This window comes from Lactuca sativa, chromosome 4 (genome assembly GCF_002870075.4).
Source record: "Lactuca sativa cultivar Salinas chromosome 4, Lsat_Salinas_v11, whole genome shotgun sequence".
NCBI lineage: Eukaryota > Viridiplantae > Streptophyta > Magnoliopsida > Asterales > Asteraceae > Lactuca > Lactuca sativa.
This window is the reverse complement of record NC_056626.2, coordinates 93,608,335-93,680,206: the sequence shown is the minus strand read 5'-3', so window position 1 is coordinate 93,680,206 and position 71,872 is coordinate 93,608,335. Positions and strand designations below refer to the sequence as shown.

The 71,872-nt window shown below is 35.9% G+C and overlaps 2 long non-coding RNA genes and 1 other non-coding gene across 7 annotated transcripts; 1 reads left to right on the top strand and 2 right to left on the bottom strand.

Moving 5' to 3' along the window:
• Window positions 1–27,145: 27,145 nt before the first annotated feature.
• On the bottom strand, window positions 27,146–27,233 carry TRNAS-GCU (transfer RNA serine (anticodon GCU)). The gene has a single exon. It is a non-coding gene; the product is annotated as a tRNA-Ser (tRNA).
• Window positions 27,234–36,830: 9,597 nt separating this feature from the next.
• On the bottom strand, window positions 36,831–39,600 carry LOC111897148 (uncharacterized). 5 transcript variants are annotated; one of them, XR_002852105.3, is made up of 5 exons: window positions 38,948–39,600; window positions 38,565–38,674; window positions 38,346–38,470; window positions 37,692–38,215; window positions 36,831–37,133 (listed from the first exon to the last, which is right to left on the bottom strand). It is a non-coding gene; the product is annotated as an uncharacterized LOC111897148 (long non-coding RNA). The 5 variants fall into 5 exon arrangements; XR_002852106.3 differs by lacking the exon at window positions 38,346–38,470 and having other exon boundaries at window positions 38,948–39,598; XR_002852104.3 differs by lacking the exon at window positions 38,346–38,470 and having other exon boundaries at window positions 38,622–38,674; window positions 38,948–39,597.
• A 732-nt stretch (window positions 39,601–40,332) lies between these two features.
• On the top strand, window positions 40,333–41,025 carry LOC111897103 (uncharacterized). Its single transcript, XR_002852094.3, has 3 exons — window positions 40,333–40,594; window positions 40,691–40,799; window positions 40,919–41,025. It is a non-coding gene; the product is annotated as an uncharacterized LOC111897103 (long non-coding RNA).
• Window positions 41,026–71,872: the final 30,847 nt, after the last annotated feature.

Below are 71,872 nucleotides of genomic sequence, written 5' to 3'. Positions count from 1 at the left end.
CTTTTACGACCCAGTCAATCAACTCAACTGAGTGTCAAACTCATTAGTACTGAGTTCTAGCCTGGTTAAAGGTCATTCTAAGGAGTTTTGAGCCTAATACACTTAAGGAATAAGTGTTAGTAAGTACCTGCAAGAACCACAATGTAGCAAATCAAACCATAACCTCATCAAAATGAGTTCACGGCCACAAGACCATGAGTTTATGGCTGTAAACTCATGTGGCCGTTAACTCAAGGGTATATAGATGATACTTGGTAATTTTTCTCATTCTTTCCTTCCTTGGCCGATTTTCCTTCAAATCCTCTCAAGTATCATCAAGACTTTCTTCCTAGATCTTTAAAAGATGTAGGTATTCTTCCTAGATTTTTTGATACATCTCATAATCTAGTATCCTTCCATGATTTCACCCATAGAAATCACTCTTTTCTTAGATCTTCAAGTTTCACCAAGAACACCAAGAACACACACTAGTGTTCTTGGCCAAAACCGACCATTTCAAGCTTCTAGATCGTAAGTACTCTTTCCTATACTTCATATCTACTAGGAAGCCTTGAATCACACCCTTGAAACACACATTTTCTCAAGAACATCTTGAGTTTATGGCCCAAGATCTTCCTTGGCCGTAAACTTAATGTTAAGGTATATATGGGCCATCAACCCTCCTAGATGCAAAGCTAGTGACCCAAGACCCTTAATGGATGAGATTAGGACCCTAAATTAATCTCATCAACATAAAAGATTATGAGTTTACGGCTGTAAACACCTTTGGGCCGTAAACTCATCAAAAGCCTCAATGAAAGTGGTCTTTCTCATCCTAGTGTAGAGCAAAAGTCCCTAAAGCTTCCCAAGCCTTCAAACTTACACTTATACTTGTGTGACCATGATTTTATGGCTGTAAACTCCCTTGGGCCGTAAAACTCATGTAACTGTCATTCTACCTTCCTTTGTTGAATCACATGTGATTCCAACACTTGGTCAAAGTGTTTCCTAGTCCCGGAAGGTGTTTCCTTTCATATAGTTGTTTATAAACAATATATTCATGTCAATATGTGTCCTTATATGTCATTTAGAACCTATTGTGTCTCGGGACTTCATTCGTGGAACTTCTCATCCTTACAAGCGTATTCGTTGAATGACCCACATCAGGTGAGTTGATACCCCGTAATGAATCTTTTAATTGTTTTAAATGCTTTTAAGGGGGGAATATAAGTTGAACACAATGATAATTGTGTAATTTTTTGTTATAAACATCTTTCAAAATGTTGCTTATGTCTTCTATAAGTGATCAACACATTTCAAAAACTATTTTACAGTTATGTTGCTTTATAGTTTAACAAAACTCCATTTTTAAAGTAAAAGCATAAATTGGTAGTAAAATGAGTCTTTTCAATAACAGTTCAAGTAAAACATTAGTAATCTAAAAGGGGTATAGTTTAGAGGTTCAGTTCATACTAGATACAATACACGATAACATAAAGAACATACTAAGACACTATAACAAGAGAAGATAGTAAAATACTATAACATAACGAACATACTAAGATGCTATAGCATGGCACTATTAAAGGATCTAATTATACCAATGAATCACTAACGCATTGGTCTAAACAAAAGGTGATAGTTATATTGGGTATACATGATCACATAATTTTAATGTGGATGTTCACGGCTTGCAATTGATTGCAGAGGTCGTGTTTGGGTCCCAGAATCTTTTGACAGGGAGAGCATTTAGTATGGGATCTAGCCATCACATTATACCATAATAATCAATTTAAGGCATTTAGTACAATAGTAGTTACTATATACAATACTACAATATTTACATTTTACAAACGACAAACAGAACAGTCGGGTCTAGTACATTCAGTAGAAAAGGACCATAATGCTAACCTTATGACTCTTTAATGTATACACCAAGGGATATATTAATAGGATCTGATAGGTAATAGGATGTGTGCTTTCCGCTTCATTTCCTGTTCCTTGTTTGGTTGTGGGCTTAGAGCAGATTCACCCAGGATGTTATCTATTCGATCTTAGTTATATATGTGTCTCGTATACATTAAATCATCATAAGGGGTACCAGGTATGGGTCAAGTCATAGGACACTAATTCAATGCACAGTTTTCTAGTATAAAGCATACTTTTCAAATCAGAATTTTCGGTATACAAAACTAGAAACTTACCAGTAAAGGGTTTAATCCATTTTATTAATCCAGTATTAAACTAAAAGGATTTTAGGTGATTAACTCTATAATACCTTAGTTTATACATCATGGTTATATATCATTAATACCCAACTGGTAGTTGGATGTGTGTTTGCCGCCTTATTTTTTGTTCCTTGTTTGGTTGTGGGCTTAGGGCAGATTCATCCAATCAACTATCTATTCGATATTAGATTATATATATCTAGTATAAACTAAGTGACTATAGAAGTAATCACTGTGGTCATTATTCTATTATAATAAATAAGGGTTTTCTTAAGGGATCTTTTCACTAGATATAAAGGAACTATTACAATTAACTCCATGAGTAACAAGTGAATACACCAGGGTTATATACAACGAGGACCTAACAAACAATGGGATGTGTGCTATCCGCCTTACTTCTGTTCCTTGTTTGGTTGTGGACTTAGGGCAGATGCGCACAATCGATTGTTTGTTTACTATGAGTTTTATATAACTTGTATCCATTTAGTACTCATAGAAAGGATTGTAGAATCATTTTTACGTATCTTTCATCAAATTAGGAAATATATGATTTTCTAGAGGAACAGGCGAATTTTTCTAAAACTGAACTTATAACTTACTACATTTCAACTACATTTTTCAACAACTTTTTACAACTTATATACATCACTAAAATCTTATGAACTCACTAGCTTAACTGCTGATAAACTCTTCCAAATAACTTGTATTCTCAGGAAACTAGTAGACAGGTACTCGCTCTGGGAATTCTGAAGATGGAGCAGTATAGCTTCAAGTCTTGTTTTATTATTTGCTTATGTACTCTGTGTTTTGTGAACACATACTTTGTATACACTTTCTTTCTAATGAAATGGTTGTTCATTACTTGCTTACTATGATACATGTCTTGTGATACTAAACATGACGTCCTCCACCCCCGAATGTTTCCGCCATTCCGATTTTGGGGTGTGACAATCGATGACTGAGGCACTTCGATTCCGTAATGTGTTGAATATAGAAGAGGAGATGAGTGGCGGTGATGCAGACAACGATGGAGAATGGTCGGAATCAGAAGGTGGAGGGTTTCATGATCTCGTTGGATCTACCTATAACATATTGAAGGAACCTCAACGGTGATCAGAGAGGTCTAGGGTCGCCGAAAAAATTCTTGAAAGAGAAGTAGAGGAGAAACGAAGTTGGGGAAAGGGAAGGGAGGGTGGGCGGGGATATATATTTTTTAATTTTCTTTTTAATTTGAAAATGATAAACAAATAAAGTAAAATTGAGAAGGAAATTATTAAGAGTAAAAATGTTGTTGTATGTCAATAGGGACTAAGCATGCAAGAAAAAACAAACTCAAGGACGGTCTGAGTTAATTTTTAAAAATAGGGACTAAACATGCTCTTTAGCACCTGCACGAGGGACAACTGGTGTAATTTACCGTATTTTTTTTCTTAAACAAAATGTTTTGAATCTAATTGCTAGTTTGAATAGTGTTTAAGAAAAAATTATCTATGACCAATTTATTTACTAGATTACCTTTATTAAACATTATCCTAATCATGTTTGTCATCATTTTATGCACATCAGAAGCAACAAAAACAATAGCCTCATAAACCAGAAATAGATCCATGTTTAATCAATCAATTTTAACTTAAACTTAAATAGAATAAACTAGAATACATACCTTCATAGTCGTTTGGAACTTTTATAGATCTTGATTGAATGATGAGTTCTACGAGCCCACAGACGAGCTCCTCTTTCGTAGACGCATCCAAGGAATAGACGAACAACACCTGACTTCACCCACAAACCAAAAATCCTGTATGATTCAAACGTATTATGTATAACCCTTTACAAAGAGAAACTAGGATTTTTCCAAAGAGAAACTCATCCTTATATTCGACCTTGGACCCTTCTATTTATAGGGAAGAATATAAACCCTTAAAGGATAATTGTCCGACTTTCAAATCCCTTTATCTTGAACCTTCTAGATCACCAGATTTCATTTAATTAATTAAAGACTAAATTAATTAACAAACTATATCCCTATAATTATCTCACGTCATCAGTAGCTTATTTATGTCCTTGCATATACCGAAAAGGACCCTAATAGTAACAGTAATATTACCAAATGTTGTGACTATGAGCACTAACTTCCAACAATTCCCACTTCCACAATTCACCAACACTATATGGTATACTATTCACTAATAACAAATAAAGTATAGAATCTATCTTACCTACCATACTCATAACTTAAAATTGTGATACAACCCTTTGATAAGTCATCAAATATTCTTTTGTTCTTCAAGAATTTGTTTGATCATGAGACATGGATATATGTCAAACTCAAACTTTCAAGATCATGTTTCCCGATAGCGACTTGTGTCAACCAAAAACAAAGTACATAATTGATTGATTATCAATCTAGTCTGAGTACGACCACACATTTTGATGTCAACATCGAATCATTGAGGGGCCTAAAGATATCGGCTTCACCTATTAAGGAAGAAGGACCAAAAAAATTTCGACTACATAGATTTTGCCTATACTTCATGTCATATCTGGTTAATCCTTGTGTAACGCCTGTGTTTCGAGGCTAAGCATTGATGCGATGATGTAATAGTCTAGGTCAACCATTGTAACCCGTTTTAAAGTAATAAAGATGAATTACCTGAATATTATGTGAATTATGTGTTTTATACTTAATTATAAAGGTATAATTAATAATGAATAAAAATAGGCATCAAAATTAAAGTGTGAGATAAGCACGATATCTTTACATAAATTTTTAGTGGTCGAAACAAGGATTCCGGAGATATAAAGAACGCCGAAATCCGAGTTATAACGAAGAAGTTATGACCCGTTGAAGTTTCGCGATGGACGTAGCACGACACCGGGATGATGTAAATAGTGAATTTACGATAGAGGAACTTTTAACTTCAGCGATCTAAAAAAGAGTTGTAGTATACGTTAAACCGAGAACATACAAAAAAAGAATGCCCAAATCTGACTTCGTATGAGGAAGTTATGAATTTTCTAAGATATTGTATAACAGTGCACGACCTGAAACTCGAATTTTAGATTGAGCGGTTTTTGGCCAACACGACCTAAATGAGAGTTGAAGATCTCATTAATAGGAACTCAAAGATAAAAAGACAGACGAAACAGAGTCCGTATGAAGAAGTTACGAATTTTACGCGGTCATTCAACATTATAATCTCCTCCTACTATTAAATTTAAGATCAGCCAAGAATTAGCCGATGGAGTCTTAAGGAAAGTTTTAGATATTGTTTTTACCTACGCGTGGATATAAAGAACGTCGAAAATGGAGCTCGTATGCGAAAGTTACGGGGTTTAGAAGTTGACAGGGTGCTGCTGCAAAAGGGGTGACGTGGCACAATGTAGGCCACCCACGTTCTGCCACCAGAATGGCGACGCCTAGCCTGGACTCGATGAGTAGAAGTGCCAACTCATCGAGTAGAGCTATTTCATAGCATATAAATAGAGGTTCCGGTTTCAACACTTCTCTCACACCTTCAACCTTCACTTTCTCTCTCTGAACTCTCTCTCTAACTCCGCAAACCCCTCAAAAGCCTAGGAAACTTTCCTAGCACTTGAAGAAAGCCTTGGAGAGCCCGGAGTCTCCGAGAAAAAGAGTTTTTCGGTTTGAAACTCTACCCATGCGGAGCCCGGTTCTCAAGAAAACTTCTCGGTTTTGTCAAAGAAGGTTATTTTTAGAAGCGAGGTGCTACTAAACCACTCCGTATCAGGTGAGTGTATAGTCACTTTCATCTTACACATAGATATGAAACATTTTATACAAATTATGTGCTATGTGTGTATATATATATGTTACCTGTTTACCTGAGATATTTGTTGGATGAAAGATCTATACTTCTTTCTCATCTCAGATCTAAACTTTTTCTTTATATCTAACCTATGTACTTTGAGATCTATGTTGTATGAAAGATCTGAACTTCTTTCTTTCAGATATGAAACCTTTTCCTTTGGATCTACACTTTCTCATCTTAGATCTAAACTTTTCTCCAGATCTAGACTGTATACTTTGAGATATATGCTGGATGAAAGATCTGAACTTCTTTCCTTCAGATCTAAACTTTTTACTTAGATCTAGACTGTATATGTATTTTATGCGTTGAAAGTTATACTGGATAAAAGGTGTAAGCTTTGACTTACAGATCTGGACCATGTATGTATTTTATATCTACAAATATGTTGGGTAGAACATGGGTAGATGAAATATTTGGTGTGTAGTGAAATAAAATAATGAGAGGCCTCAATGTTAACGTTGTTCCAGTCATCTAGCGGAGTATGGAAAATGACCATGGACTTTTCTAGGAAGTCCAGTGGAACGCTAGCAGGCTCGCAACCTATAGGTGTTTGTGAATGAAGTGTTCACCTGTGTACTCCATTCCCCCCTGGTTGCCTTACGGACACTTATGGCTGAGGAATCACCTTAGTATTAGTGTCCATCCCGATTAAATTCCTTAGGATAGGTCCCTTATGATAGATGGTTTAGGGACGTAAGGTGAGGATAACGGGAATGGGTAATCGGGTTAATGATTGTTGAAAATAATAAACTTATTTATTGTGGGTTGAAAACCCTATATGCTCACCAGGCTCCCCAGCCTGACCCACTCAGTTTCTTGTATTACAGGTAGTGGCAAAAGCATAGTTGGATGACTTGACGAGAGATTATGGATTTGAGGCTAGATTATGTTTTGTGGCCTAAGATGTTTATTTCTTTTTGGTTTATGCTTATGGTCTGTATCGGTGATTGACATCCTGAGTTTTTGTGATGTAATGAAAATACATTTCTTTAATAAATGCTTTGATAAATTTATATAATATTTTGTTTTGGGAACAAATTCTGCAATACTTTTTTTAGAAGTTACTCTAATTTTTATTAAAAAAAAACATAAACGAAATCGGTCTTTCTGCCCGTAAAAATGGGGATGTCACAGTTGGTATCATAGCATTAGTTTAAGCGAATTAGGAATTTATAGGATTTCTAGACTTAAACTTAGAATGCTAAGCGATGATCGTGAGATGTGTGTCTTCCATATTTTAGACACGAGCACTAGTTTATTTTGGGAAAGATGCCTAAAATTCTTTTATGTGCTAAATGCTTTATGTTTGCCTTGTATGCTATTATTTGTTCGGATCTATGGTCTGTTGTCGACCGGATCCAGAAACCTTATGTGTTTAGGATTCTAAGCGTTCATGTACGATATTAGAACTAGCATGTAAGATTTCTGAGTGATAAGGGGAATTTAAACGTCTATCGTGAATAAAGATCTAAATTCACCTAATTTGGTGTATAGATCGAAATGGCAAGAACCCGAAGTGGAGTTGGAAACGCAAATAGAAACAGGAATCAGCAGCCTCGTCCCGAAGTGATTGAGCAGGTGCCGATAATTGAAGTTGTACCCGAGCCAGTCACAATGGCTGGAGTTCAAGCCATGATTCGGGCTATGATGGCTGAATAGAGGGAAGAAATGAGACAACTGTTGCAGAATAATAGAAATGAACCTTGAATGCTTGTTGAACAACCAGAACTGAATGACGGAGAGTCCGAAGAAGGGAATAACAATTGCACTGTCAGTCAAATGGAACCCCCAGTGGTGAGACGGAATGACCCAGAGAGGGAAATCGACCGAGATGGACGTATGTATAAGAATTTCTTTGGTGCCAAACCACCAAGTCTTTCTGGGAACGCCAAGCCTGTGGAGATTATGGACTGGATCTCTGAAATGGAGATGGTATTTGAAAGCTGCAACTGTAGTGATAAGCAGAAAACCGTCTTTGCAGTTCGAAAACTGAAGACCGGAGTCTTGAGCTGGTGGAAATTGCTGGCGGATACGATGCCATGAGGGGAAGCTTTGAAGATGTCTTTGGGAAGCGTTCTTGGAGCAGTTGAAGATGTAGTCTTGCTCTGAGATAGATCTGATCGATCTAAACAATTACTTCCAAAACTTGAAGAAAGGGAAAATGAGCATTGATGACTATTCTACTGAGTTTACCGAGAAGATGAAGTTATTTCCATACCTGGTGCCGCTCGCTAAGATAGAAAATTTTGCTAACGGATTGCCGTCAGACTTTGGCCCAACAGTCAAAATGGCACGCACGTTGAAGGCAGCTATTAGAGCAGCCAAGAATGTTGAGACCCAGTTAAAGGAAAGGGGTCTGGAGAGAACTGAGGTGGGTGAGAAGAGGAAGTTTGAGGGATCTTCTAGATCCAACAAGAAAAGTAAATCCTCAAATTCTGGTTCGAGAGGAGGAGGCGAAGCGAAATGGTGCGAAAAGTGCAAAAAGAAACATCATGGGAAATGTGACGGGGAGGTCACTTGTTTTAAATGTGGGAAGCCTGGGCACTACGCGAACGAGTGTACGTTCAACAAGAAAGTTGGTTATGGTTGTAACGAGGAAGGGCATCTTTTGAGGGACTACCCGAAGAAGAAGGAGGCAACAAGGCCTAATGTCCCACCGAAGCCAAAAGCCAGAGCTTTCCAGATGACACTCGAAGCCGCGAAGGAAGCAGCGGACGTCGCTTCCGGTACCTTTCTTCTAAATGGATTGCCTGCCAATATATTGTTTGATTCTAGAGCAAATTACTCCTTTATATCACATAAATTTGGTGGAAGACTAGTATTGCCTATAGAAAAACTTGATGATGCTCTAGTTGTAGAAGTTGCCAGTGGCAAATTCATACATTTTAGTGATTGCATTAGGAATATCGTCATCAACTTAAACGGAAAGGAATTCCATGAGGAGATGTTACCTGTTGAGTTGAATGGTTTCGACATCGTACTGGGAATGGATTGGCTTAGCACCAACGATGCTAAGATTCTGTGCAAGAATAAGATAGTAAGAGTGAACCCGCCTGGGAAAGAGTCATTTGTGGTCTACGGGGACAAACATAGAGTGAATTCTGGAATCATCTCTGTAATGAAAGCCAGGAAATGTTTGTCTAAGGGATGTGCATCGTACTTGGCATTTGTGATTAATGCTAAGAAAGGGAAGAAGGAGATGCAGCAAATACCAGTGGTGTGTGATTATCTGGAAGTCTTTCCCAAAGATCTTCCTGGATTGCCTCCCGATAGACAAGTGGAATTTTGGATAAACTTGTCACCATAAATGAAACCGATAGCAAAAGCACCATACCGATTAGCACCGACGGAGATGAAGGAGCTTATGACGCAACTTTAGGAGTTATTGGAGAACGATTTCATTAGACCTAGTTCATCACCTTGGGGAGCTCTGGTGTTATTTGTGAAAAAGAAGGACGGAAGAATGAGAATGTGTATAGACTACCGTGAGCTGAACAAGGCAACGGTAAAGAACAAGTATCCATTGCCAAGGATTGATGACCTATTCGATCAGCTGCAAGGTTCGAGATATTTCTCAAAGATCGATCTGAGGTCAGGATATCATCAGATGAAGGTGCGAGAACAAGATATTAAGTAGACTACATTCAGAACAAGATATGGACACTACGAGTTCTTGGTTATGTCATTCGAACTAACCAATGCTCTAGCAGCGTTCATGGATTTGATGAATAGGGTTTGTAAACCATTTCTCGATAAATCTGTGATAGTTTTCATAGATGACATTCTCATATTCTCAAAAATCCAGGAGGAGCATGACCAGCATCTACGAGAAGTGTTGGAAGTCTTGAAGAAGGAGAAGTTGTATGCAAAGTTCTCCAAATGCGATTATTGGATCCGAGAAGTCCAATTCTTTGGTCATGTGGTTAACCAAGAAGGGATAATGGTTGACCCAACAAAAATCGAAGCGGTGATGAAGTGGGAACGACCAAAAAGTCCCACGGATATTCGAAGCTTTTGGGATTAGTTGGATATTACCGAAGGTTTATCTAAGGCTTTTCTTCGATAGCTGCACCATTGACAACTTTGACCCATAAAGGAGCTACTTATACATGGAGCGAGAAGCACGAAGAAGCATTCGAGAAGCTAAAGAAGAAATTATGTGAAGCACCGATTCTTTCTCTACCCAATGGAGTTGAAGACTTCGCAGTGTAAATCGATGCGTCGGGAGTCGGGTTGGGATGTATTCTAAGTCAAAGAGAAAAGGTGATAGCATATGCATCTCGACACTTGAAAGAGCATGAAAAGAACTACCCCACTCATGATCTGGAGTTGGGGGTGGTATTATTTTCACTAAACAAATGGATAGATTATCTTTACGGCATGAAGTGCAAACTTTTCACTGATCATAAGAGTCTTTAGTATCGCTTTGATCAAAAAGAGTTGAATATGAGGCAACGACGCTGGCTAGAGTTGCTTAAGGATTACGATTGCGAGATACTTTACCACCATTCTTGCTAGGACCACATCATGGGGATGTGGGTCGAATCAATGAGAGTCAGATAGAAAAACGGGAAATCTTAATGCATAGATAAACATTTAGGATACATACAGAAGCAACCATTGTTGCTCACAAGCTTCATTTCTTGACATGTAGCAGAATCATGCCTCCGAAGAAACGTAACCAATCCACAGGTAAGACGCCAATCCTCAAGATGGACTCAGCTATGTTCCAAGCTACTGTCACAGTAGCGGTGGCAGCCGCCCTAGTTGTTCTTAACGCTAACAACACAAATGAGGGTGTAAGTGTTAATGGAAATCCAAATCTTAGTGCTAACCAATCTCAACAACAAGTACATACTAGAAAGGACACACCTGATCTCCAACTTAACATCCTAAAACAAAAGTTCAAAGGAAGTTGTTCAACCCAAAGACCTACTGAGAGGCAACAAACTGGGATAGTTAGTACCCCAGTCATCCCTGCCGTTCCAACACCAACCACACCCTACTTGGGAAATCTCTCGCATTGCAACAAATGTAACTACCATCATCATGGATACTGCTGAGTGTTGTATTACACTAGATGCAACAGGAAGGGGCACACCTCCCATAGTTGTAGGACCCTAGTCAAGTTCATCACTCCGACTACCAAAGCTGGGGCTACTCCAACATGTCACCTCTGTGGCAGTGTTGGACATTTCAAAAGAGACTGCCCAACAGAGAAGAACAATGAGGAAACAGGAGGAGTCTAACCTCAGAGAAGGAGGAAGCATCAAAGGACCCTGCCATGTTTTGGTACGCTTTCGAAAACCCCAATAATTGTTCATAATTGTGATTACTTTTTCATCCGGATTAAATCACAAAATCCTTATAAGGTTTAAAGACCTAATGCGCAAGTTATGATAGATCAGTGAATACACTAGGTTCAGTTGTAATTATACATGGTTTGTGTACACCAAACGATCATAGAGAGATCTAGTAAGAACCATTTCATGAATGTTCATAGTTTCAAAACATCAGATCCCTCGTGTTAGTAGTACCTATTAAATTCGAGTCAACCACAAAACACACCAGAGACATTCGCCCAGGGGCATCAATGTCCTAACAAAATGATCCTTCCAAACTAACTTAACGTGCGACTCTACGACGTCATCTCGCTTAGTCCGACTGAGTTTATGTTATACCAAACCCTTTTTTTCTTAAATCGTTCGATCACAAAAATCTCATCACTCGTAACTTCATACTAGATGCGAACTTCAAAAATTCATCTCTCTTTGAAACCCAAAGGTATTCATGCAAAGAGTATGAACCAGAACCAGCGGATACAAGAATGAAGATCCGCTGAAACATCCAGCGAGAACCCGAATACAAAAAGGAGAGACTCACCTATGTATACCTTCGAGAAGTAATTCGTTTTCATGGAATACCTATAATCATTACCTCCGACCGGTTAGCAAGTTTACAATGAGAATCTAACAATCGTTGCAAAAGGCTTTTAGAGCTAAGTGAGATTTGACCACGACTTATCATCCACAAAGAAATGGACAGAGTAAGAGGGCTATCCGTACAACTGTAAATACATCCTGGGACACTCATCTACCCTTAGTTGAACTAACTCACAACAACGGTGACCTTTCCAGCATCAAGGCTGTGTCATTCGAAGCCCTCTATGGCCGTAAGTATAGATCCCCTCTATGCTGGGCTGAGGTGGGCGACACGCAACTGGTCAAGAGTCAAGTCCACGTCAGTACTCTCACGAGTCCTGAAATCATCCGAGAGGCAAATGAAAATGATCGTATGAAAGGGTTTCGCCGATAAGAGACAGAAAGCTTTGGAATTCCAAGTTAGTGACCATGTCCTTTTAAAGGTCTCACCCTGGGAAGGCCTGATACGCTTCAAAAAGCATAGAAAGCTAAACCCAAAATACGTTGGACCGTATGAGATCCTTGCTAGGATCTTCCCGTAGCGTACAAACTCCAGTTATCTCGAGCGCTTAGCAGTGTTCATCCCGTGTTCCTCGTGTCGAACAAAAGAATTGTCTGTCCGATGAGACACTTGCGATTTTTCCTTGACGATATCAATCTAGACATTTGGACACACGAATCGAGATGTCAAGCGAATGAAATAACGTCACATCCTAATAGTGAAGGCCCGCTGGAATGCCAAGCGGGAACTTGAATTCACTTGGGAGCACGAGAATCCATGGAAACAAAAGTACCCTCATCATTTCCAAGTCCATGGGTTACATCTTTATTCTTGAATTTCGGGACGAAATTCCCTCTAACGGGGGGGGGGGGGGGGGGATGATATGACAACCCGAAACTTCTACCTGGTACATCTAGTCAGTTAATCTAAGTTAAACTCATTTCTGTTAACTCCTAGCATTGATTAAGGGTTCATTTAAGCGATCTAAACTTGAGTACAACTAAGGTCGAGATTAGGAACGAGTCAGCAAGTAATATAGTGACGAAATGGGGCCATACACCCTTTTTGGAGGAGTGTGCGGCCGTACACATGGGTGTACGGCCGTACACACCCCTCATGGCCACACACCCACCCCTATATAAAGGGTAGACCCCCTTCCTTCATTCTTTTCCACTTTTGGCTGCACACTACTTTCTCTCTCTAGAATCTTCATCTAAGGACCCTCCAAAGGCTTCACAAACGTGAGTATTCCATCACCTAACTTGTTATACTTGTAAGACCTCTTGATCTAAGCCTTAATTCATCAAGTTTCATCATGAACTTCATCCCTTGAAGGTGTACGACCGCACACCTTCATAAGGTTGGTCGTACACACCTTAAAGGCCCTCCAAAATGAGAATTTGGCCCTTATATTGAAGTTGGACATGACCTTAGCCATGATGCACCTAAAAATTGACATTTTGAGCATGAATGGGAAGAGTGTATGGACGCACACCCCTCTGTACAACCGCACACCCCTCTGTACAGACGCACACCTCTCTATACGACCGCACACCCACCCTTAGGGCCGTACACCCACTTTGATGCTCATACTTGACCTCAAACGTGCAATACCACTCAGTATGGGACCTAAAACCACTCCTTGTATGCTTGTAGGACCTTCAAATCACCTCAAAAACACTCCCCTTCATGATTGTACGGTCGTACACTCATGAGCCGCACACCCATGGCCGCACACACCTTTAAGGTGGCCCTACACCTCCCTCATGCAATCCTTTAAGGTCCTAGTACTTAGTGTAAGTGGTCTCGAGTTCTTAGAGTGGTTCTCCATCACATTTAGTAAGGGAATACCTTCATTTGACTACTTTATGTTTTATTACATGTTATTTAGGATCAAATCGTATTCAAGGCTTCACTCGAACATCCTGCATTCCGTATCAATCCTTCATTCAAATCGCCCGAGGTGAGTTCATACCCTTACGCTTTTTCCGAGTTTTCTTGTTTTCAGGGGGGAATACAAGTAAAAGTATAAGGAAACTTGTGCTCAAAGTATATTATTTGGTATAAGATAATTATATTTTTCAGTATGCTTTAACACGGAAAACAGTTTTGCCAAACGATTAAGAAATCAACTCATACAAACAGTTTTCAAAACTAGAGCAACGAACTTATGAATCATGTAGTAAAATGTATCATTTTATAAAGGATTCATGTTAATCATAAAAGGATTTTCTATATTATTACTTGTAAATTTGTTAGTCTAAGTTGGAGACACATCCATGGTAACACTCCCACAAAATATGAGTGTAGGACTAGCACTTATGACCAAAATTTCTTGTAGGAGGAGCATGACTGTTGTGTATAGATCTATACGGGACTGACTATCCCGCATCTTGCTACTAGCTATAGTGGGACTTGCAGGTCTACGGGTGACAAAGTCATAAAGGATATTGGCCCCGATACGTGCCATATCAAGTTAATGTATGGTTATAAAACTTGCAACCTGGATAGCAGAGATTTACTTTTGTAATAACGAATCAAGTGAACTAACCTTAAAGTAATAATTGTTTTGATTACTAGAGGGTATTAATAATACCTTCTGGATTTAGTTCACCGTGTATTTATTAGTTTTATTTATGTAATAAGGCTAATATACCTCACTGTGAGTAATCAGGGTTTTTAAAAGCAAACTACGTTTATCGATATAAGTATGGTAGATACTTGTACACCCCAGTTTCGAACGGATAACCAACCATCAACTTTTAAGGAAAATATAGGATTTTCCCGGGATAACTCGACTTTTTATAAACGTGTTTGTTTTTAGATGTAACTAACGGATATTCATATTCACTCCACGACTCCTCAGATTGTACATACCTCGTATGAATCGAGAAGTCATGGAAGTAATGGGTTTTCAAACACGCTTTTCATAAGAAAACATAGGATTTTCTTGAGGAACATTTTTCAAAAGGATCAAAGAAACATTTTCCACTAAACTTAAATGCTTATGAACTCACCAACTTTATGTTGATATTCTTTCAAAATTGCTTGTATTCTCAGGGATTTAGTAAACAGGTACTTCCAGGATTTTGGATAAGTCGGCGCGTTAGAGTCACGTCTTTCCATTTTCCTTTTGATAAGAACAAAACTTTGTATTAAGACACTGTAAACCTTTTTCATATATGTATTCAATGTTTGGTTGGGTTTACTATGCTTGTTATGATACAACTGTTGTAATACTACGCATGACGTCAACCACCCTCAAACGCTTCCATTGTTCCGGTTTGGGGGTGTGACATTTAGACCTTGGCCATTTCTCACAAATCCATTTTAGTGTGCCGGTTAACTACACACGCTCCACTAATGACTTTAGGAATGCAAATATCATAATTGCTATCTACTTAGTGAAAGCGTTTCCTCACCATGGTTTTCATGAATCAGAGAGAAACCTTATGACACTTAGATTTTATGGTGTATGTGTTCCTATCCATGTGAATTTGTCAAAACCATAACCACAAGACAAGGTTAGTGACAAATCCAGCTCTGATGCATTGAACTTGTGTAGTCTTAACTTCTTGCTACCTGGCAGCTCAAGAGCCTTCCATTGCTTCCAAGTTGTTATAAAACCAATTGAGAACTCTCAGAACTCATATGCAAAGCCAACTTTAACTGGAATGGGCACAAAAATAGGAATATGTCAACGCGATAGGTTATAAACCTTAAGTCGTGTGCTAGTGATAAACTATAGGTTTTACTTTTGATTAGATCTAGAAGCTTTTTCAAGATCTTTAAGACTCCCACTGCCCTCTTGACATATAAGACTCAGTTGCCAAATATTCAAGAGATAGTGCAGATTCTTTATTAAGACAAACACTTCACACAATTGGCCTTACGTTGGTGTTTGTTTTATCCAAAACATCGCAACTTACCAATTTCAAATGTACAAGAGTAGGAAACACTTTATTCTTACATTTGACTAGTGTTATATACCTTTCTTTAAGATATGTCACTCAAGTTACAATCTTGGAGTATGACTCTAACAATTGTTTTGGAACGAAGTATGACTCACCTTCTTGATTTAACCATTTCAACAATTCATGATTCCTCTTCTTAGCCATAAGAATAGACTAAGATGTCCTTAGATAACCAATTGTGATATGGTTTCTTAATCATTAAGATGATCACTAAACATGATACTAAAGTAGTCTCCCATCTTTTCAGATTTGAGAAACTTTTATCCTTTTGCCTAATTTGATTCTTCTCATTCGTCCTACAAAACATTGAAAATTTTCCAATGTTTCAGAATTATACTTAAACTGGTAAGTATAACCATATTTACTAAACTTAAGTAAATCATGATAAATAATTTTATCGATCTCTTATGGTGGACTTGACCAGCGCACAAGAATGTGCACTCGATCCCTTAGTCCTTCACTTGACTCACATATAAATGTGAATAAGGAATTAGTCTTAATTTTCCAAAGCTGAAAGTTCTCATTTATGATACTATACAACTTGCATGATTCCAAGTTTCGGTCCAATTGAAACCTTGGGTGATGAGAATCTTTCTTTATTTGATAAATTTAGACACTACCACAAATGAAAGTATCAAATTCACATTTTCATTATTGCTAGAAACATATAAACATCAATTTTCCATAAAAGTCATTGCAAGGAGATATAAACTAAAATAAAATCAAATTTTTATTTATTTATAAAATGCGGAAAAACTTTTTCCTTACAATGCAACTTTAAATGAAAACTATGTTGTTACATATTTCCTAGCAATCTATCATAACTCCTAAGCAGTGGCTCAAGAATTCGATCTTCGAACCATGAAATTGAAATCCATCTCCACGATCAGATTCACCATACTCTTTCTTTAAGTGTCCTTCCCTTTGCTTGATTCCGCCAAACACCAAAATGTAACCGAGTCACATTTTGTATTAAGAATCATCAATAAGGAACTTAACAGAGTTAGATAGTGGACTTACCTAAAGCAGAATCAAACTTTCTGACTACACCTTCTCTCAGATCTTTCAGGTAGTTATGGCAGCTTTGCAACCAATGCCCCTTCCTTTTTAGCAATAGAACCATATGGACCCTTTGGGAATGGTACACAGGACTATCTCAGACTTAGCCTTTCTTTTTACCATCTGATCAACTGAGTTGACTATGGCCAATTCCTTTCCATTGGGAAGAGAAATCTTTCTGGATTTCCAATGTCACTAATTTGTCAATGTCCATGGTAGTTTGGGAAGTTGATTTACTAATCAAATTTGCTTTACCAGAGCTCCAAATCATTTCTGATTCAACGGCACCAAGGAAATAGATAAGATCATTAAGGGTCATGTCATAGTCTTTTACATAGTCTCAAAGGACACTCACTATGTGACTTAGAAAGTGATTGAACAACCAACTTTCTCAAGACTTTGACACCCAACTCTCCCGGCTTGTCAATATGTGACTTCATCTCCAAGATGTGATCACACATAGACCTTACTTTCCAATAGGGTTTGAGTGACCTTGAACTAGTGGGTTAGGGAAAATAATTGGAGGAGCTGGAGGAATTGAAGTATGATTTCCATGATCCAGTCAAGGGACATCATCTTCATTAGGAAAACTTATTCCAAGAGTTTTGGGAAGATCATAATTGGCTGAACCAGACATCTTTTGGGAGATATTCAAGATAGTTGATTTAATTTCTAATAATTATTTTATTCCTACCTGTTTATATATTATATTACTATAAAAAAGATCAATCATTTTAGTAAGGTTGAAGGTTGAAGGTTTTTGAAGTGTCAATCACATACAAAAATTACAGAGAGTATGTAGATAAAAATGTAATAAATCACTAAGGTTGAAAGTTGTTGTATTGATCTCTAAAAGAAAGCGTTGAATGGTGAAGTATATTGGGGAGAACTTATACCAGGAATCATAATCAAGGTTTTTAAAACTAAAAACCATACGATATTATTTTCTTCATTTTTAGTTTGTTTCTATAGATCGTTCCATTAACTTTCTTTATATTTAGCAAAAGTTTATGGTTGTATATTTATTTAGAGCCAAAAGTAAAAGATGATCACGTTTCAATTTAATTGTTTCAATTTCTTAAATATGTATATTTTTTGTTTACATGTCTTATATGATTGTTTGATTGAGTTTCGTCGTTCAGTATGCAACTAATATAAATACAAAAGTAGAATTATAACAGTAGAATATATATATATATATATATATATATATATATATATATATATATATATATATATATATATATATATAGAGAGAGAGAGAGAGAGAGAGAGAGTTGGTTAGTAAGAAAATATAAATAGTTCATATATATGTAGATGAGATTTTTAGAGTTTGGTGCATAACATAGGAAAATTGTATAATTTGAGAATAATTAAAAGTCTACATTGTTGTTGATGTATTCATATTGAATGAGAAATAGGAACATAAAAATTTATATAAGCATAATAAACAAATTTTGTTTAAATATTTTGAAAATAATACGAAACAAAATTTATATCTAGTTTTTTCTATTCTACCATGTGAAATCCCTATATTGTATTTTTCTACATGAAGTGAGATTCGATAAAAAATGATCAACAATAATACGATATTCACATGACATTTTTACTTATATATATATATATATATATATATATATATATATATATATATATATATATATATTATTTTCACTATAGTATTTCATATATATTAATAAATGTGTCGTTGTTATTGGTTATATTGTAAATCCCTAATCTGCCTGTGTATCAGTCAAATCCGTTTGATGGTGCGGAATCCCAATCAAACGGATGATGCAAAATAAAATAGAAGAGAAGAAGTAGAAGAATATGATGAATCTATGTATGAATTGATATGAATTAAGATCCGGATACAAAAGATTCACATACAATGCTTTCTAGTTCTCTCTGGCCGTAAGCTCTCTAGTTCATCAATCATCAATCTCTACTCCTCACCCTAACACCTCTATTTATACATGTTGGATATGGGCCGGAAACAAATGGGCCGTAAATGAGTTTACGGTCGTAAGGTGTTTACGACCGTAAACTCAGCCGTAAACATGGCCATGAATTAATAAAATATTACATAAAAATAATTGCCTAGAAAAGTAAAGTATAAACCATATTTTGACCCAACAATCTCCCCCTTGGTTTATAGCTTTCTTTTCTTAACTGACCCAACAAGCTCCCCCTAAAAAGTAGCTGGCTTTCTTGATAATCTTCAGTGGGAACTTGGCTTTGGCATTAATCTTCAAATTCTTCACAGCATCAGGATTAACATATGAATCTTCAATGAATGACTTCATCTTGAGCACTTGAGGTTTTCTTCAGAATTTGGCATTTAATGCACATTGGGAGAGGAGGCTTCTTGTACTGATTCTTGAAAGATGGCGCTTTCAGCTTGAGAATCTTCAGAGAGAACATCAGAGAGAACAAATCTTCTAGATCACTTCAGCAGGTACAACAATAGCAGCAGACTGATTGAGGAGGCTTCAATGCAATCCGTCACATATTCTTCAATTTCAGCTTCACCTTGCTTCTGGGGTTGAAGGATTGAATGTTGAAAGAATAATCTTCATTTCTTGCTCCTTCGAATGAGAATTCTTTGATGCTCACGGACGAGGCTTTGGCTCAGAAATCTTCAACACAAACTCCATGAGTCTTATCTATACCTGAAATCACTTTTCAAGACAAAACAAAACTAAAAGAAAAATTAGCACACAAATTAAAATAGAAACAAAAATATTTTTGGATTTTTTTTATTTTTCTGAACAAGAAATAAAACAGAAATAACACTATTTTTGGATTTTTAATTTTTTTTTTTGATTTTTTTTTATTATTTTTCATTTTTAATTCTCCCATAATATTTAAATTAGAAGAAACTATAATAAATTTAACAAAAATAAAAATGATATATAACTTTAAGAGAGATTTGGGATCAAAGTTTTTGACAGCCTTTATCCACTTGTCGGTACCTTTCATATTCACATCTTTGTCTGGTCGATCGTCGGTATTATGGTCCACTTAAACACGAAAAAATTTGTGACAGATTTAGGACACACTACTTGTTACAAGACAAAGTGAACTTAAGTTCCTAGATATTATATCTGATCCTAATTCCTTAAATACTATTTCTTAACGACCATTCATCTGACGACAACCAGGGATATTGTTGTCCACCTAAATTGAGCAGCGAGATCTACAGACAATCTGTATGAGTTCAATTTTAGGTGTACTGGAACATGTTTCCCGCTTCCTGATATGCCCCAGCCATCAAGAACTTCCAGAGTACTCCTTACACCGGGTGAGCAGACAACCATTCAGAGAGAGAAGAGATACAGAATTCTATTGCTAACTACTTCAGAGGGGTTGAGAAAAAGAAGGTTGCATATGCTGTGTACCAGGTCGGATTAGAAGTCGCGCAAAGGAGACAACATATGGCTAACAGATGAGAAGTATTTCACACATATATTTCACACACACACACATATATATATATATATATATATATATATATATATATATATATATATATCCTGCAGAGAAATAGAGTTGCATATGTTGTGTACCAGGTCGGATTGGAGGTCACGCAAAGGAGACAACATATGACTAACAGACAGAAAGAAAGAAAACGATTTTCTACAGACCTAATTTATCGGAATTTACCAGTCGCCCCATCCAACCGGAATTAAGGACAGAATCCGCACATCGAGGAAAAGTTAAACCACGGTTCCAAGTACGGGTTCATTTAATGTGATGAGTAGATTCCCATATATATCTCCCTGCTCAACCTATCCGAGCGTCGTATTGTCAGGCTGAACGTATCTAACTAGGTCAGGATTTGTCAAGTCTATAAATTTCCTAAGTTCAACTCTGCCTAGTCATGTCCATTTAAAATTTTTTCGTGCCTACCGACGCATCAAGTCAGAGCATAGACCCTTCAACTTCGGGTACGTTACGCAGACGCAGATTGCCTGTTATCACTTGATAATATCACTTCCCAAAACATCTCCCTCAAACAGATTTCATAACCAATATACTTTTTTATTTTCTGATTTCCTGATGTTTTTGGATTTTTGAAAATTTTCTAATTTTTGTTTTGTTTTTATTTCTCCCCCTAAATTTGTGCATAGGAGAGAAACGAAAGTAAATGCGCAAATTTAAACTATCCTAAAACAAAAATTAGTCTTTAAAGCGAATTAGGTTAACAAAAACTTAGGAGTATAGAGAAGAAAACGCAAACCGTAAGTCATTAATTGAATTTTCATCCAGAAGGTCTGAGAACAGCACGCATAATCTCAGAACAGATCCGAAAATTCTTCATATCATTAAGCACTAACCCCACGTGATCCCTTCTTTTCTTCCCTTCTTTCCTTTCCCGCAAAGGACACAAACTCTCGAACAAAGTTATGAGTGCTATATATTTGAGAGATGTCCCCTATCATATGCCAGGAGCAGCCACTACCAACAAACCAAAGTCTGATGATATGCCTCTATAGCTGCTCCGACACAGTGCGGGATCAGTTGGTCTTTGGAACCCAGTCCATTTTGAAACTGGGTCGACCTTTGTCATCCTTGCACGGTACTCTCTCCCATGACATGTCCTGCTTATCACAAACAGAAGATGTAGAAATATTAGAGTCGTTAGTTGATTTGGGAGATTGAGCCTTTGGTACCCATCTATATTCGGGTTTAACCCATTTCTTTTTCGATCCGATGGGCGCCTCGGCACTTGATTTGGAACTTGAAGCCGATTGCCAAGATGACTTTGACCTAGCCGGTTTTGGTTTTGTTGGGGCATCTCTTGGATTGGACTTCTTGGTCGGCAGTCCCTCCTTGCCCTTGGGATTTTGATTCTTGGCCTTCTGCGCATTCCAATCAGCATTGTCTGAATGTGACCTTGAGGGGTTTCTTTTGGAGTATCTCCCTCTTGGCGCATTCTGCCAGCCTTGTGTATAGTAAGGAACGTATGCGCGATTTGGACAATTTCGGGCAATGTGACCAGGTGTTCCACAGTGAAAACAAGTCTTTTTCTTCACTGTGAAGTTGTTTCTTCCTGCCCCTAGTGGTGTATCCTTGCCTCGTTTCTTGTTGTTCCCACATGCACACTTGCCACAAGAACTCTGTTGCGTTGGAATTGGTGGCCTGTATTTCTCAACGGCAGGTTTGTTAGAAGCAGCCGAGTTCGAAGCAACAGATTTAGAGTTCAAGGAGTTATTGGTTTGTTCAGAAGAACTCTCCTTGTTCTCATCCTCTGCTACCTTACCTGCACATGTAACAGAAACATCAATATTTTCAACATTAATAACTCCTCCTGACACAAATCCAGCTCGTTTTCCATATTGAAGATGTGCCTCCTTGTCAATTTCGTTCTTTGTCATAGGGATGGATGTGTAGTTATGATTGTAAGGAGGAGGTACACTATCATACCCTAGACCCTTGTGTTGATTCCTTTTAAACTGCATGCTTTGGTCTATCATATTTGCAGCCACCTCACTTGAGAAATCATATTTTCTAACATCAAGTTTGGCGGTTTCAAACTTTCCTTTCAAAGATTCAACTTCAGCCACTAGCTCAGCATTTTGTTTGACTACATAATCATAGTTTTCACATTTGTTACTATAGTCTTCCTGAAGTTTCCTAAAGTCCTTGGTTTTAGCTTCTAACTCAGCCTTCAGGGGTTTTTGTCCTTTCCTGAGTTGATATCCTTTATATCTCAGGTCCTCAACTTCCCCTTTTAATAAATCAATTTGTTCCCGAAGAAATTTAATCGTATCTTCACATGATTGAGAACATGAAACTTCACATGAATGAGAACACGACACTTCATTGACCCGGAAGGTTTAAAGAACTCTTTAAAGCGTCAAGCTCTTCAATTACTTCAGCAATACTAAGACGATTGAGATCTTTTGTCTTCTTGATGATGGCCACGTTCATATCCCATGATTTTGGAAGTGAATTCAATAGCCTATTGTTTATCTCAGATTTGGTCAAAAAGATCCCAACAATATTCATCTCAGTAGTGAGTGTGGTAAATCGTTGCAACTGAGTTTCGAGGGTTTCTCCAGGGACATAATCGAACATGTTGAAATTTTGTCTTAAAATCTCCTGACGATTCTCTTTCATGTTTTAAAGTTCCCTCGTAGACCTTAAAATCGATTAAGAAAAAAAATACAACTAGAAGCTAAAATAAAAATTAAACGTCAAATTTAAAATGCCCTTTTTTTTATTTTTATTATTATTTTTTATTTTTAAAAACAACCTTACAAGTCAAATTAAAAAAAATTAAACTTGAAAAGTCAAACTTAAAAATCAAACCGAAAGGTTAAATTTGAAATTTTAAAAATTAAACGAAAAAGTCAAAGTTTAAAAATCAAAATTTGAAATAAAAAGTCAAAATTAAAAATAAAAAATAAAAAAAATAAAAAATAAAAAATAAAAACAATTATTATTATTTAATTTATTTATTTATTATTTTATTTTAATTTTTTTAATTTGGATGAAAAAGGAATTTAAAAAATAAAAGAAATTTAGTTTTGGGCAGAAAGTGTCAAATTGGCGAAGCTTTTGTGCGAATGGTAGTGGTTAACTTTAATATTTCGGAGATTAAAAACAAAGTGATCAGCTGGAAGAGTTGGTAAGGTGTGCCGTGGTGTATAGAAGAGGCGCAGGTTCGATCCTTGCCACCTGCAAAATCCCTTCCCCCCCTTTTTTTAATGAACACAGATGCGAATTTCGGACCCTATGCGAGCCTGACCACGAATCCGAGGCGAGGACCGTACACGTGCGAAGCTGAAAACTCGGAATGCCGTAATCTCGGACCAAGAACCTCGGGCCGTGAACTCCGAGGCCGTAAATTCCGAAGACCTAGCCGCCGCCCCCGAGAAACCCTAGCCATAAACTGTTTACGGCCAAGAACCCTTCAATGGCCGTAAACCCTTCAAAAAAACGACGTTTTTCATCTATTTTTGCTCTAAAACTCGATCAAAAACCAGTTTTTATGAAAAATACAAAGAAGAAACCCCCTTTAATTTTCAGAGATCTATCCAAAAACGCAAAAATATTTCGAAAATAAGATCAAATAAAGCCCCAAATAGAGTTTACGGCCCAAGAACTCGGTGTTTACGGCCGTTAGCTTGGACCGTAAACACAGAATATTCAAAATTTTGATGAAACAATAAACCTTTTGACTGATACAATTTGGCTCTGATACCAATTGTAAATCCCTAATCTGCCCGTGTATCAGTCAAATCCGTTTGATGGTGCGGAATCCCAATCAAACGGATGATGCAAAATAAAATAGAAGAGAAGAAGAAGAAGAATATGATGAATCTATGTATGAATTGATATGAATTAAGATCCGGATACAAAAGATTCACATACAATGCTTTCTAGTTCTCTCTGGCCGTAAGCTCTCTAGTTCATCAATCATCAATCTCTACTCCTCACCCTAACACCTCTATTTATACATGTTGGATATGGGCCGGAAACAAATGGGCCGTAAATGAGTTTACGGCCGTAAGGTGTTTACGGCCGTAAACTCAGCCGTAAACATGGCCATAAATTAATAAAATATTACATAAAAATAATTGCCTAGAAAAGTAAAGTATAAACCATATTTTGACCCAACATATATTACTATGTTGCACATAGGATATTGTTTTTATGTTTCGATTTTTTATAGAAATATTATTATGGTTAGATAATATGCATTGTTGTGCTTAGGTTATAATTAGTTTCATATTAAAATTATATTCATAATTTATTGGTTCGTATATAATATACAATTTTTTTAATCATGCACATGGCACATATAAAAATCTAGTCTCTCAAAATATATATATATATATATATATATATATATATATATATATATATATATATATATATATATATATATATATATATATATATATATATATATATATATATATAGTGAGAGAGAGATAAGTGCATATGTTGTATATGTTCTAAGTATATGTTGTGTGGAAATACGGATGAATATAGATGAATTATTTCAAAAATGTAGATAGGGTAAATTGTAATCTTACATATATATATATATATATATATATATATATATATATATATATATATATATATATATATATATATATATATATATATATATATATATATATATATATATTTAATTCTGAAAAGTGCATTGTTGATGTTCATTTTCTTGATATTACATCAAACGTACATCTTTGGTCCTTTGTCTGTCAATTCTTTTGGCAAGAGAAATATATGAGGAAAAAGTGATTTGAAGTATGTGATATATAAATTATTATCATCCACACAATGAAATTAGATGCTATTAAACTATGAATTATTATCATCCACACAATGAAATCATATACTCTCGAGCTGATTGATTGATGGAGTTTTTTGTTTTATTTATATATGTGAGTGAAGAACTGTTCATGGTGCGGAGGTAAACCGCACAATTCTTGGTTTATTGGCTTTGTCAATTGTGAGTGCAATGTTTACCACATTTTATTAAAATGATTCTCTTGTGTACACAGGAATATATTATAATTCTTTAATGTTTTTCACATTCTAAAAGAATTTATAGTTTTATACTTTTAGAATATACAAAATTTACATTTCCCATAACAAATATATTGTTTGATTCTTTTATTATTTGTTTTTTAGTATGTAATTACAACTTAAAAAAAATCAAATTATTCTTACATAATGTCTCTTATTCCACATTCTTAGCTTGTTATTCTCACCATAGTCATTTTTACATAATTCAATTTCAAAGAAGTCATTTTCAAAGAATGTTATAATAAAGGTCTTGAAGCTACTAGAGATAAATTCTGTGTGACATCCCCTAATTTCTCGGCCAGAAAAGACCGATTTAATTTATGCTTTTTAAAATCAAATCAGATAAATCTTTATAAAAAATGTTGCATAATTGGTCCCCCAAAACAAAATATGATAAAAGTTTGTCAAAACCTTTCTTTAAGAAATATATCATTTCCTTTTATATCAAAACCTCGGGATGTCATGTTCCGATACAGATCAAAAGCATAAAGAAGACATTATAAGCCTTATGACAGTTATTTGTAACTACTGGCCTATAATCCAAAATTCACTCATCATCATCATCCGACTAAGATCGGGGTCCTCTACCTGTAATATAAACAGCTGAGTGGGTCAGGCTTGGAAGCCTGGTGAGCATATAGGGTTTTCAACCCATAATACATAAATTTATTATGTTTAAACATCAATCAATCAACCTAATTACCCCAAACCCCATTATTTTATTTATTTCTTAAGGGTTTACCCTAAGAATCAACAATCACTCCCCCCTAAGGATTCATCCTAAGAAATAGACACAAAGTCACCTCGTGACCGGGGTTTATACAACGGGCACTAATTCCATAGCTACCAAAGTTTATTCAACATGTGCTAAGTCCATAGCTCTCATTTATCGACAATATTATTTATAGGTGTTCTCTCCTGCAATACATGTCAATGGGTTTTAGAGTACAACAAATGAACATATAGTTCATTACACCTACAGGTTGCGGGCCTGCTAGTGTTCCATAGACTGTCTAGAATAGTCCATGGTTGTCATCCATACTCTGCTGGATGACGGGGGCCAACAATTTGGGTAAGTGATTCTCTCAAATTTTCACCACTCACCCTTAACTCATGATCAATATTATTGATCATCTCCTTTATCCAACTCACCTTTCATCATACCCACTATTTCATCTACCCATGTTTTACCTAACATTTTTCGTAGATAAAAATACATATATAGTTTAAATTATTTAAAAACATGTATATATAAAAATGGAGGATCTATTATCTTTTCTCGTTTTTCTTTTTCAAAAAATGATCTTGGAGGTTGTGTAATGCTTACTCTCAAACTTTTCGTTTACACAGTAGTAATATTCTTTGCTTCTCTCTTCATCTTTGGATTCCTATCCAATGATCTAGGACGTAATCCTGGACGTAATCCTGGACGTGAAGAATAAAATAAAATTTTCGTTTTTCTTGCTTGATTTACAATTTTCTTAATATTTTATTTTATATATTCATATTCCATACGTTTAACTAGTACAAAAATCATTTAATTTAAAAGGGGTTTGCGGAATTTGAAAGAAAAAAAATAGAAAGTCATCAATGGAAACGGAAAGAGAGGGATTCGAACCCTCGGTACGAATAACTCGTACAACGGATTAGCAATCTGTCGCTTTTGTCCACTCAGCCATCTCTCCCAATTGAAAAAGTCAAAGGCTGGATTGGCTTAGGAATTGACCTTCGCAAATTCAGACCTCTACGCTTAGAGAACGTATCCTTTTTTCCGAAACGATAGCTTTCCGGCAGCGTTCCACCATTACCTGTGTAATATATATCATTTCTAGTGTGATTAACTCTCAATCTGTCAAATAACAATTTCATTTTTTCTTTTATCATCTATTGATAGAGTAATACTCGGGATTTTCTCTCTGCTTATGCCCTTACTTTCTTTTTTCAATAGGACTACTTGGATAGCTTCTCGATTTTTTTCTCGTGCACTACCCCTTCCAATGGGTTTCGAGGATAAAAATCCTTTATTGGCCCATAAATTGACCACCCAGGTAAATCGATGAATTCAATTTGATTATTCCTTCTTATTATGAAGCATCTGAATCATGAATTGTCTTCTTATGACTCATCAATCAGATAGATTCGTTTTTTGAAAGAACTGTTCAAGGAAAAAGCAACCCCCTCGCCCACTACCGGTTGATCCTCAGGCCTGCCCCCCCCCCCTCTTCTTCCATCAACTAAATGGATTCTTAGATCTTGTTCATGAGATTAAGAAAAAGAACTCTCTTTCTAAATTCTTCTAATTTTTATGTTATGTATAGTAAATTACTAATCTTTTTCTATTTCTTTTTCTCTGTTAGAAAAGAGAGAGTTTCCAATTTTTTACTTCACTTCAATACTCAATACAATAACAATATTCAATAAAATAAATAGGAAACTGGGAATGAGAGTCTTTTTCTCGCATCCATTCTTCATACGATTGTCAGAACAAAAATCTTGGATGCAACGAAATGGAAATTTTTTCATTCCTTCAGCACCCATCTCAAATAAACAAACAATATATTCACACAACACGTATTTTGTGTAAAATACTTCATATCTATGTGTAAAGTGAAAGTTACTACACACTCACTTGATTTAATGAAAACCGGGCAGCACTTCGTTTCCTAAAACGATTGTTTCTAATAAAACCGAGAGTTTTATTGAGAAACCGGGGTCTGCGAAAGGTCGGGCTTCGAAACCGAAAAGATAAATTTTCCGGGCTTCACGAGCACTTCATGGCGTATTCCGGGGCTTATAATCGATACCGGGGCTTCGGGGGATGATAATATGAAAGAAATATGGAGAAAGGGGCTAAAAATGACAAGTCTTCAAAATACCCCCGGGAGTTCTCGCACCCTTCAATTTATAGGGTGGAGCTTCTGATCGGAAGGCTGAGAAGGAACTACACGTCGCAGATCCGAGGGTTCGCAGGCAAAGGCTCGCACATGGCTCGCACATGGTCTGCGCATGCGAGGGCTCGCTGGCAGTCTGTGATTGGTCCGAGGCGTGTGTCCGATGCGCAGGTGGTCAGCAGGTGTGAGGGTCTCTGTGGCACTCGCTGATTGGACCGCGGAGTCGTCTTACACGTGCGAGGCTCGGAGCTAGGCTGCACATGCGTCGCTCCTCGGATGTGCCATGGCTTCGGATGACTTAGCAGCTCGGTGACTCAGCAGGTTGGTGACTCAGCAACTCGGATGACTCAGCAGGACACGTGGCACTTTTTCAGCGAGGGTGACGTGGCAACTCGTGACTATGCGAATTTTCTCGATTTTCGCGCCAAAACTTCTAAAATCCATAACTTTCGCATATGAGCTCCATTTTTGACGTTCTTTATATGCACACGTAGCTAAAATTATGCTCTACAACTTCCATTTACACTTCGTCGGCTAATTTTGACTTTAAAATTTATATTATTATTTTTAACAGACTGGGACAGGAAATCCGTTAAAAATTCATAACTTCTTCATCCGACGTCCGTTTTCGTCAGACTTTTTACCGTTGTGCTCCTAATGACGAGACCTTCAATTCTCGTTTAGGTTGTGTCGGCTAAAAATTGCTCGATCTAAAATTCGAGTTTTTAGCTGTCTACTGTTAAGCTGAAACTTCGAAAAATCATAACTTCCTCATACGAAGTCAGATTTGGGCGTTCTTTTTATCGAACTTCTCGGTTTAACGAATACTACGAATTTCGTTTACATTACTAAGGCTAAAACGTAGTTTATCAAAAACTCACTTTTTACGACATTCGGCACCGTGCCGGTTTTGTTGCGAAACTTCGATAGGTCATAACTTCTTCGTTATAACTCGGATTTCGGCATTCTTTATATCCCCGAAATCCTTGTTTCGACCACTACAACTTTATGCAAAGATATCGGGCTTATCTCACACTTTAATTTTGACGCTTATTTTTATTTTTAATTAATTAAACCCTAATAATTAAGCATAAAACACATAATTCACATAAAATTCACATAATTCCTTTTCATTTCTTCTAAATGAGTTACAAAGGTTAACCTAGACCATTATGTCAATATTAATGCCTAGCCTAGAAACACGGGCGTTACAACTCTCTCCCCCTTAGGATGATTCCGTCCTCGGAATCACACAACGAGAAACAACTACAAGTAGCGACTCACTATGTCACACTCCGTTTCCCAGGTGGGATTTGGCCCATTTATAAGTTTCCAACGTACAGGCACTAAATCGACTATCTTATGTTACAACTTCTTAGTCTTACGGTTAACGATTGCCTCAGGTTCTCCAATTAACCTCTTGTTCTCGTCCAACCTTAATTCAGAAATGGGAATTATGTCGGGCACACCTCCCGTGAACTTTCTCAAATAACACACATGAAAGGTGTTATGAATACTCTCTAGTTCTTCCGGTAATTCTAGCTTGTAAGCTTGATTCCGGATTCTCTGAAGAACTTTAAATGATCCAATAAACCTTGGACTCAACTTTCCCCTTCTACCAAATCTTATAAGTCCCTTCCACGACGAGACTTTAAGTGAAACCGAATCTCCAACTTCGAATGATATCGATTGTCTTTTCTTGTCAGCATAGCTCTTTTGAGCAGCTAACATCTTTTTCCCTAATCACTTCCAACTTTTCAGCAATCTAATGGACTATTTTAAGTCCCATAAAATGCTTTTCCTTGGCTTCCAGCCAACATGATGGCATCCGACACTTTTTCCCATGCAAAGCGTGATAAGGTACCATCTTGACACTTGAGTGGAAACTATTATTTATAGGTGAATTCTACTAAAGGTAAGTGTTCATCCCAGTTACCTTGAAATTCTAGGGTACATGCTCTCAGCATATCCTCCAACGTTTGAATCGTCCATTCGCTTTGACCATCGGTTTGAAGATGGTAAGCTATATTCAAACACAACTTAGTACGCAATTTCCTTTTATAGACTCCTCCAAAACCTTAAGGTAAAATGGCTGTCTCGATCGGATACAATCGTTAACGAAACACCGTGAAGCTTCACACTTTCCTTCACATAAGAATTTGCAAGTTTATCCATAGACCATTTCTCGTTGGCTGCTATGAAATTCGCACTCTTAGTGAAGCGATCAACGACCACCCAAATCATGTCATGACCGTTCCTTGTTCTAGCCAGTTTAGTCACATAATCCATAGTGATATCTTCCCATTTACCTATGGGTACAGGTAAAGGTTCTAAACTCCCATATAGTTTCTGATGTTATGCCTTAACCCTAGCATAATTTACACACTTATCCACATACTTTAGCAACTTCGAGCTTCATCGTTGGCTACCAGTAATAGGGTTTTAGATCCTTATACATTTTCGTACTGCCGGGATGAATCGAGTACATGGTCTTGTGTACTCCGCCCGTCTTAGGTACCCAAATCCTATCTTTGAATACCTCCAGTCCTTGACCGTTTGTATCAACCACCAACGTTTTACTCAAACGTTCCTCATTTCGGTCATTTTTCTCTAAAGCTTCCTCTTGAGCTTTCTTTATATTTTTCACAATTGTTAAGACAACTTTAATTCTTAACGCTCTTGGCCCTTTTCTTTTCAAGACTTACCTTCCGACTGAGAGTATCAGCAACAACATTTGCTTTACCAGGGTGGTAAAATATCTCATAGTCGTAGTCCTTGAGTAATACTAGCCAGCGTCATTGCCTGATGTTCAATTCCTTCTGATCAAATAGATATTGGAGACTGTTATGATCATTGAAAAGTTTACACTTTGTGCCATAAAGATAATGCCTCCATATCTTTAGGGCGAATACTACCGCTGCCAACTCCAAATCGTGAGTGGGGTAGTTCTTTTCAAGCTCTTTCAATTGCCTCGATGAATATGCTATCACCTTATCCATTTGGGTCAGAACACATCCTAACCCAACTCCAGAGGCATCACTATAAACTGTGAAGTCATCAACTCCTTTGGGTAACGAAAGAATCGGTGCTTCACACAACTTCTTCTTTGACTTCTCAAAGCTTCCTATGCTTCTCATTCCATGTATAGACAGCTCCTTTGTGGGTCAAAGCTGTCAATGGAGTCGCGATCGAAGAAAAGCCTTGGATAAATCAACGATAATATCCAGCTAATCCTAAAAAGCTTTAGATCTCCATAGGACTTTCAATTGTAACCTTCGAGTTACAAAATAAATCTTTATTGAGGACTCCTCCTTTCTTCTTGGAATAAGTATTTTCCTTCATTTATTGTATCAGACCGATGGGTCATGTTCTAATGATCTCTCATTGTATACTGCACTACTTAGACTCAGATCTCCTAGGGACAAATTCCACAACAACTTATACCTTCCTTCATGTTCTAATGTGATACAATCACCGTTCAACATGTATCATTTCTAACTACCAACTTCGTTAACAATGAGTGCGATACTTCTATTGATCGCTTTGATCATCTTTCATTTCAATCTTCTGGCTTAAGTCAAATGTTACATCGAACTTGGTTCTCTGAACCACATAATAAACTCATCGTAGTCGGACTCAATTCGATATGACCTCTAAGGTCGGAATAACAATCATCTTCTTAGTCATTACCGAAATGATGGTAACGACAGACTAGAACAAGACGGAATCAAATAATAGCTTCTTGGTAACCTTGTGACTTTCCCTGATCCAAGTGCGAGTCATGTGCTTCCAGTAGTATAGATCTCTACTACTATTCACACCTACTCATACTCGTCCCAAGTACTGTCTCGCAGTCCCCAAGTCCTAAAATCACAAAACAATTTAACACATACAAATGTGTCCAATTAATCATAAAATTTTCCTAGACTCTACTAGGACTTCTTTCACGTGTATCTTCAATGATCAACTCTACTTCAATTTGGTTGGTGATGGAAATTCCAGATGATTGGGACAGCTTCAAAAATTACACCAGCCATTCTATTCATCAGACGACAAAACCAGGGTTTATTTTATTTCCTTGAAACGATTACACAAAGGTTCAAGTTTACCCTATATTATGCCTCTCATAGGCTAAACCACTTGTTACTATTCATATTACTACTTCGTAACTTGATCTTCGGGTATCAAGTCTTGACTTCTACTTCCTAGTATTATTAATTGCTTCGTCAAGGATATCCTGAAATTCCTTTGGCATTGATGGTGCACTTGGCCTTGTTACTTCATTGTTCTTCTGACAATTCTTAGAAATATGGCCTTCTTCTTTACATCCGTAGCACACCTCCTTGGGAATCGTACACTTATTGGCGTAATGCCCTATTTCTCCACACTTAAAGCACTTCACCTTCCCGTCACAATTCCCAGAGTGTTTATTTTTGCACTTCCCGCACCATTTTCCTTTATCTCTTCTTTTGCCAAACTTTGAGGATATGTTGCTCTTGTTGGGCCTTGAAGACCCCTCAAATTTCCTGTTCTTGCCAACTTCAACTTTGTTGGCGGTTGTGTCATTGATCATTTCCTCAATAGACTTAGCAACCCTAATAGTTGCCTCAAGAACAGATGTCTGACCTATTGGCACAATAAGTTCATCCTTACTTTGTTGAAGTAAACGTTTTGTTTCTTCCATCCGTTCACCTAACATCGTATGTACCATTGCCTACACTCCAGTCATCGTGATTGGCTCAGGCTGTGGATTATCACTTCCGAACCCACTTTGAGTACTCGCCATTTCGATCTATACACCAATCGTAGGTGAATTTAGATCTTCATTTTCGTTAGATGTTAAGTCTTTGAAACGTTTATATGTTAGTTCGAATATCGTAGTTATACGTTTAGAATCCTACACACATAAGGTTTCCAGATCCGGTCGGCAACAGACCATAGATCCGAACAAATAATAGCATCATTATAGCTATAACACAAAACATTTAGCACATAAAAGCATTTTAGGCATCCTTCCTAAAATAAACTAGTGCTCGTGTCTAAATTATGGTAGACACTCATCTCACAATCATCACTTAGCATTCTAAGTTCAAGTCTAGAAATTCTACAATTTCTTAGTTCACTTAAACTAATGCTCTGATACCAACTGTGACATCCCCTAATTTCTCGGCCAGAAAAGACCGATTTAATTTATGCTTTTTAAAATCAAATCAGATAAATCTTTATAAAAGATGTTGCGGAATTGGTCCCCCAAAACAAAATATGATAAAAGTTTGTCAAAACCTTTCTTTAAGAAATATATCATTTCCTTTTATATCAAAACCTCGGGATGTCATGTTCCGATACAGATCAAAAGCATAAACAAGACATTATAAGCCTTACGACAGTTATTTGTAACTACTGGCCTATAATCCAAAATTCACTCATCATCATCAACCGACTCTGCTCGGGGTCCTCTACCTGTAATATAAACAGCTGAGTGGTTCAGGCTTGGAAGCCTGGTGGGCATATAGGGTTTTCAACCCACAATACATAAATTTATTATGTTTAAACATCAATCAATCAACCTAATTACCCCAAACCCCATTATTTTATTTATTTCTTAAGGGTTTACCCTAAGAATCAACTATCACTCCTTCCTAAGGATTCATCCTAAGGAATAGACACAAAGTCACGTTCTGACCGGGGTTTATACAACGGGCACTAATTCCATAGCTGCCAAAGTTTATTCAACATGTGCTAAGTCCATAGCTCTCATTTATCGACAATATTATTTACAGGTGTTCTCTCCTGCAATACATGTCAATGGGTTTTAGAGTACAACAAATGAACATATAGTTCATTACACCTACAGGCTGCGGGCCTGCTAGTGTTCCATAGACTGTCTAGAATAGTCCATGGTTGTCATCCATACTCTGCTGGATGACGGGGGCCAACAATTTGGGTAAGTGATTCTCTCAAATTTTCACCACTCACCCTCAACTCATGATCAATATTATTGATCATCTCCTTTATCCAACTCACCTTTCATCATACCCACTATTTCATCTACCCATGTTTTACCCAACATTTTTCATAGATAAAAATACATATATAGTTTAAATTATTTAAAAACATGTATAAATCATTCCTTCAACACCCATCTCAAATAAACAAACAATATATATTCACACAACACGTATTTTATGTAAAATACTTCATATCTATGTGTAAGGTGAAAATTACTACACACTCACTTGATTTAATGAAAACCGGGAAACACTTCGTTTCCTAAAACGATCGTTTCTAATAAAACCAGGAGTTTTATTGAGAAACCGGGCTCCGCGAAAGGTCGGGCTTCGAAACCGAAAAGATAAATTTTCCGGGCTTCACGGGCACTTCATGGCGTATTCAGGGGCTTATAATCGATACCGGGGCTTCGGGGGATGATAATATGAAAGAAATATGGAGAAAGGGGCTAAAAATTACAAGTTTTCAAAATACCCCCGGGAGTTCTCGCACCCTTCAATTTATAGGGTGGAGCTTCTGATTGGACGGCTGAGAAGGAACTACACGTCGCAGATCCGAGGGTTCGCAGGCGAAGGCTCGCACATGGCTCGCACATGGTTTGCGCATGCGAGGGCTCGCTGGTAGTCTGTGATTGGTCCGAGGCGTGTGTTCGATGCGCAGGTGGTCATCAGGTGCGAGGGTCTCGTGGCACTCGCTGATTGGACCGCGGAGTCGTCTTACTCGTGCGAGGCTCGGAGATAGGCTGCACACGCGTCGCTCCTCGGATGTGCCACGGCTTCGGATGACTCAGCAGCTCGGTGACTCAGCAGGTTGGTGACTCAGCAGCTCGGATGACTCAGCAGGACACGTGGCACTTTTTCAGCGAGCGTGATCGTGGCAACTCGTGACTATGCGAATTTTCTCGATTTTTGCGCCAAAACTTCTAAAATCCATAACTTTCGCATACGAGCTCCATTTTTGACGTTCTTTATATGCACGGGTAGCTAAAATTACACTCTATAACTTCCGTTTAGACTTCGTCGGCTAATTTTGACTTTAAATTTTATATTATTATTTTTAACAGACCGGGACAGAAAATCCGTTAAAAATTCATAACTTCTTCATCCAACGTCCGTTTCGTCAGACTTTTTACCGTTGTGCTCCTAATGACGAGACCTTCAATTCTCGTTTAGGTTGTGTCGGCTAAAAATCGCTCGATCTAAAATTCGAGTTTTTAGCTGTCTACTGCTAAGCTGAAACTTCGAAAAATCATAACTTCCTCATAAGAAGTCAGATTTGGGCGTTCTTTTTATCGAACTTCTCGGTTTAACGAATACCACGACTTTCGTTTAGATTACTAAGGCTAAAAAGTAGTTTATCAAAAACTCACTTTTTACGACATTCGGCACCGTGCCGGTTTTGTCACGAAACTTCGACAGGTCATAACTTCTTCGTTATAACTCGGATTTCGGCATTCTTTATATCCCCGAAATCCTTGTTTCGACCACTACAACTTTATGTAAAGATATTTTGACACTTATTTTTATTTTTAATTAATTAAACCCTAATAATTAAGCATAAAACACATAATTCACATAAAATTCACATAACTCCTTTTCATTTCTTCTAAATGAGTTATAAAGGTTAACCTAGACCATTATGTCAATATTAATGCCTAGCCTAGAAACACGGACGTTACATTATGCGTGAAGAGAACATGAAGATCAAAGGTCTAAAGATTCGATGCTGAAGTCTGGGATGAGAATGAACAATAGTTGTCAATCTTCCAAAAAGAAAATTGTCTTATTCTTTCAAAATGTTTCGTCATCATAATATTTTAGAATGGACCAACTATATTCTTTTAGAATGCTTCATTAGCACATTCTTATCTTTTTTCACGTATTTTACTTTAAGAATGTTTTTTTTTGTGTCTTAATCTTCAAGAATTAAAATTATTATTATATGAGGCATACTAGTTCACAAAATATAATTATTTGACGCTTTATTAGGTTAAAAAAAATGTTTATCTATATTACACTCTCCCAAAAATGAATTTACCTGAAAAAACAAAATATAATTCTTACCGGACAAAATCTCAAGTTTTCACGGGCCAAAAATAAGTTTGTTTATTTATGCTTTTCTTTAGATCGTAAGCAACACAAACAAATAAATAAAATTAAATAAAATCCACATTTCTTTATATCCTCAAACATATATATCATCAAACCGCAAACCTTGTCAAAACTGTTCATTGTCAAAACTGTCCATTTCGCACCAAACCGCAACAAACTTTACCACGCACACAAAGTATTTATATTTGACATCTATCATTTTTAAAATGTAATTAGAAATTTTGGAATAGAGAATTTTAAATGAAAATTGTTGATGCCTGTGTTGAAATAATTATTGATAATAATAAAACAAAATAAAATATTTTTAATACAATAACCATTGAAAAGTATGATGCTATGCTTTGCATCGTCGTCATAATAAAATATGAGTAATATTCAATATTGATATAAACTAGGTGGTGAACCCATGCGTATTACATTTTTTTTTTTTGGAATTTTTTTGTTTTTGAGTGAAATGCCCATAAAAATGAAGACAATATATCATCACATATAGTTACTCCTTCTCATTCTACAACTTATGCATATCTTTCTTTTCTTCAACAAAATAACCACAACTTGCCTCTCCCAACCACACCTGCATATCCAGATAGAAAATAAAATAAGAACAAAAACAAATCAACAAAATAAGCAATAAGAAAATACATTGACATTTCTTGCATTTGTCCTAATCAATGACTAAATGCAAGAAGTAGCGATGTATTTTCATTTTACAGTTTAATATGACATGTTAATTTTAAATAGCAATGTACTTTCATTGCTAAATGAAAGCAAGTTGATACATTATAGTAATTAAAAAAAACAAAACAAAATTAAGAAATATAAATCAAAGTAAGATGCTATATTAAACAATAAAATGAAAGTATGTTGTTAATTCTAACATGTAGCCCGATGAATTGTATTTATGTGCTAGAATAATAGTGAAAAGATTACTGTGTTTGTTTCTATTCTGTTTTACCATGTTTGTATAAATGTAATTTGTTTCACCGTCATTGTCATTCTTCTTGTAGGGACGGAGTGGTAATTTTTTAAAATAAATGGAAAAGCAATCCAAATAAATGTTTTCAGTTACAAAATCAATGTTTATAAGTGAAACGTAACATACTAATAAATAAATTTTAGTATGAAATCTAACCTGTTGGACTTACATCTTTGGATACAGTCCAAGTTTTCTGTTTGTCGTTGTTAAAAGCTTCTTCAACATGTCCCAAAATTCACATCAGGGTTCAAGCTCTTACAACAATCATATATGATGTCCTCTTGCAAGATTTTGGTTTCTCCGGTGAAAAGATTTACCTCAGGCCACCTGTTGTTCCTAAAAAAACAACATACTTTTCCCTAAAGTTCAGATACTTTATCATACCAATAACTTCTAGGTTTAAGTTTTTTAGGGGGCCTGAGAAGGTTTGAATAGAACAGATATTAAACAATAAAAACAAAATATCAAAAAGTAAAAAAAAAAAAAAAAAAATAGATAAATAGAAAAATTTCAAGATGTGCAAAATTTATATGTGGTAAACCCAATTATTTTAGAAACTATAACTATACCAACATTAATAGCCATTAAACTTCACCGGTTAAAACAACTCCGAGAACACCTCCAAGTCTCCACTTAGCCCACATGTTTTTTGGTACTGGATCATCTTCCTTTTCTTCTTCCTGTTTCAATACAGCCATTACAAATAAAGCGACTATAAGCTTAATCACTTCCTAAAATGACAAAAAAAAGCCCTATTTGAATATGGAACATAATTGAAAAGAATGATTTTGAGAACACGAACTAACTAACCACTTTCGTCTATCCGAGGTCAACCCATTTAAAAAAAAATGAAGTTGAATTAAAGGATTAGACAAACAATTGATAAACTTGGTTCAAGCATTCTATCGAGCTGTTGGAATGCAACATGAAACCTTCTTTAAAATTTGAGAAAATTGTCAAATTTGATATTTCCAATCACAAAAAGGATGAAGAAGAAAAAAACCTTATTCATATAGAATAACAAAATACCGTAAGAAGTCAGTGTTTGCAGAAATAATGAAATCAGTAGAAGTGTTGATTGCTAACCATCTAAGAAATTGATGTTAGGGCTTTCTTGGGCAACAACGATAGCAGCAGAACTGAAAACACAGTAACAATATGAAGAAAGAAATTAAAGATTAGGGCCGATTGGTCTAGAATGAAATAGGGACTACATATTTTGGTTGATTACTAAAGAAAGCACGGTTAATTTCTACATAATATGGTGAAGTAAAGAAAGCATGACTGATTAGTAACCATTCGTAAGAAATCGATGCTAACAAAAAAAATCACAAAAGAAAACAAAATAATCAGAGTATAATTGTATATGAACCTCGATGAATTGAAAATTTTAAGTAGAACTTGTGAAGAACCTTATAACAGATGTTGGACCGGAGAACGTGAAAGCCCAAATTACACACCAAAACAAGTTGTTTAAGTTGTACGCGTCGTCAATATCAGGTGTGCATGTCGCCGGCGTATCGGTGAAGACGGCGGTGGAGCAGGTGGTCAACGGTGACGTCATAGTCGAGTGTTGATCGGAACAGAGATAAAAGAAATGGTATTTTTCTTACTTAAACGCTTAAATCGATCTAGGTCTTAAATCAGTAGAAACCCCTTCGTGTATCAGAAGGTTCTTCTGGCCTTTGAGCGGTGGTTTATTGGAAACCAAAGATGTAATCGAATAGAAGGACCAGAGCAAAATCGACGATGTAATCATCGCTACATCTGCTCTTGGGAGTTCTATCAAGGAACCGACTCCATCTGCCTGAAAATGGAATAAAAGAGTGATAGATGTGGCGGTGGAGGAACGAAATTGGATGATAGGGGCGGTTATAGATTTGAACATACAGAATCGGAGGTGTAATCAGGGAATATGTGGGCAGAGATAGAACGAAGGACGAAGAAAAGAGGAACGGTGGAAGAAGAAGAGAGATAGAGAGCATAGATGAGAGGGTAGTTTGGAAGAGTAGACTGTGTGACACGAATGGATTTTTGGGGTGGTGGGTGACATGTGGACAGAACACGTATCACCTCGGTGCATTACACCTGGTAACCCTGGTGGACAACCAACAGCACGTGTAAAACCAATTTAAATAATGACATAAAAGGCCCAAGGCAAAGAAAAAATAGATTTGAACGTACAGAAATAGATAGGGGACTAATTTTGCCAAATACCTAGCAAATTTACTGTAGCTAACATGAGAAAATTTTAGTATATATATATATATATATATATATATATATATATATATATATATATATATATATATATATATATATATATATAGAGAGAGAGAGAGAGAGAGCTAGGTTCAAATGTTTTTGACAACTATTGTGTGACTGAATGCACTAATAGGAATTGAGGAATAATTAAATAATTAAAAAATTGAATAAGGGTAATTATGTAACTTTAGAATGATAATTAAAATAAAATCCCTTAATTAATGGGAATTGCCATAAAAATCTTTTTGACCAACTACTTAACCATAGCCCTAAATCTCTTCTCTGTTTTCTGTATCTATTTCTCTTCGCCTCTTTCTTAGACCTAAAATCAGCTTCCGACATCGTCATTCAACAACTTCTATTCTTTGCTCTCAGGTTCTTCTATTTCTCGTACCATCATTCGATCCGTCAAACTTTTCAATCTGTCTCTCTTGTTAATTTAGATTATCATCTGGATTTGCTGTTATTAGGGTTTGGTTTTTATTTGATGGGTTTGCATGTTAATGATCCTTTCTTTTCTTTTCTATTTATGTATGAATTCGGATTACAAGTCAATCGGATTACAAGTCAATCGGACTTTCTTTTCTTTTTCTATTATTGAATAGATATTCTTCTGATTACTCTGCTATATGATTTTTATTTAAAGGACTCTCTGTTATGCAAACCTCATCAACCTTTGAAATTCTTAATGTAGGTGCCCACAGTACTTGACAAGCAGGGAGCACAACTTCTTGATGTTGCTGTTCTTGTAGTGTCAAGAACTTGGATTTCAGATCGTATAGCTTCTCTAAATGGTATGCATTTGCTGCTCATGTTTTGTAATTTACGCCGCCTTGATGATTTTATTTACACCACCTCACCTCTGATCAATCGATGCTTTGACTTCTCAGGAACAACTGTGAAGTACGTTTTGGAGCAAGATAAAGCAACCTTTGTACAGTTAATTGGTGTTAGTGTCCTTCAGAGCGCTGCTTCTTCATTTGTTGCACCTTCTTTGAGGTATATATGATCTTTCTTCAAATAACTAACAAGTTTCCAAGTATATTAAACATATATCTTCTAAGCAAGCTACATTACGGATGAATGTTTGATTGTGACTTAATATTTGTTATATGAAGGCACTTGACTGCCAGGCTTGCACTCAAATGGAGGATACGCCTGACTTCACACTTACTGAAAAATTAGTTGAGGAAGAACGCATATTACAAGGTTAATCTATAGTAATTTATGTTTTGTTATTTTCTTTCTTGAAAGTTTTCCAACTTCAACATAGTTTTTCAATGTAGTTGCAAATTATCTACTCTGAATATCTTTTTCATTTCTAGATCCATTTAGATTTGAGATACGCATCTTGTGAAATTTGATATTCTTTCTCTTAAACATGACCGATTGAGTAGAAAGCTAAAAAGCAGAATATATACATACATACATACATACATATATATATATATATATATATATATATATATATATATATATATATATATATATATATATATATATATATATGAGCTGTAAGAATATTTTTGTTGTATTCTGAAAGAATTGCAATTAATTATTTGTATGCTTAAGGTGCAGTTGTTAGGATGATGCAGAAATGATGAGGAAACTTATGAAAAAAAGATATATGATACTTCATTCTCAAAGAATGAAGAAAACAAGAATATTCTTTCAGAATTTCAAGATTCAACATCCAAAAACAGCAATATTCTTTCAGAATTCAAGAAGAAAACATGGAACACGATAGTATTCTAGCGGAATGTTGTTATTTTTTTTTAAGAATGTTATTCATTTTTGTTTATATTCTTTTAGAATTTTTATAACTATATTAAAATATATAAGACTTTTAGTCTGTAAGAATATGTATGAATTTGTATTTAAGTTCGGATATATAAGAATATATTAGAATGTTTGTTATTTGAACATCTAATTCATGAATTTTGTTTTTCTTCAGTAATATTCTGTTAGAATAAAATTCTGAAAGAGTATCATTCTAACAAAAAAAATATTCTGATAGAATAAAATCAGTAAAAATTGAAATTGAATTAATTAAAAAATTTAGATTTCTTTAAATTAGGAGAATTAATCATCCCTAAAACTCCGAAAATTTCCTTTTATAAATGTAGTTAATTGTCCAAAATACCCTTTTGATAAAAATTGTGTGATTATATGATACATGCTACCTTATTGTAATATCATAGACTCTCAGATCATGATTGTTGATTCTATTCATCCGATGGTCCAGATCTGTGCATTCTGGCACACAATAGTTACTGAAAACAATATAACCTAACCATATATATATATATATATATATATATATATATATATATATATATATATATATATATATATATATATATATATATATATATATATATATATATAATATAAAAGTAAATTACATTTTGTTCAAAGTCGTATTTTTTATATATTTATAATAAATATAATTAATATCACAAATTATAAGATTTTATAATAAAAATAATAAAAAGGTTGAAAGACGTATATTATTAAGAATTGTAGACAATATCTTCGTAGGGAAATTTGAAAGGTACTTTTGATGGCTCTTTGTAAAATACACGACTTCGTCGTGTTTTTAGGCACCATGATGACAAAGGTGGTGGGCAAGTTTCCAAGTTTCATCATATCATGTAGGAGAAACTAAAGTTTTTGGAATTATATTCGAACGCGAAAAAAACGTGTCCCGACTTTGTTTATATATATATATATATATATATATATATATATATATATATATATATATATATATATATATATATATATATATATATATATGCTAAGTTATAATTTGGATGAACAATTATTGTGTGGATGTATGGAGAGTGCTATTCTATAAGTATTACTAAGAAAATAAGTTGTTTAGTAATACAAATACATTCAACCTTACATAAATATCATCATTTCATGTTACTAATTCTCATTCATTTTGTTCTCACACATTGTTTTTTACTCACTTTCATTCTGATAGAATACGATTCAATAAAAATTATAACATTATGACAGAATGAAAATAATAATAATAAATCTATAATAAATTTATAGACGATTTAATTAGTGAAAATATGTGTTAATGACAATAGTTATCTAAGATTGAACGTATTTATATTATCAAACAACATATTTTCTTTATCATTCTCACAGATTAACACTGTCCAGACGTCCGCACAATAGATGTCAATCCACATTTGAACCTAGCTCATATATATATATATATATATATATATATATATATATATATATATATATATATATATATATATATATATATATATATATATATATATATATGACGATTCAATTGAGAAAAAAAAAGTTGAGAATGGGTGAATCATTCTTAGTCACACATTTATTTTGCCGCAAAACACTTAGGCGTACCAGCAGAAACGGACAACGGATAAACATGTGTTTTCCAACCAAACATGTTTCGTTAAACTATGTTAATCATTATCTTAATATACACAAAACATTTTTTTTTGTTTTTTTTATTTTTTATTTTTAGAAAGTCATTTTTATCGAAAAATTAGTTTAAATATATCAAAATTCATAGTTTTTCATTCTCTATAAATAGAAATCCATATTGATATAGTTTTAAGATTAAATTTTTTTTTAGAGTTCCAGTTCTCGTTATTGATAAGTGAATAAAAATCTATCAGATTTTTATTACATTATATTCGTTATTCACTTATGAATAAAACGAATGCTTAACTTTTTTTACAGTTTAATATCGTTCATATATGAATATGACACGTAATAATGTTTTCTTACTTAAAATATATTTTTTACATCATCTTTCGTCATATATTCTATTTATATTTGAACAAAACGTGTATTAGTTGTTATATTTTATATTTATATATGAATAAAACATTTATCAAATTTTTATTACAGTTAATTTGTTATTCATATATGAATAAGTAGTATAAATGATACTTAAACTATAAAAAAATTAATTATATATTTTTATTCATAAGTGAATAAGGAATGTACTGTAGTAAAATTTTGATGCATTTTTATTCACTTCTGAATAACGATAGGTGAAAATATAAAAAAAAATTGTTTTATCTTAAAACTATATGAATATAGATGTCTATTTGTATAGAATAAAAAATCATGAATTTTGGTATATTTAAAATGATTTTTCGATAAAAATAGCTTCTTAAAAATTTAAAAAGCGAAAAAAAAACTATGTTTTTGTATATATTAAGGTAATGATTAGCATAGTTTAAAGAAACATGTGTTGAGTCTATGGGTTGCGCCATTGGGCTTCATTAGTTTAGTCCAATGTATTCATGGTTTGGGCTTGTCAAACTGTGTATTTGTTTATAGGGTTTAGTATTTATGATGCGTGCATGCATCACATTAGATATGCTTCTTGAATATTAATCTTCAATTATACTGTAACCCTAGCACACCTCTACAATAGAAGTTCTTCATTGAGCTCTTCTGAGGTGTTGCTGTTTTAATCATTCAACATCTTTTTGTTTCATTGTATGTTTGTTCTTTGGTTTACTTTTTGTTTTATTTGTTAAAGATCTTATCGATCTTAAAAGAGTTTTCAACTCTTCAATTGGTATCAGAGCAGGAGGTTGTGTAAATCATACGCATCTCTTCTGTTTGAAGAATTTTCTTAAGGTTTCCGCTTTTATTAAATCTGCTGAGCCGTCATTCCTTCATTGACGTTGTTCATAGATCTCGATATTACCCTATTCAATCTTTACAAGTCTGATTCTTGACAAACATTCTAAACAGGTCGTCATGTCTCTCGATGATTCACAAACCAACCCCATCAACATATCCAACATCATTGGATCTACTACGAGAATCCCAATCTTGTATACTCAAGATTACGAAGTTTGGACGCATCACTTTGAAGACTATGTTCTGGTTCAGAAGAAAATAGCTATCTAATCGGGGAAGCGATCACTGTGGGTCCTTTTCTCATACTGGAATGGAAAGAGTCGTCAAGACTCGAAAGGAGTACAACCAGCTGATGATTGATGTGAATGATGTTGCTAAAGATGAGAAAGACAAGCTTCTTTACAACATTAAAGCTATGAGAATGATCAGATTCGCACTGCAATCAGATACCCTTCGTCTAGTTAGTAGATGCACAACAGCGAAACAAATCTGGGATAGGCTTAAAGAGTTGTATTCTATAGATGAAGATTTAGAGCACTCAATACAAACTCTTTTGCTCTCTGAGTTCGGTGATTTCAAGTAGAAGCCAGAAGAAAAACTCATTCAGACCTTTGATCGCTTTAATCGTCTCCTCAGTAAAATGATCAAGCATGGAATTGGCAGAGAAGTAATTGAGAAGAAGGTCACCTTTATGAATGGCCTATGACCCGAATGGATGGCGGTGGTTTAGACTGTAAAAGCCCATGAACAGTTCAAATCCTATTCGTTGGCGAAGCTTGTGGGAATACTGAAATCACATGAAAGCGTTGTGACTAAGGAAACAAATGTGGTCTCTAGTATGGGATCGTTGGCTCTTCTTTCCAAAGGAAAGAACATGGATGAAAAAGAAGAAGAGTTGGATATCTCGGAATGTGATCTGACGAATTATGAATATGCTTTAATGGTCTCTAATCCTAAAAAGTTTGCTCGCAAAAAGTTCCTTACCTCCAAGAACCGAAATTGGAAAGGAAGCTATAGCTTTGAAAAGGCGAAAGAGAAAGCTAAAAATGGTCCTCAGCATGAAGAAGCGAAGAAGGAGAACAAGCTTGTTGGTGACTCCGGTTATGATTGCAATTTCTGCCATAGAAAAATCACTTTGCCAAAGATTGCATGTTGAGAAAGATGGCTGAGAAGAAGGATGGAGAAGACGATGAAGCATACTATTCACGCAAGCTGGAGGAAATAAAGAAGAAGAAAACATCTAACAATACTATGAATGTTTTGATTGTGTAGGGAAACATTGCTGATGTTGAATTCGGTGGTGTAGAAGTCTTGTCTACAGAATCTAAAGAGGAAGAAGTTCGCAAGCCCCCACATAGTAGAAAGCCAAACCAATGGGAGAACAGATTAACGAATGTGATAAGTTGATCAAGAAGGTACAATCTATCCTTGATTCTCTGAAAATACCAGTTAATAACTATGAAAAGGAATTAAATGATTTAAAATTCAAGTTTTCTAGTTTAAGTGGTAGTCTAAAACAAAATTGGCTAGAAAATTCTAACCTAACTGATCAAATCAGCAGGGTGTCTTCAAAGAGTGAGGAAAGAAGAATTTGGATAGAGCAGAAGGAGGTGGAGTTAGTTAGGGCGAAAGATGAAGTTATTTATTTGCCACGTGATAACTTAAAGCTTTTGAAACACAGAAACATTTTTTTCTTAATTTCTAAACGTTTATATACTAATATCACTCAATTGCATTTAGACTGTGAAATCGGCAAAATGATTCACAAAATGATTTTGTCCTTCCAAGAGTTAAAGGAGGACGAAGTTGATATTGATGGTTATAACTGTGAATCTATTGTTTCTTCAGATGAAATATCTGATGCCTATAAGATTGGTCTGGACAAAATCGAGTCCTGTATTAAGTCCAAAGACCATGAGGACATGCTTAAAAACCTTTTGGACGAAAATGATAAATTGAAAATAAAGGCCGAAAGCATGCAAAAATTTGACTTATTGAATGACAAGTTGAGTTCAGAAAACAAAATAAACATTGAAAACACTTCTGAATTTAATGAGGATAGTGATATAAGTGAAATATCTGTAGAGGATTAATTTGACTATTCAGAGTTTGTCAAAAGCGAAACCGAACCTACCAAAGGCCTTATATCTGAAAATTCGGTTGAGTTCGCTCGCATGTCCCAAGATAAGTCCAAGGTTCTGAAACAGAAGGATGTGGTATATCAAAAGATACAAACTGTACCTAATCAGGTATACACCACAACAGGGGTTACTCGGAAACAGACAACCGGATTTACATCCATAGTAAACGAAGACAACGCCGGAGGCTGTGATGATCATCTTTGGTCCGCTCCAATCGACAGTGCAGATGAGACGGTCGGTTTAGTGAACCTCATGGAGGGTTAAAGGCAGATACATGGCAGAACCACTTAATAATCTTGCAAGCTTTAATGTACCAAGCACAAGTGGTACTAAAGAAATTCCAAGCGAACCTGTGAAGGTGACAAGTGAAACCTCTTCAATGCAAAGTGAACCTCATGATGAGAGACCAAAGGCGAAAGTAAATATTCACAAGTCTAAAAAGCAACTTGATGAACAAAAATGCCAGCGAAACAGGAGATATCAAAAGAATCTCAATGAAAGGAAGCAGTTTTGGCAATCCCAAAACTTCAATTATGTTCACACAGAAAACACGTCAACTCTCAAGGCGAAAGAAGGAAAAAAGGATAATTCTGGTCCATGCACTCATTGCTAATCTTGCAGTTAAATGAACCAAAAAAGAAGTTTTGGTCCCAGATCAAGTGGTGACAAGAACCGAAATCCCAACTTCGGTCCTAAACCCCATCCTCCTTATTCTCGATCAGAGCAGAATCCTAACAAGGATGTGAAGGATGGCAAGGAAAAAGGGAAGCTCATCTCTGAAGACAAAATGCAAACAAAGAATACATCAGCTAACCCTAGGAAACACGAAACCAAGTTTTTTTAAGAATCAAAATAAAAATCCTCAACCTGATTTAAACAAACCAAAAGATAACAAAATCAAGGTCTTTACCATAAAAAGGAAAGACGAAACCACTCTAATAAAAAGAACTAATATGGTTGATCTTTCAATTTCTATTCCCTGTACTGTAAAAAGCTCACATGGACCCAATCAACTTTGGGTTCCTAAATCTGCTTGATTTTTGCAGGTTATCAGTGACAAGCAGTTCGACAATGAATGGTACATAGATAGTGGCTGCTCGCGTCACATGACAGGAAGAAGGGAAGAGCTGAGGGAGTTTCGGGCTCTAAAAGATGGTGGATGTGTCACATATTGTAACAACTCATATGGAACAATAAAAGGCCATGGAATGATCACAAATGGGGATTTCTCGATTCTAAAGGTGGCATACGTGGAAGGATTGCAGCACAATCTCATCAGTGTCTCGCAATTGGTTATAGGAAATTTCTTGAAGGTCTCTTTTGATGATGAAGGATCAGAGATCATTGAGAAGAAAACTAAGACGGTTCTGCTGAAGTCACAGCGTAAAGGCGAAATGTATCCATTAAATCTAAACCTGATATGTGGAAAGCCTGCTGTATGTCACTTAAGGAAAGCTCATTCTGATGTAAGCTGGTTGTGGCATCGACGACTTTTACACCTTAACTTCAAAGACATTAACAAGTAAGCTCTTGGTGATCATGTGCGAGGACTGCCACTTCTAAAGTTTGATAAGGAACATCTGTGTGTTGCATGTGAAATGGGAAAGCAAACCCGAAAGAGTCACCCCACAATTGTCAACACAAGGATCATCAAACCTCTTGAGCTTCTTCACATCGATCTGTGTGGTCCTTCGGCCATAGAAAGCACTGGTGGTAGTAAGTACATTCTCGTTATAGTTGATGATTTTTCACGCTTCACCTGGGTTTTGTTTCTTAAACAGAAATCAGAGGTGACTCGAAAGCTCAAGAACTTTATTAAGTAAGTGGAGCTTCAACTGCGAAAGGTGGTTAGAAATGTCCGAAGTGACAATGGGTTGGAATTCAAAAACCAAGAGTTTGAAGAATTTCTTACTGAAAAGGGAGTGTCTCACAACTTCTCTACTCCTTATACTCCACAACAAAATTTCGTAGTTGAAAGGAGAAACTGTTCCTTGTGTGAAGCATGCCCAGTTTTGCTTCCTTACCTATATACTTCTGGGCTGATGCAATTGCAGCTGCCTACTATACCCAAAATCGAACCTTCCTCAATAAGCGATTTTCTGTTACACCCTATGAAATTTTCAATAATCGTAAGCCTAATATTAAATTTTTCCATGTTTTCGGTTACAGGTGCTTCATCTTAAATTCTAAAGAGAACCGAAACAAGTTTGATGTGAAGGCAGATGAAGGGATCTTCCTTGGCTACTCTTTGACCTCCAAGGCATATAGGGTTCTGAACAGAAAATCAAAGAAGATTGAAGAAACCTATGATGTCACATTCGATGGTAGTTACGTGAAAAAACTTCAATCAAGCAAAAGTCCAATGAAGGAGATCTTTCTACAAAAAGGTCAAGTCACGGTTCCAATATCAAATCTGTTTGAAGAGTACATAATACTCTTTGATGAACCGGAGAAAGCCATTCTCTCTGAAGCAGAAGCAGCAGATAATAAAGTTGACAACCTGAAGGAGATAATAAATAAAGCGGCACAAGACATGGAAAGCGAACCTCAAGATCAATGCGAACCTCAAAGCTCAAGCGAACCTCAAGATCAAGGTGAACCTCAAAGCTCGAGCAAACCTACTCATAGATGTTCTACATTCCAGGGAGAGAGTTCATCTACACCAAAGTGACCTGAATTTCCATTCCAGGGGGAGAAACCATCTCCAACAATGACTGATGAAAGTCCAATCGAGAGGGAAAATTCTGACCCGGATGTTGAGATTGTTTCGTCATTCGAGGGGGAGAATAACAATACAAATAACAAAGATTCTCAATCAGAATTCGAAGAAGAAATAAATGCTGAATTGGATCCGGATTATGATCCAGATTGTCCTCCACAAGTAAAATGAACACGCGATCATCCAAAAACTCAAGTAATTGGCGAATCATCTGAGGGAGTTCTCACACGCTCTCAACTGAAAGTGAAGCAAACTACTTTATTCTCTTAAGTAGAATTATGCATGTTTATTTCCTTTGTTTCTAAGATTGAGCCAAAAACAGTGAATACTGCACTTGATCACTCCGATTGGGTACATGCCATGTAAGACAAACTCAATGAGTTTGAGCGAAATCGAGTCTGGAGACTGATTCCCACAGCAAGGGATGCATTTGTGGTTGGATTGAAATGGGTATCCAGGAACAAGATGGATAAATAAGGGAATGTAATTCACAACAAGGAAAGGTTGGTAGTTAAGGGATATTGTCAGGAAGAAGGTATAGATTACGAAGAAACCATCGCTCCTGTAGCAAGGTTTAGAATCCGTTCGGATCTTTATGGCATACACTGCTCACAAGAATTTTGATGTTTTTTAAATGGATGTCAAATGTGGATTCTTGAATAGAGAACTGGAAGAGACAGTCTAGGTTGAGCAACCTCCTGGGCTTGTGATCGAAAAGTTTCCCAATCATTGCTACATCCTGGACAAGGCAGTTTACAATCTGAAGCAACCCCAAGAGCCTGGTATGAAACATTAACTCGTTTTCTGAAAATGTATAAATTCAAACAAGGTTTGGTTGACCCAACCTTCTTTCACAAGAAAGAGTGCGAACACCTAATGATCATCAAAATTTATGTCGATGACATCAAATTCGGTTCCACGAATCGTAGCTTAATAGCTGAATTCCGAAAGTTAATGGAGACTAAATTTGAGATGAGCTCAATGGGTTGCGCAATTAGGCTTCATTAGTTTAGTCCAATGTATTCACGATTTGGGCCTGTCCAACTGTGTATTTGTTTTTAGGGTTTAGTATTTATGGTGCATGCATGCATCACATTAGATACGCTTCTTGAATATTTTTCTTCAATTGCACTGTAACCCTAGCACACCTCTATAGTAGAAGTCCTTCATCGAACACTTCTAAGGTGTTGTTGTTTTAATCATGCGACATCTTTTTGATTCATTGTGTGTTTGTTCTTTGGTTTACTTTCTGTTTTATTTGTTAAGGATCTATTCGATCTTAAAAGAGTTTTCAACTCTTCAACATGTTTTGTTGGAAACGCATGTGCATTCCTTTCCCATTTTCGCTGGTACGACAGACGCTTTTATGGCAAAAATACATGAATGGCTGAGCATGACTCTCTCATTCTCAACCTTTTTTATTTTCTCAATTGAACTTCCCTCTTTCTCTCTCTCAATATATATATATATATATATATATATATATATATATATATATATATATATATATATATATACGGTGAGGTTCAATAGAGAACCATAATTAACCAAGGAACCAATGAACCAATCTTTTTTTCAACTTTTAGAACTTATTTTTTATCAAAAAAAAAAAAAAAAACAAAAACTAAAAATACAGAAATTCATAACTTTTTATATTTTTTCCAATGATATCAAATTCGATAAAAAAATCGTCAAATTCACAATGTGAATCTAAATTCACACGGTGAATTCGAAAAAATATATTTAACATTCAGAATGTTAAATTATGAATTTAGATATTTTTAGTTATTTTTTTCGATAAAGAATAAACTATAGAACTTGAAAAAAATATTTGCTTCCTTGTAGAACCAATAATTATGGTTCTCTATTGAACTTTTTTTTTTCTCTCTCTCTCTCTCTCTATATATATATATATATATATATATATATATATATATATATATATATATATATATATATATATATATATATATATATATATGGTTCTCTATTGAATCGGTTATATTTACTAAGATAAAAGTGCATAATTTAGAGGTTTAGTATCTAAGCTTAGGTGGGGCTGTAATGTATAAGGAAAAGTGAATATACATTACAACCCTACCTAAGCTTAGGTACTAAACCTCATGAAACTATGTCGTTTTATTAGATAAAGATTTTAATTAGGGGATTCGTGATTAAAATTTTACGTTGCAGATTCAATATTGATGCAATAATTTTGAGAGGAAAGCTAAAGTGTTAATTATCTTTGACCTTCATGATGGTGGAAAACAGTAATGTTCACCGACATGAAATAATAGACTATAATGGAGGAAAGAAAACATGGATGGATATATGATAATATAGGAAAGAAATGCAATTGGGAAGTGTATATTTACCTAGTGAAAACTGAATCGGTTACATTTACTAAGATAAAAATGCATAATTTAGAGGTTTAGTACCTATGCTTAGGTGGGGCTGCAATGTATATTCCCTATCCCCATATATATATATATATATATATATATATATATATATATAGAAAGAGAGAGAGAGAGAGAGAGAGAGAGAGGGATTATTGTGTTTTTAGTAACTATTATGTGCATGTAAGGAAAATTCTGGACCAATAGATGAAAATAATGAATGGATATGATTTTGTTGGTCTATGATATTACAACGGAATATCATGTACCATAATATCGCTCAAATTTAATTAAAATGATAGTTTAGGAAACTAGTTGTATTTAAAAAAAGGAAATATTCGAATTTGAAGGGGTAATTCTAATTTTTTTATAAAAAATAATTCAATTTCACTTCTAATTTAATTTGTAATCTTAACTGATTATAACTTATTTTATTCTGTCAGAATGCGATTTTGCTTAAATGAAATTTTTTTAGAATGACATTTGTTAAGTCCAAGAAGGTTGTCTCATTGGGCTTTGTAGTTCAGTCCATTAAGTACTCTCGGTCTGGGCCTTTCCAGCCGTGATTTGTCTAGGGTTATATATATATATATATATATATATATATATATATATATATATATATATATATATATATATATATATATATATATAGTGCATGCATGAATTATATTAATTACGCTTCTGAATCTTTTTTTGTTGATCAAGTATTGTAACCCTAGCTTATCTCTACAATAGTAATTCAGATTGAATTCTTCTCAGATAGAGCATATTAATCATTCAACACACATTTTGATTTATTATTATGTTCATTATTTTCCATTCTTGTTGTTATTCTTTATTATCCGCTGAATCTATCGATCTAAGAGATTATATTCTCATCAATTGGTATCAGAGCAGGAGACTGTGTAATAAATACGCATCTCTTCTATTGGAAGAATCTTTTAGGGTTTTCGCTTTTATTGAATCTGTAGGAGCCGTCGTCTCTCCGTTGACGTTGTTTCTTGCTTTTGATAAAACCCTAATTCAAGTTTTACAAATCTGATTCTTAGCAGATATCTAAAAAGGTCATTATGTCTCTTGACGATTCTCAAACCAATCCGATCAATATCTCCAATAGCATTGGATCCATAACTAGAATTCCTATTCTTTACACTCAAGATTATGAAGTTTGGACGCATCACTTTCAAGACTACGTCATTGGATCTAAAGACAATGGCTATCTTATATGGGAAGCAATAACATTGGGTACTTTTGTTCATTCTTGAACAAATAGAACCATAAAAACTTAACCCAAAAGGAGTACAACCAACTCTTAACTGACGTGGAGAATATTCCTCAAGACGAGAAAGAAAAGTTGTTGTGCAACATCAAATCCATGAGAATGAAAAGATTCGATTTGCAGTCCGATGCGTTTTGTTTGGTAAGCTCTTGCACCATAGCAAAAGAAATCTGGGATAGACTCAAAGAGTTGTATTCAACTGATGAAGACCTGGAACATTCCATCCAAACTTTATTGCTTTCTGAGTTCGATGCTTTCCAACAAAAGCCAGAGGAAAAACTTATTCAGGCTTTCGATCGTTTTAACCATCTTCTGAGCAAGATGATCAAGCACAGTATTGAAAGAAAAGTGATCGGACAGAAGGTCACGTTTCTAAATGGTTTAAGACTCGAATGGATGGCTGTGGCGTTAACTTTGAAGGCTCATGAGTAGTTTAAGCCCTATTCCATGGCAAAGATGGTGGGTATTCTCAAATCTCACGAAAGTGTTATGACAAAAGAAGCAAAAGTGGTATCTGGTATGGGATCCTTGGCCCTTCTCTCTAAGGCAAAGATTGTGGCAGAAGATGAAGAGGAATCAGAGATGTCAGAATGCGATCTGACAAGCAAAGAGTATGCTGTGATGGTTTCCAATCCAAAGAGGTTTGCTCGAAAAAAGTTCCCTGTTGCCAAGAACCGAAACAGGCAGGGAAGCTACAGCTCAGATAAGGCGAAAGAGGATAACAAAAGCAGTCCTCCGAAAGAAGAGGAGAAGAAGGAGAGTAAATGGGTGGGAGACTCCGTGTATGATTGCAATATCTGCCATGGCGAAAACCACTTTTCCAAAGACTGTATGCTAAGAAAGTAGTAAGAGAAGAAGGAGGGTGAAAATGATGAAGCATATTATATGCGAAAGCTGGAGGAGATAAAGAAGAAGAAAGCTACTAACAATTCAATGAATGCTTTGATTGTGCAGGAGAATGTCATGGATGATGAGTTCGGTGGTGTAGAAGTGTGGTCTACAGACTCAGAAGACGAGGAGGTACGTAAACCCTCGCATGGTAGGGCGTTTGTGGCAAAAGAGGATAACACTAAGTTCACTGGGAGATGCTTGATGGTGACAGTTGGAGTGTCACAGATGCGGGGATATACAACCGAATGTAGGCATGACGAGGCGAATCAGAAGGAGCATAAGTGCTTCGCGGCCAAGCCTGTGAGCGAAAGGATCCACGACTGTGATCAGTTGATCAAGAAGGTACAATCTATTCTTGAATCACTTAAAATACCTGTAACAAACTATGAAAAGGAATTAAACAAATTAAAATTTAAGTTTTCTAGTTTAAGTGGAAGCCTAATGCAAACTCGCCTCACAAATGCTAACTTAATCGATCAACTTTGTGAGGCGACATCCAAGAGTGAGGAGCGAAGGATGTGGATCGAGAAGATGGAGTTAGAGTTAGTTTGGACGAGAGATGAGCTGATTTACTTACAGCGAGACAATTTAAAGTTTTTAAAACAACAAAATGTTTTTTGTTTAATAGCTAAACGTCTTTACTCTAATATTACTCAGTTGCACTTAAATTTTGATATTGACAAAAAGGTTCACAAAATGATCTTGCCATTTCTTGAATTTAAGAAGGATGAAGTGGACGTGGATTGCTACAATTGTGAATCAATTGTTGTTGGATTAGTGTCTAAGCCCGTAACTATATTTGGTAAGTACTTGACCCAGTTGTGCATGGTCCTTTTGGGTTGCCTTCACCAGAGCAACATGATAGGATGATTTATAAATAAAGAGGTTATTATGGTTTATTAATATATTATATGATTAATATATTAAATGAGAAATCATATAGTTTAATTAATATTAGACAAGAATTAATTATGAATTAATTATGTGGCTAAAAGAGATTAATTAAATAATGGGGACTGAAACTGTCAATTTTGTGATAGTTTGTTTTGGGCTGTGGATCCTTATGGGTAATGGGGTGGAAGAAATCAAGGTGTATGGACTACTTAAATTCGTCCAAGCCCTAATCTATAAGGATCCTTGGACTTCTTAAGGCCAAAGTAATCTAATTAGGGTTTCAGGCTGTAACCCTAGTAGCTCAAGTATTTAAGGAACCCAGGGCTACAGAAATCGGCTACCAGAAACCCTAAGGAGTTCCTAGAGCCGATTTTGTGTCCACAACCTCTCTCCAAATCATCCTCTTGCCTCTTGGTGTTTGTAAGCCATTAGAGGAGTGACAATCGTGACTCTAAGCTCCAAGGACAACAAGATTCAAGCTTCAAAGAAGAGGTAATCGTCTAGATCTCTTTTAGATTGTCAATTTTGAATTGTATATCACATATTCAGGGTTTGCGAGTCTTGGATGATAGCATGTTCATTAGAGAAACCTAAATCCAAGCATTAGGGTTTGTATGTGCACATAGGAATATTCTTATGGCTCAAACCCATCAATGGTATCAGATCCTTCATTGGCTTCTCTTGAATTTGATGCTTTGTGTTTTGATTCTTGCTGTAAATCGTTTTTTATCTCTGCCTGATGAGCTCGGCGAGTCCCATTGTGACTCGACGAGTAGGATGAACTCGACAAGTCCATAAGGGGACTCGGCTAGTCGAAGCGTCAAATAAAGGGAATTTCGGGATTTCTTGTTGTTTTGCTTAAGCATAATTACCTAAATTGTTTTAGTCTAATAAAATTTGAATTTTATTACCTTTTTATTTAAATAATATTTTCCTTATTTGATAATACTTGATTATTTAAATTAATTGTTGAATTATCTTTCAAGAAATATTGGCTAGGCCAAATTTAGATAATTATTAAATTAAATGCTTAATTGAAAATTATTTGCTATTTGATCTTTGTGTTTTGAAAAAGTTCAAAAACTTGTCCTCAAGTGTTGAAATTTAAATTTTATGATTAAAATGTTTAATTTGAACTATTTAAATTTCATACCTTAGAATTTTACATGTTTAAAATTCAACTTTATACTTTATAATATTATAAGATTAATATATATATATATATATATATATATATATATATATATATATATATATATATATATATATATATATATAACTTAAATGCTAGTCTTACCATTAGTAGGCCTCATTCACGAAGCTGATCTATAAGGGATGTCCACTCTCACCCACCACTTCCTTGATTGGTGGAGGGTCGTTAGCCGAACGGGTAGGATAGGGCAGCACTTTCTCATTGATAAGTATAATGAATCTATATAAAGTAACTAAACGTTTTTACAAAATTACCAATCTTAGTTACTTTAGGCAAAGTGAATTGATGCAATCCCAAGAGATTACACTTTGTACCCTTGCTAAGAAGTTAGTTGAGCATGTGTGATTAACCGACACACTAATTGGTTCTAAGCAAAGCTGGCAAAGGGTGACTCATTTTTTTGTCATAGTTCGATAGAGCGTGTGTCGTTAACTGACACATCGAATAGGTGACTGTCACAATGAGGGCACCATCTAGATGTGCATGGTTATTCACACCCGCTTTGTGATCCTCGGCATCGTAGTCACAAACTTGAGGGGCATATCGAGATTGAAACATGCCATTGAAAAGTTCAATGATTCTCAAAGGAATCTAGGAGTTTTCAATACATTTAAAACTTAATCTCTTTGTTTTTCATGGTGGAGAACTAGTGAATCGTCGTTCACTTACCTTCAAATTATTTGCATGTTAGATTACGACATCCCTTTTCTAATATGTAGATAATGTTATTGGATCCTCTAGCCCTAATTTCTCATTTTGGGTGTTTAATTAGGGATTCATTTCTAATCAAACTTTGTTCTTTTCTTCTTCAGATGTCTAACTTAAACAACAACAACGCTTTAGGCTCAACCTCATCCGACTCGTTCTCACTCATGAGCTTGAGTGGGAGAGTGATCTTTGACGGGTCCAATTTTAATGATTGGATCCGTAACATCCAAATGGTAACTTGTTACGTGGACAAATAGTATATCCCCGATAAGGAGCTGAAGGAGGTGAACATCAACACTGCTACTCCCGAAGAAATCGCTGCCTTTGAGGCCCATGAGCGTGATGCCACGAAAGTCCATTGCATCATGCTAGCGACTATGACTGTTGAACTACAAAAGTCCTATGAGGACTACTATCCCTAAGAGATGCATCAAGACTTGGTGGACCGGTACCACCAATGTGCGAGGCTAGAAAGGTATGAGATCATCACTTCGATGATCACTTCCAAAATGGGTAATGGAGAGTCCCTTACCGCTCATCTTCAGAAGATGCAAAGATATGTTGATCGCCTGCTGAAAGTTGAATGTTAACTTTGATGAAGAGCTGGCAATTGACATTATCCTTCACTCCTTGCCTCCCTGCTACAACCAATTCCGCATGACCTATCACATGAATAAAGAAGAGGTCACCTTTAACAAGCTTCAAGGATTGCTTAGAACTGATGAGAGCAATCTCAAGGATAAGTTTGTTGTATCAACTCCCACTCCAACCGCTGCTCTTATTTTGGCCGTTGGGCAAGGGAGGGGAAAGAAGAGGAAGGCTCCTTCAAAGAGCCACCACAAGGGAAAATCCCAAGATGGTACCTTTTCTAGTGGAACCAAAGTTGGTTCTGCTAAGCCCAACTCTAACCTGAAGGAGGAAGAGTGCCACCACTGCCACATGATAGGGCATTGGAGGAGAAGCTGCCTGGAATATCTGCAAGACATTAAGGATAAGAAGATCAAGCCATCTTTTGCAGGTATTTACACAATTAAATCTAATGATTCATCACATGCTATTTCTTGGGTTCTTGATACAGGATGTCATTTTCACATATGTTCTGATTTGCAGGGACTAAGAAGAGATAGGTATGTGGAGCGTGGAAGGATAAATCTAATCATGGGGAACAGAAGATCGTCGTCTGTCACCAAGATTGGAGTGTATTCTCTAGCGCTCAGTAATGGATTAGGGTTAGATTTAAATAATTGTTACTATTCGCCTGATATGGCAAGAAACATCATTTCATTTCATGGTTTGTTTAGACAAGGATTTAGATATTCATTTGATAATGAGAAAGGTACTATTTATGCTTATATAAATAGTGTTTTATATTTCGAGGCATTGCCTTGTAATGGAATTTATGAAACTGTGATGGTTGTAGATAACTTAAGAAATGATGTGTTGTGTGTGGATTCTTCCAATAATATGGATAAAGCATGCTTGTGGCATTGTCATCTTGGACATGTTAACAAGAAACGCATAGCCCAACTCCAAAAGGATTGAGTGTTGGAGTCATTCGACCTTAGGGACGATGATGTGTGCGGGTCTTGTTTACTTGGAAAGATGACCAAGTCACCCTTTACTGGCACTTGTGAAAGGGGTTAGGGTCTATTGGATATCATACACATCGATGTGTGTGGGCCCTTTAGATCCACCACAAGGGATGTGAACCGCTTCTATGTGACTTTCACTAACGATTATAGCAGATATGGGTATATCTACTTAATCAAGCACAAGTCGGAAACCTTTGAAAAGTTCAAAGAGTTTAAAAAAGAAGTGGAGAATCAATTGGGCAGGAAAATCAAGATGCTTCGATCCGATTGAGGAGGAGAATATCTAAGTCTTGAATTCCACGACTACCTCAAGGAATGCGGAATAGTTTCGCAATTGACGCCACCTAGGACACCGCAGTTGAACGGTGTGGCTGAGAGGCGTAATCGAACCTTGTTGGACATGGTTTGTTCCATGATGAGTCGTGCTCCACTACCTATTTCATTCTGGGGGTATGCCTTAGAGACTGCCGCCCATATCCTTAACTTAGTCCCTACGAAGAAGGTTGCCAAAACACCTCACGAGATGTAGACAGAGAAAGCTCCCTCGTTGGCACATATCAACGTTTTGGGTTGCGAGGCTTCCGTAAGAAGGGTGACTCACGAAAAGCTCGAACCTCGTAGTGAGCGGTGTATTTTTATTGGCTACCCACAGAAATCATTTGGATATCTCTAATGGGTTTTAGCCATAAGAACATCCTATGTGCTCATACAACCCTAATGCTTAGATCTAGGTTTCTCTATTGTACATGCAATTCATCCAAGACTTTAAACCCTAATTCTAGCATACAATTAATCATATTAACATGTGAAAGGGTTTGTAGATCTTACCTTGATTGTTATGTAGCAATAACAATCACAAATCCTCCTTGTAATGACTTTTGAAAGCTTAGAGTCACAGATGTCACTCCTCTAATGGCTCACAAACACCAAGAGCAAGAGGATGAAGAATAAGGAGAGGGAAGGCTGCCCAAAACGTGTGGAAACCCTAAGGAACAAGTTCACCACGTTTTTGGGGCTTAAGGGTCCTTTAAGTAATGAGGCTATTAGGGTTATCTAACAAGGAAACCTTAATTTGAATGCTTAGGCCCTAAGCAACCCATGGACTCCCTCCTTAGAGGCCCATGACGATTTCTAATGGGTTTCCCCATAGAATTCGTCCACCCCTCTAATATGGAGTCTATTAGCCGAATATTTAACTATCACACAATTGACAGTTCTAGTCCCTTAAGTTTAATTAATGTCTTTTAGTCACAAACTTAATTCTTATTAATTCTTGACTAATATTAATTAAACAAGATTATTTATCCTTTAAATATTATTCTCATAATATATTAATAAATCATAATTAATCCTTTCTCTCCATAATTCATCCTATCAAGTTGCTTTGATGAAGGCAACCCAAAAGGACCATGTACCATCGGGTCAAGTACATACCAAAATAGTTATGAACTTAGACATTAATCCGAAAGTCTCCCACTTGGCGGATAAGTCTAATAACTATTCTGCATATGACTTCAGATCCTGATATGCAATCGTAGCTTTCCAAAGCCACTGTCAACTCTGATCTTGTCAGATACGCGTGTCCTTTAGATAAGGGATCATATATTCCTCCATTCTTGATATCGTATAGATATGAGACATATACTTAATCATTCCTTCTATACTATTTCCCGACTTCTGATTTATGACGACTGACAACAGACTACAATTGATCACATCAAATTAGTCCCGGCTCGGCCAAGCGCTTAGGTGCCATCACTAAATCATCGAGGGGCCCAAAGATATCGCTTTTATCCTACTTTGGATAAAAGGAACGGATAAACTTTGACTCAATGCTCGCTTGCACCTACTTACTGAATTACACACAACAATATGTTTTATAACACCAAGTTACTGGTGCGTTTACATATTATCAATGTGCAACTGAATCGCAAGATACAACTCACACATCTCGGTTTAAGAAATATAAGATGTTATCGTCTCATTAATCACTCGTGATAAAAATCCATGAAGTGATCCAAGTGAGCGTGGGTTTAATCCAATGCTCAAGTCATATTCATAAGCACTCATGAACAACAAACAATTGCTTATGTCTAATACACTTTAGACAATCCACACACCAATTCACGACAGTCTTCATTCATACCTACTTCCAACATATGAACGATTGTGGTCCGTTCGAATAATTTTACTGTTCTGAACCAATTAAATTATTCAGGAAGTCAAAACATGCAAAGTGAAACATAAGAATAATACTAATCCCATATGGCCCCAAACTCTGGGTATAAATAAAACACCTCTTATTTATCTCCATATCGATTACTCATTATTTGTTGTTTCAGGTAATGGACTTCTTACTTGAATTATAACTACACTTGTCCCATGCTCTTAGCATGCACACAATGCTATCCTACGGTCCTTACTTTGTGAAATAGATCAAATGAACACATTTCCAATCGTACTCATTTCACAACTCCCAATCCTTATCACAAGTGTAAGAATATCAAATTCTTGCCACTTATAGAATATGTTAGATTCTAACATTTTATGCAATGATCCTTTTGTAATGTCACTGCACTAATGTCACAATGACTATTGCCAATGAATTACAAAGCTTTCTATCGGAAATTGTTACAAGACAATTCCATAGATGTGATGTCTGTCACTCAAAGTACATTCCTTTGAACATCCTTTTGCATAAAAGTTTCTAATCTAGACATAGATTCTCAATATCCAACTCCCAATATGGAAACCTTTCCATACTTACTATATCACAACTCGTACTTAATAGAATCTTATCTATTCATAATAATGTCGATATGCTCCATCCAATATCATACTTTCAACTACTCACAAGCGACCAATCCTTAGCAAGCTTTGGATCGTCCTTTGATAGTTGTTTAAATATCTTAGTCAAAACCGATTCATGTCCTTTTTCCCTCTAAATGCTCTAGACATTTGGAAAGTTTTAGAATGGTCAAATATAATAGCAATGACAATCAATCCTATACCCAAAGCGTATAGGACACGATGCATAATGTCTTACATAAAGATCTGATACTTTATCAATCTTCTGCCATAATATTTTATGTGTCACCTTCTCACAATTCGATTTATGAAGAGGGATGCCATAATCATAATCGAAATTTGAGAACGCACTAGGTATCCTTGACTAAATTTATTAACATTCCACAACCTAAGCCTTTAGATTTGAAATGAAGCATAATATTCTCTCCCTTAATTATAGCAAAACAACTATTTAACCCTTACAACTTTGCAAAGTATAACTCTTGTTTTCTATAATTAATATTGCTAACTTGCAATACTTGCCTTAATAATCATACAAGCACAAAATTTATGCTCCCACTATCATGATGATTATTATCATATAAGCATAACACTTATGCTCCCACTAGCTTTGACATGTATTTAGAAACCAACTTAACTTACAGAAAAATAAATACCTATTGAATTTCTTAAGTTCATATTTCTAATACCTAATGCTTTGATAATCTTTTATCTAAGCTTCTCAAACTTATACACCTTTTCCTCAGATAGCTCATATGTGTGTCTAAACAATTCAGACTAATTGCCAAATCTCACAATTTGAATCATGGAAAGGGATACCGTAACCATAATCGAATTCTAGAATCCAATTTTCACAATTACTATCTTCTTAAAATCTTTCTTAGCGAAAGCATTTCCTCACAGTGATTTTCATGAAGGGGAGAATCTTATGACACTTAGATTTTAATGGTGTATGTGTTCCTATCCATGTGAATTTGTCAAAACCAAATTTTGCAACAAATCCAAACTCATATGGACCGAGCTTTCTCAATCTTGATTTCTTGCCTTATGGTAACACGAGTTCCCACCATGTCTTCCAAGTAGTTAAGCAGCTCACCCTTTCTTATCAATGTACTTTTCATTGATCAAGGTCCTTGCCTTTTATGCATTCAAACGAGTACTCATAGAACTCACATGCATAATTAACTCAATTGGAACGGCACAGTAACAAGATAGTGTCAACACGATAGGTTGTAAACCTCAAGTCGTGTGCTAGTGATGTTCGATAAGGTTTATTCTTGATTTGTTCTTAAACCCTTTCAAGACCATTAAGACTCCCATTGACTCCTTGACATATAAGATTCTCTTGTCAATAAACATTTCTTGACAAACAAATATTCAAGAGTTAGTGTAATTTTTATCAAGACAGAACACTTCATAAAATTGGCCCTAGTTGGTCTTTGTCTTATCCAAGACATCACAACTTTCCATATTTGATGATTGTTATAAACCTTCTTAACACTTGTCACTCAATGTCACAATCTTAACTCTAAGACTTGTTTTGGAACGAAGTATGATTGACTTCTTGATTTAACTATTTCTTCAATTCTTGATTCCCCTTATCAGACATACAATTATACTAAGACTCATTTAAAGGATCAATTGAGATATGGTTCTTAATCATTAAGACCTATCATAAAACATAATAAAAGTTACTCTCACTTCTTCTTAGAATAGAGAAACTTTTATCTTTTTGCCTACTTGATTCTTCTTATTCGTTCTGCTATTGATTTAAACTCTTTCAATCAATTCAGAATTACACTTAATCTGATAAGTATAATTATATTTACTAAAATTTTAGTAAATCATGATGAATATTTTTTGTTACTCTTGTGGTGTACTTGATCAACACACAACTTTATATACTCGATCTCTTAGTCCTTCACTTGACACTTTGTCAACGAACAAGTCTAATTTCCAAATATGAAAGTTTTTCATTCATCATACACGTTGCATGATTCCATGTTTCTGTCCAATTGAAAGTTTTGCGATGAGAAACTCTCTATTTGGTAAATTCTCAACATTTTCACAAATAACATAATTAAGAATCAAATCCATTATTGCTAATAATAGAAATCTTCAAACATCAATTTTTTTTCTTGCATGCCATTGTAAGGATAAATAAATAATATAAAAAACAAAATTTTATTTTATTGCGGAAAAATTTGTCCTTACAATGCAACGCATCGAAAAATTATGTTAATACATATTTCTTAGCAATCCTTTCTAACTCTAAGTAGTAGCTCTAGAATCCAATCTTCAAGTAATGTGATCGAAATCCATTTCTTCACGATTAGATTCCGCTCACTTCTTCCCTTAAGCTTCCTCTCCTTTTCTTTGATCCTATAAAACATCAATCGTAATTTTATCACATCATGTATTAAGAATCTAGAATGGGAACTTAAAAGAGTTAGTTAACGGATTTTACCTAAAGCAGAGCCATATGTTTTGACTCTCCCATCTCTTAGATCTCTTAGGTAAATAGGGCAGCTTCGTCTCCAATGCCCCTTCTCTTGGCAATAAAAGCAAATTGACTCTTTTGGAACAGCACATGGAACTACTTCAGACTTTGCCTTTCTCTTATGATCAAACTTTTCGATCATGGCATGTCTTTCGTTGCCATTGCCTATATCCATAGAGGAATGGAAGGCAGATTCACCAATCAACTTTTCTTTTCCAGTGCGCCAAATCATTGCTGATTCAGCAGCAATAAGCATGTAGGTGAGATCTATAAGGGTCACGTCGTGCTTTATCATATAGTACTCTCTTACGAACTCACTATATAAGTCAGGAAGTGACTGAAGAACCCAGTCAACAGCCAACTCCTCACAGACAACAAATCCCAACATTCTTAACCTATCAATGTGTGACTTCATCTCTAGGATGTGTGCACACACTGACTTTCCTTTTTCATGTTTACTTGCCAAAAGGGCTTGAGTGAGTTTGAACTTTTCAATCTTTGTGGGTTAGAGAGAATAATAGGAGGAGGTGGAGGAAGTGAAGCATGATCTCTTGTTCCTCGATCGAATCGTGGAATATCATCTTCATGTGGAAAGCTTGTTCCACGGGATTTGGGAATACCATAGTTGTCGTACTTTGACATCTACAAAATGGGAGAAAACAAATTCAAGTTAGTTGATTAGAATCCTCGATGTGACACCCAAATGAAACATCGAGGCTAGGATCCAACACAAAACACTACAACCTAGAAAAGGGATGCCGTAATCTAGTTGCAGAATATTTGAAGGTATGTAAATGACGATTTACCAATTTCCACCATGAAAAACGAAAAAGAAGTTTAAGTTTTAAATCTATTGAAAATTCCTAGATCTTTTGAGATTCATTGAACATTTCAATCGCATGTTTAAATCTCGATACGCCCCTCGATTTGTGACTGGGATGCCAAGGATCACAAAACAGGGTGTGAATAACCATGCAAACTTACATGGTGCCCCCATATGTTACAGTCACCTATTCGATGTGCCGGTTAACCACACACACTCCACCGAACTATGACAAACATTGAGTCACCCTTTGCTACTTTTGCTTAGACCCATTTAGTGTGCCGGTTAACCACACACGCTCCACTAACGTCTTCGCAAGGGTACAAAGTGTAATTTCACGGAATTGCATCAATTCACTTTTGCCTAGAGTAACTAAGATTGGGAATTTGTAAAAACATTTAGTTACTTTTGTACTTCATTATACTTATAATGGAACGTTTCTGTCCTATCCTACCCGCTCGACTAACGACCCTCCACTAGTCAAGAGTGCGGTGGGTAAGAGTGGATACTCATTCAATCGCCATTTTATAGGCAATTTCCTTAAAAACCCCTTATAGACCAGCTTCGTGAATGAGGCCTACTAACGGTAAGACTGACTTTTTACTCATACATATATATAATGTTAGACTTTTAATGTTATATATAGTATAGGGTGTATTTTACACTTTTAAAAGACTAGATGGTCAAATTTAATAATTATACTTTTAATTTAATTAAATTGTAAACCAAAACTTATGGATTTATTAAATCTCTTTTAATTATACACCTTAATTAATTAATAAAACAATAAGGGTGTGATTTGAACTTTTCAAAACAATACTAGGGTTTTAGAATTTAACATTTCTAAATTAAACTTTTAATCAACTTTTAAATTCCAAAACTTGAGGGCATGGTTTGAAACATTTCAAATCATTAGGGTTTAGAATTTAAATATTTCAAAATCAAACCTTTTTAATCAAAAATTTAAATTCCAAAACTTGAGGGCAAATTTTGAAACCTTTCAAAACTATTACATCAAAATACAAATAAGGCAATTAAACAATTAATTGGTGATTATCTAATTATGATCTAATTCAATTTCATGCAAGATAATGATCAAATAATCCAAATAATTTAACATTTATCAAATAAGGCAACAATTATCTAATTAGATGACCAAAATATTTTATTTTGACAAAGATAATCATAAGGAATCAATAAAATTCGAATTTTATTAATTTTAAACAATTATGGCAGTTATCGTAAGTCAAAATAGGCAAAAAATCCCGAAACAGCCTCCTTCTGACACTTGAACTCGTTGAGTTCCTCTATGGACTCGCCGAGTAGGAGCAACTCGCCGAGTCCACATTGGAATTCGCCGAGTTCATCACGCAGGGAGCTAAAAAACGATTTTTGAAGCTTGAACAAATAACCAAGGCATCAGTACAATAGAAACCAATCTAGGCTTTGATACCACTGATGGGTTTTAGCCATAAGAACATCCTATGTGCTCATGCAACCCTAATGCTTGGATCTAGGTTTCTCTATTGTACATGCAATTCATCTAGGACTTTAAACCCTAATTCTAGCATATAATTAATCATATTAACATGTGAAATGGTTTGTAGATCTTACCTTGATTGTTATGTAGCAATAACAATCACAAATCCTCCTTGTAATGACTTTAGAAAGCTTAGAGTCACAAATGTCACTCCTCTAATGGCTCACAAACACCAAGAGCAAGAGGATGAAGAATAAGGAGAGGGAAGGCTACCCAAAACGTGTGGAAACCCTAAGGAACAAGTTCACCACGTTTTTGGGGCTTAAGGGTCCTTTAAGTAGTGAGGCTATTAGGGTTATCTAACAAGGAAACCCTAATTTGGATGCTTAGGCCCTAAGTAACCCATGGACTCCCTCCTTAGAGGCCCAGGATGATTTCTAATGGGTTTTCCCATAGAATTCTTCCACCCCTCTAATATGGAGTCTATTAGCCCAATATTCAACTATCACATAATTGACAGTTCTAGTCCCTTAAGTTTAGTTAATGTCTTTTAGCCACAAACTTAATTCTTATTAATTCTTGACTAATATTAATTAAACAATATGATTTCTCCTTTAATATATTATCCTCATAATATATTAATAAATCATAATTAATTCTTTCTCTCCATAATTCATCCTATCAAGTTGCTTGGATGAAGGCAACCCAAAAGGACCATGCACCATCGGGTCAAGTACATACCAAAATAGTTATGGAGTTAGACACTAATCCAACAATCTCTTCTATAGACCGAGTGACAATGTTGTATTCGTTGTGAGGAAAGGGATTTTCCAAGAGCGATAACTCAGAAGCCAAGAGAATAGTGGGAGGAAAATAGATCTTGAAGAGATTCAAGAGTTGAGCAATGAAGGAACCTCTAACGTTGGCGCTCAACCCGAGGAGGAATGTAACACACATAAATTTTACGCCAAATTTAAACTTTTCAATCATAAATAAACATCACTAGTATTGTTTACAAAATGTTTTCAAATCAATATCCATCAGAGTGTCCCAAAATCATATCATAAGGATGAGGAGCGGTACGGTCTCGCCTTCGCCTTGCCATGAACTCCTAAAGTAACTGAAACAATAAACTGAAAACTGTAAGCCCGAGGGCTTAGTGAGCTACCACCAAAATACCAATACCACACTGACAGTGTCATATCAGTAACAATCAATCAATCAATTAATCCACATGCATACTGGGCCATCGACATGACTGGGCCGCCCTACTGGGCCTACAGTCTATCTGAATCTATCCTGAGCCTTCGACATGACTGGTTCGCCACATGGGCCTACAGTCTCCCCGGACAGCTCATAGGGTATGTTGGCCTTCAGCACAAAGCAGGACCGCCTCAACCCAACCAACAAGCAAATAACCATGTGCACATACCTATCATATACTGGCATATACAATCATCAAAACATATCTATCTCACTGATCATAAATCATAGAATTCTCCCATAACTAGAGTACCTACCTAATAGGTCACACTACTTGAAATCGGATAGCCCTCTTCTTTCTTGCTTAAGTGCCCATTTTTGGTGAACATAAGGGTCCTTATATAGTGTGTTACAATTAGGGTTACACCATGTAAACCCTAATTGTCATTACCTTTCATTTCCATGACCCATGGGTTCTATAACCACCATGGAGCATCCTAAGGATTTTAGCCCAACTTGATAATCCATGGAGCATTAGTCCACTATATAAGTATGGATGATTTACACAATCAACCCATATATTTAATTAGTCACCTTTTGATCACTTAATTATTTCTAAATTAATTATTGTTCAAAACGAATTAAATAATATTATTAATATATTAGAACTTATAATATATTAATAAACCATAAGTGTTATTTCTCTCATTTTAGTCTATCCAAACGCATGATGCCATGCAACCTAAATGGACCATGCCAAACCGGGTCAAGTACACACCATAAATAGTTATGGACTTAGACAGCTTATCCAACAGTCTCCATCTTGGATAAGTCTAATAACTATAACTGCAGGTATGACTTCAGGAACCGATCAACAATCGTAGCTCTTTCAAGGTCTCTCGGAACTGAGATGATGATGATACACCATTTAAGATAAGTGATCATATAATCCTCTATTCTAGATATCAGCCGGACAAATACATGGAACAATATCTTACTTATTATCCAACAGTTTGTTTCTCGATTTCCGATTTGTTTGACAAAGAACTTAATTGAACACATCAATTTAGTTCTGACAGGGCCCGATACATGGGTCAAAAAAATCATCGAGGGGCCCATATATCGCTTCTAATCCAAGAAGGAACAGATAAACTTCGACTAATATGCTTGTTCTACTACCTGTTGAATCACACACAAAAGACCGTTTTATAACATCGAGTTACCAATGTGTTTTCGTACAATCAATGTATAACCAACTTATAGGCAAAAAGTCATATCTCTAGGTTTGAAGACTTATATGATATTACCGTCTCATGATCACTCGCGATAAATTCCATGAAGTGATACCAGTGAGCGTAGCCATGTCAAATATCTTAGACCTCTACAACCAACTCATGACAGTCTTGATTCATACCCACTTCCACATATGACCGACTGTGGAGAATTTGAATAATATGCAATACATAACATAAATATCATGGAAGTCAAAACATGCAAAAGAAATATAGTAAACGATTGACAAAAGATAGCAACACTTTACTCATAAATAAAAACAAATTTTATTTATCATCAAATGTCAAATACACTTTACAAATTTCAAAGCTACCTAACAACTAAAACTAATATCATCCTTCAGCCTTAAGCGCCTCGCATGCTGGAAATGCTTAACCATACCCAGTCCCTTCGTGAGGGGATCTGCTGGGTTCTCATCTGATGATACCCTCTTTGCCACGACGAGTCCTTCTTCTATTCGATGTCTGATGAAATGGTATTTTCTGTCGATGTGTCTGGATCTCCCATGATCCCTTGGCTCTTTCGTTAAGGCAGCTGCACTTTCACTATCACATAAAATTTCCATAGGCTCCTTTATAGCTGGTATAACTACAAGGTCTCCAATGAAGTTCTTCAGCCATATTGCCTTCTTTGCTGCCTCGCTTGCCGCTATATACTCCGATTCACAAGTTGAATCAGCCACTGTCTCCTGCTTGGAACTTTTCCAAGTAATTGCACCTCCGTTTAAGGTAAGGACCCAGCCTGACTGAGAGCGGAAATTATCCCTATCAGTCTAGAAGCTAGCATCACTATACCCTACAACTCTTAAATCATCACTCCCACCGAGGGTAAGGACGCAGTCCTTAGTTGTTCGCAGGTACTTGAGGATATTCTTTACCGCGGTCCAGTGAGCCTTGCAAGGATTCCCCTGATATCTGCTAACCATGCTCAAAGCAAAGGCTACATCAGGACACGTACAAGTCATAGCATACATGATCGAACCTACAACAGAAGCATAAGGTACTCGACTCATTTCTACTATCTCAACCTCGGTACTAGTCTTACTCAATCTGGCGTTACTCTAGATGGGTAACTCTCTTTTCTTGGAATATTGCATGTTGAACCTCTTCAGCACCTTATCCAAGTAGGTACTCTAACTAAGTCTAATTAGTCTTTTACTCCGGTCTCCCAAAATCCTTATCCCTAGAATATAGGCAACTTCTCCTAGGTCTTTCATATCGAAACATTTCCCAAGCCAGGACTTCACTTCCTGTAAGGTTGTGATGTCATTTCCTATGAGTAGTATGTCATCCACATACAGTACCAAAAAGCTAACTATACTCCCACTAGCCTTGATATATACACAAGTTTCATCTTCACTCCTCGAAAAGCAAAACTCTTTGACTTCTCATCGATGCAAAGATTCCATCTACGAGGTGCTTGTTTCAATCCATTGATGGATTTCTCAAGCTTACACACTCTATTAGGGTATTATGTACTGACAAAACCCTCTGGCTGACATATGTAAACATCTTCAGCCAAACTTCCATTAAGGAAGGCGGCTTTGACATCCATTTGCCATATTTCATAATCATGAAATGCAAAAATGGCTAACAGGACGCTAATGGACTTAGTCTTTGCTATCGATGAATAGGTCTCATCATAATCAACTCCTGGAGTTTGAGAAAAGCCCTTTGCAACCAGTTGCGCCTTATACGTGTGTACATTACCTGGTACATTGTCAACCAAGTTCCAAACTTGATTGTCATTCATGGATTGTATCTCGCTGTCCATTGCCTCTTTCCATTTAGCAGACTCGGGGCCTGCCATGGCTTCCGCATAGTTGTTAGGTTCATCCAGACTTACCAGTGTCTCACCTTCCACAGTAATATGGAAACAATAGTAGTGCTCAATTGCATTCATAACCCTTGTGGAATGCCTCAGAGGTACAGACTCGTCAAATGGATCAACAGGAGTTTCCTCCTCAGGTTTACTGCTAGGGTTTGAAGTTCCTTCACCACTTGACTCTTGAATTTCATCGAGGTCAATTTGCTTCCCATTGTTTCCTTGGCTTAGGAACTCTCTCTCTCTCTCTCTCTCAAGACACCTCTCCTTGCTACAAAGACCACATTGTCACTAGGTCTGTAGAAGAGGTAACCAAAGGATTTCTGTAGGTAGCCGATGAAAATACACCTCTCACTTCGAGGTTCGAGCTTATCGTGAGTCTCACGCCTCATGAAAGCCTCGCAACCCCAAATCTTGATATGGTCTAGATTAGGAACTTTTCCAGTTCACATCTCATGAGGAGTTTTGACAACTTTCTTTGTAGTTACTAGATTAAGGATATGGGCGGCAGTCTCTAAGGCATACCCCCAGAATGAGATTGGTAGTGAAGCTCGACTCATCATGGAATGAACTATATCCAACAAGGTTTGATTACACATCTCAGCCACACCATTCAACTGTGGTGTCCTGGGAGGTGTCAATTGTGAGACAATCCCACATTCCTTAAGATAGTCGAGGAACTCTGTACTCAGATACTCACCACCACGATCGGATTGAAGCATCTTAATGTTCCTACCGAATTGATTCTCGACTTCTTGTTTAAACTCTTTAAAACTTTAAAAAGTCTCTGACGTATGCTTGATTAAGTAGACATAACCATATCTACTATAATCATCTGTAAAAGTCACATAATAACGATTAGCATCCCTTGTGGCAATTTTAAAGGGTCCGCACATATCTGTGTGCACTAGATCCAACAAATCTTCACCCCTTGCACAAGAACCAGTAAAGGGTGACTTTCTCATTTTTCCAAGTAAGCATGAATCATAATTATCATCTGACTATAGGTCAAATGACTCCAAGACTCCATCCTTTTAGAGTTGGCCTATGCGTTTCTTGCTTATATGTCCAAGACGACAATGCCATAATGATACTTTATCCAAGTTATTATTATTAGAAGAATCAATACACAACACATTATTTCCTAGGTTATCTACAACAGACACAACTTCATACACACCATCACAAGGTAATGCTTTAAAATAAAGAACATTATTAAAGAAGCATTTATTCCACCAACTTCATTATCAAAAGAAAACTTAAACCCTTGTTTGTACAAAACATGAAAGGAAATAATATTTCTTGCCATTTCAGGCGAGTAACAACATTTATTCAAATCTAATGTAAACCCACTACTTAGCAACAAAGAATAAACTCCAATATTGGTGACAGGTGAAGCTTTCCTATTCCCCATGATCAAGTTTATCTTTCCATGCTCCACATTCTCACTTCTTCTTAGTCCCTGCAAATCAGAACATATGTGAATTCCACATCCTGTATCAAGGACCCAAGAGTTTGAATAGGGTGAGTTATTAGACAATATTGTGTAAATACCTGCATGGGTTGTTTTCACTTTCCCATCCTTAATATCTTGCTGGTACTTTGGGCAGTTCCACTTCCAATGTGAATTTTCATGGCAA